The 72,089-nt window shown below is 40.3% G+C and overlaps 3 protein-coding genes across 3 annotated transcripts in view; 1 reads left to right on the top strand and 2 right to left on the bottom strand.

Annotated features, from left to right (window-relative positions):
* Window positions 1–14,283, bottom strand: part of lrrc45 (leucine rich repeat containing 45) — a 17,422-nt gene extending 3,139 nt beyond the window's left edge. The window contains exons 1-16 of the mRNA XM_042342580.1: window positions 14,224–14,283; window positions 12,829–13,109; window positions 12,078–12,139; window positions 11,583–11,653; window positions 10,789–10,967; window positions 10,194–10,322; window positions 9,329–9,441; window positions 7,920–7,978; window positions 7,395–7,472; window positions 7,078–7,213; window positions 6,341–6,418; window positions 5,839–5,950; window positions 4,141–4,211; window positions 3,420–3,512; window positions 2,330–2,422; window positions 39–212 (exon numbers count right to left, since the gene is read on the bottom strand). Of these exons, the coding sequence (XP_042198514.1) occupies window positions 39–212; window positions 2,330–2,422; window positions 3,420–3,512; window positions 4,141–4,211; window positions 5,839–5,950; window positions 6,341–6,418; window positions 7,078–7,213; window positions 7,395–7,472; window positions 7,920–7,978; window positions 9,329–9,441; window positions 10,194–10,322; window positions 10,789–10,967; window positions 11,583–11,653; window positions 12,078–12,139; window positions 12,829–13,060 (1,680 nt within the window). The 5' untranslated portion in view covers window positions 13,061–13,109; window positions 14,224–14,283. The remainder of the gene's footprint in view (window positions 1–38; window positions 213–2,329; window positions 2,423–3,419; window positions 3,513–4,140; window positions 4,212–5,838; window positions 5,951–6,340; window positions 6,419–7,077; window positions 7,214–7,394; window positions 7,473–7,919; window positions 7,979–9,328; window positions 9,442–10,193; window positions 10,323–10,788; window positions 10,968–11,582; window positions 11,654–12,077; window positions 12,140–12,828; window positions 13,110–14,223) is intronic.
* A 7,043-nt stretch (window positions 14,284–21,326) lies between these two features.
* On the bottom strand, window positions 21,327–23,054 carry LOC103175729 (tetraspanin-10). Its single transcript, XM_007888902.2, has 2 exons — window positions 22,447–23,054; window positions 21,327–21,667 (listed from the first exon to the last, which is right to left on the bottom strand). The coding sequence occupies exons 1-2, from the start codon at window positions 23,052–23,054 to the stop codon at window positions 21,361–21,363; spliced, it is 915 nt and encodes a 304-aa protein (XP_007887093.1). The 3' UTR covers window positions 21,327–21,360.
* Window positions 23,055–34,505: 11,451 nt separating this feature from the next.
* nploc4 (NPL4 homolog, ubiquitin recognition factor) lies at window positions 34,506–69,410 on the top strand. Its single transcript, XM_007888556.2, has 17 exons — window positions 34,506–34,627; window positions 39,833–39,913; window positions 40,904–41,016; window positions 41,670–41,858; window positions 43,539–43,587; window positions 46,086–46,180; window positions 47,450–47,573; window positions 48,046–48,225; window positions 49,843–49,929; window positions 54,571–54,642; window positions 55,724–55,850; window positions 56,980–57,140; window positions 57,420–57,491; window positions 59,071–59,166; window positions 59,428–59,544; window positions 64,908–65,010; window positions 65,575–69,410. Exons 1-17 carry the CDS (start codon window positions 34,613–34,615, stop codon window positions 65,733–65,735), a joined length of 1,842 nt encoding a protein of 613 aa, XP_007886747.1. The 5' UTR covers window positions 34,506–34,612; the 3' UTR covers window positions 65,736–69,410.
* The last annotated feature ends 2,679 nt before the right edge of the window (window positions 69,411–72,089 follow it).

Here is a 72,089-nt window from a genome sequence, read left to right as displayed (position 1 = left end):
GATGGTCTCAGAGCTACAGAAGTTTTTTTTTGTCGTACCTGAAATAATTCGTCGATACGATGCTTCAAGCCTTCGACCTCAAACGTTAACTTGTTGTTCTTTGCTTGTAACTCGCTGATGGTTTGTTTCTGTTGAGTACAATGATTCTGAGACTCATCACGGGATTGAGTGAGGAGGCGAAGCTTCTCTTCCAGGTGGCTCAATCTCTGTTGCTAACAGAGCGGAGGACACAAAATCAGCCTAGCAACTGCAATCTACACTTGTACAGCGTCATTCGTAATAATACTTGCATTTGATACAGCGACTCATCGCGTCGCTGAGACGTCTCAAAGTGCTTTACAGAATATACTGTAAAGTGTAGTGACGTTTTATTTTGGGGGCAAAATGCAGCAGCCAATTGTGCACAACAGTGTCCTGTAAACAGTCGTGGATTGAGGGACCACATTATTATTATTTTTTTGGAGTGATTATTACCCCCGAAAAGTGATCCGCCAATCGACTGACCACCGGATTCCTACTTACTGCAAGGTAAACAGAGGCGTGTAGGAGAACATCACAAACCACTTTAAAGGGATGGTGCGGGAACCTGGGCTAGGTGGAAGAAAGGGGTGGGTGGGGCGGGGGGGGAAAGAGAAGGGGACAATATTTGGTTCCAGCAAAAGACTTTGGGGGTTTTGAAACTATAAACCAATGGTCAACAGTCTCTTTGATCGGCTGACAAAATTAAATTGTCTTGATTTATGGCGTAATACAAAAAACCTGGAAAAACACTGCAGATCAAACACAGACTAGTGTAAATATTTGGGAGGGGGATTGTGACTTCTTGGCAGCCCCACGGGCCATAGTTTGGCCTGCACTGTCTTAACTCATTCGTCTGCGAGTATTATAGGTCTTGCTGAAATTGTACAACTCCACTTATTTAATTTCCTCCACACCCCCCCTCCCCCCCCATCCTATATGCAATTCATTCAGAAAACTTGGCGCTTTTTAAAAAAAAAATAATAAAGCCTACATGGAAGTACAATACAAAGATATTGGTTTTATATATATTATTACAATAAAAATCTCATTTGAAATTCATTTTGCTGCAGGCAAGTGTTGCCTGTACCCTCCCCCCTCAACCTCATTCGGTTTCATGCAACTTGGTGACTCTACGAGTTGCAAAATTCTGAAGCAAAGATAAACAGGCCATGCGAAATATCCGCCAGCGCGGTGAGAGCTATTTGCTCAGTGAGAGGTTTAATCACATCATCGTTTCAGACAGAACGGGCCCTGGGGTGGGCGTCAGCTTCCTTGACACAAATGGGTAAAGTTAGGACTCACAGCCTTGTCACAAGTCATCAGAAACGAGATGGATTTATATCAGCAGTGTTCCTGTAATATTGATCGAGTGTCCTGGTGGGGCGAAACCCAGCCACTTACGCCACTGGGCAAATTCCATATTGACTGGAATGGCAGTACTGAACATGTGCAAACTTGCAATGATTTCTTAATGACTTGGGTGGGAGGAGAATACAAATATGGGAGGGTGTTAAAAACAAAACACAAACTTGGGAGCTGAGAAATTCAATCCAATGCTGGTCAGTGATGAGACGAGTAGCAAAATTCACATTGGTGCATAAACTGCCTTTAAAACCAGCAAAACAAAAAGCGCCATCTCTTCAAATGGATCTCAACGCTTCCAGAAGCATCGCTACGAGAGTTTACTGTACGTGCCACCGATATATCCGAACGATGCAAAGCCAGCCATACAGATCCGTCTGCAGAGAGCTGATTAAAAATGGCACTATATAATTTTATGCTGCATCTCTTTTTTCAGAATTAATTATTTCAGAAATAAGCAGGATGTGGCCCTCCTGGGAGAGAGTGCGCATTTCCATTCCAGTAAGTATCTTGGGAATTTTCACATGCGTGGAACTCTTGGTCTGGTTTGGATAGCCTTAAGCACGGTGAAGGGTTCCCGCATGTGTCAAGACACCGGCTGACCAAAAAACAAAACAATTTAGTCCAAAAAAAATCACACCCCTTCTAAAATCACAGCATATTTAAAATTAAGGAAGCAAGTGACACTTAGCAATGCATTTTACTCACAACTTGTATTTTTGGCAGCTGATTTTTAAAAAAAATAAAAATAAAATCCAAGTAAGTCCAGGGATGGGTCATTATTCATGGCTTCTAAATATAAAGTCACCACAAGAACAAAACGGCCACCAATTATAGATTTTGACGAGCTGTCTGGCGAACCATCTTGCAGACCTCAGTTGAATTAAAGAAAGTTTTAAGGGTTCCGAGACCAGCCTCCAGGATTCATTTTCCCCATTTGAATTACCTCTTCCAATCGCACTTGGCTTCTCACTTTCATAAGCTCCTCCTCAGCTTTGGCTCGCTCAGTTATAGATACTGACTTTACTCGGCTTAGCTCCTGACATAGAAACAAATGTAAATGACCACAAATGCATTTGCAGTAATAATAATAGTAATCCTTGCATTTGATATAGCACCTTATCAGGTCTTCGAGATGTCTCAAAGCGCTTCACCGAGTACGTTGTAAAGCGAATTGACTGCATATATTTTGTGGGCATACGTTAGTTGCATGCTTGGACAACTATTATATATTTATGTATAAACACATAATTAAATATTGACAGCATGATGACCCTGGTTTAATAGTGACAAGTTAAACCAGGGTCAGATTATCAGGAGTTTACTGTAACTGTCTGCTCATCTCATGGTCTCTTGGTGCAGATTGTTGGTGCAGATTAGCTGCTGCGTTTGACCATTTAACATTAATTTCCAATGAATTAAATTTTTGAAAGACACTACGACGGGAGGCATTTATGTTTACTTGAAGCACGGTATACAAATGCGTTCAGTGTTTGATTTATTTTCAAAATGTAATTTTTAAAACCATTCAACGTTATTTCAATTCCTTCATTACTTAGCGGACTTTCAGTATTGCAGTAAAACGCTTAAGAGCAATCAGTGACCCAGGAACCACAGCATTCCACGGAAGACTTGGTGCTTTGTAGATTAAAGAGACAATCGACCCCAAATCCCAATTGGGTTGAGATTGTTATGAATCCGTCTCATTTCCCTACTAATGAAGTGAGGTATTTGTGCTGTGGACACACGTCCTTCGGGAATTGTGTTAAGACCTAAACTCATTTAAATTGGGGTGGGGGGGGGGTGAGGAAAAATCAGATAAAGATACTTGGTTTGCACATCCGGAATACATCAGAATCCAAGCAGCCAAGGCACAAAATGATCCAGCACAACACTTAGCTACCCAAATTGCTAGAGTAATCTGTAGCTTTTTGCTGGCCGCTTTTGCAAAGCCACAGGCAGTAAATGGAACCGTCAGATCTACTTCATAGATATACGGTTTACGCATTTCCGAATCCCCACTGACGCTCTCTCACCTCTTCCAGCTGAGTTCGAATGCTCTCAAGCTTCTGATTTCTGTCCTGCATTAACCACTCACTTTCTTCCATCTGACGGTTCATGCGATCCACCTAGTCAGAGAGAATTTTTTTTTTTTTTTTTAAAAAAGCCCCTGAACAGAATCCAGGCCAAATATTGCCCAAAAAAAGCTGCAAACCCACTCTTTAGAAGGTCATTCAAAATTCAGACATTTTTTTTCCTGGATGCTGGTACCCTTATGAACTGGCATAAAATTGTCTACTTGAATACAGACATTTTAACAACATTTAAATATCTCCATCAGAATTATAGCAATTTATTAAACTACACACTAAATAAACACGGACCGACAATGATCAGTAACTTTGTGAGTGCAATACACAGATACTCTAACTTTTAAAAGTATTAACACAATGTACTTTTTGCCTATTTCCATTGGAGGGTGGGGGTGGGGGGGAGGGGGGGAAACATGCAAGTCAAGTCAACATGTTCATCTTTATCAGGTCAGTAACAGAAGTTGAATCTGTACAAAAATAATTAGTGGTATAGTAGAAGATACCCACCGAGGCTATGCTGCGGAGATTTACATGTTTAAGCATCTTGCAAAACTCTTTCTCCCCCCCCCCCCCCGTTTAATAACAGTGCCAGCAGTCAGCACAATCCTCTGATGCCCATTTGTACACTGCTCCAGAAGTGCGCAATAGCAAAAGCCCACATTACCTCTTTCTGACGCAGGGCCATTGCATCATCCAGTACTTGTTTGGACCTCTTCTTCTCCATCTCTATGCGTTCTGAGCTCAAAAAAATCATAAGCAGTTTGCATTCATCACTTGTTGAACTTAGAATACCGTGCATGCATTTCACCCACAAATACACAGTCACTCCACTTTACGCTATACTCTGTGAAGCGCTTTGAGACCTCTCAATAACATAAGACGCCATATCAATGCAAGGATTATTATAATTAATACGGGTCCAATCACTGGACCTGTGTCTGGCCAGAAAATTCTGTGAAGCTCTTTGAGACGTCTAGAAGACGTGATAAGGCACTATAACAAATGCAAGGATTATTATTATTAGTGCTTGTATGTTTGCTCAAATAACTCCTGTACTATCATTGCTCATCAAGTGATCCTGATTTTTCCCTTCCATCGACAAATGAACAGAACTTTTCTCCAGTTTGTGTCTTATTAGGCAAAACCCCATGAGAGATGAACTCCAAAATGAAAACAAAATGCTTTTCTTTTAGCTTACTAAAGAGAGGTCATTCCCATTGTTATACAACCATCTTGGGACATATAATCAATTAAACTTGACAAGACATAGTGGAATAGGGAATTAGACTGACAGACACTTTGCGTTGGCACGAAAATTTAATGCAACGTTGGTTACAATTTAATTAGATTATGCAGCTTGGTTTATTCAGTCTGAAATTTAAAATTTCACCCCTCCACCCCATCCGCTTCCAAACCCCAGCTCAGGTGCCCAGCCTGCAGTGTTAATCGCTTTGAGACATCCTTCGGATATGAAAGACGCTACTTAATACATGAACAACATATTGCAATTGAATATATGCAAACCCTTTACAGAAATGAGGCTTTTTACACTTTTATGAATGCTCTACTCTATTAATAGGCACAGTGCTCATTGTTTATAATTTTTAAAGCAAAGCACATGCAATTGGCACTAAACAATCAAGCGTTCCACCTCCAAACCCGGTCTGCCAAAATCTGCCATTCATTACGTAAAGTTGCGCAATTATGACTAATTGGTCTGCATCCTTATAAACTGTGATTGTATCCCAGATTGCATTATACTTGCTAATAACCTGACTGCTATTTGCTTGCCAAATGAATTGTGTTAACTCATAAGTAGCAAAATGTCCGTAGCTGTGCAAAATTTCACATCAATTGCATATTTGGAGTTGAGTTATGAGTAGGGGTAAAATGAAAAAAAATTGCATCTACATACTGTAATTTCTTTGGGGGTGTTTGCCGTTTAACTGCACACATTCCAATATTTCCTACACTTAAGATTTTCCAGGGGGTAATAATCCCTTAAATAAGATAATAATTTGGGCACTCAATCCACCACTGTTTGTGGGACGGCGCTGTGTGCAATTGGCTGCCGCATTTCGTCCACAAAATATACAGTTAATTCACTTTACAGTAGTCTGAGTGAAACGCTTTTGAGACGTCGCAAAGACATGATCAAATGCAAGGATTATTATTATTACTACTGAGCACCCAATGACCAGTAGGTGGCAGGTTTGAACAGCATCCATAACATGATGGACATTTTCCTTTACACTCAAGAACAATTTACAATAAGATCTCAGGTTGATTTGCTCAGAATTCTCCGATGCGATTGATTGATTGATTGATTATTTAGTGCATATTGCTGAGGTGATGTGATTACCCTCGGTCTGTGCTATTCTCATCTTCAGCTCAGCAGTTACAATGGTCATCTCCTGTTTCAGCTCAAAGATCTGATCTTGTTGGACCTTACACTTTCGCTCCAGCTCATCCACCTGTTAGATCAAAGTAGAAAAGATAGAGTGCATCAGACGCGGGTAAAGGGTCAGTATTATTCTCAGAATTAAAAGACTGCATAACCTACTACCTTCTTGAAGTGAGCTCCAAGTTCTTAAATAAATAATAATAATAATAATTTGGTCACTCAATCCACGTGGGGACGCTGCTGTGCGCATTTGGCTCCCGTGTTTCGCCCACAAATACACAGTCAATTCACTTCACAGTATATTCTGCGAAGTGATTTGAGACGTCTCGAAGACGCGATTAGATGCTATATCAAATGCAAGGATTACTATTATTATTAACACTCCACTTGAGATGGCACGGTTTGTAAACTTGCTTGATTGATAATAATCGGCGAATATGCATTGGTTGAGGTGCCATACTTTGCTTTTCAGTTGTAGGTTTTTCTCGTTCGCTGTGTTCAGCTCCTTGATCAGCTTTGCTTCTCGAAGAGCCATTTCCTGACAAAAAAACAGACACGTTTTAAGCATGTAAATCCATGAAAAAAAATCGACCGATTTAACCACGTTATGTGACCGCGACTGGCACCAAATGCATATTTTAAAAAAACTGCCACTTTAGTTTGCAAAGTGAATAACTTGATGTATTGAACCAATATAGACGGCCAGGATTGCACTGAATGCCACCCCCAACTTGCTCACCTTCCAACCCAGGCTTAAGCACAAAGAAAGACAAGGACCATGGAACTGGGTAAATGAGTATGTTTCGCCCACAAAATATACAGTCAATTCACTTTACAGTATATTCCGTGAAGCACTTTGAGACGTCTTGAAGACGTGATAAGGCGCTATATCAAATGCAAGGATTATTATCATCATCATCATCCTCCTCACAGTATGTTTTATCAAAAGATAAGTTAACATACGTATTTCAAAATAGTCCGAGTTTAAGAAAACAAGTCCATAGTTTTTTTTTAAAAAATTGAATCACCCATTCTGGTCGTTAATTAGTGCTATTTTCCTCCCTACATACACATGTGTCAAATCAAGGCACTGGACTCGTGGGGAACTGGACTGTACTGCGTCCCAACAATTCTACTTTCCCAGTCGCAGGTTACTAAAAGTTTTTGAAAAGCTTTACATATATGTCAGAACATTACCTCTTGTTCTTTCTTGAGGTCCTTTGTGTGCCTTTCTTTCAACTCAAATTTCTCCGCTTTCATCTTGTTCAGAAACTCCTTCAGGTCATTTGATTTTTGCTCCGATAGTGTTAAAGCAGCCTCTGTCATCTGCACTCTGGAAGGCAGCGAGATGCGAGGTTTTGAACAGAAAAGCAACCCAAAGTCTGCCCCACTGAAGCAGGTAACCTTTACAGCTAGCCTAGTGACACAGCATTTAAAAAGCAGGACTATTCGCAACCCACAACACTATTCAATCAACCTTCTCCCCCGAAAGATAAGTCACAATTATTACTTACTTTGCTCGCAAAGAGTTAACAATAGAGGTCCTCTCATTCAAGGCTTCCTGCAACTGTCCAACACGCATTGCAGAAGTCCTAAAGGAGAAAGGTAGAGATTGATTTTAGGACTAGCACAAAAATTTACTTTGGGGAAGACACATCCTTACAGTACATTCACCGAAAGATAAGTTAAAGTAGGTTTTACAGTCTCCTTAATGTTTGAATGAAGAGGCTTGATGCTGCATTTCAATGCACCACTAAGCAAGGATGGTGCATCACACAACTTTCCAACAATTTTGGTGACATTACTCGTCAAAAATAGTTTAAAGCTAACTTTAAGAACAATCCTCTGCCTCCAAAAGATACATGGCTTATTCATCGCCTCACAATCAATAATAATAATAATCCTTGCAATTGATATAGGGCCTCTTCATGTCTTCGAGACGTTTCAAAGCGCTTCACAGAATATACTGTAAAGTGAATTGACTGCATAAATTGTAATCAAAGAGTAAAAACAACACTTGCTACTGATACATCACTGACCTGTTGCTTCTTGTCAGTTCATCCTTTTGCTGATCAATTGCATCCATCATTTCCAAGTACTAGGAATAGTTTAAAAGGGGAGAGGAACAACAATCACAAGTTTAGTGAAAAAGCATTTAACAGGCCGCCAACAGTGCACAAGATTGCCACTAGAAGGTGCACAGCACAACTGATAATTTTCCTGCCAAGTTTGTTCTTTGTTTTGAACAGATTCTCCGAGGTTTAATTCCTGCGGGTCAAGGTTCCAACTAATTGCTTGATTAAAAAAAATTAATGTTTCGATTGTCAGGACTCTCACAAGCTCGGATTTCAGACAGCGAAAAGAATACTTCACTTCAGCCTTTCCGCAACTATTTCAACTGGGCAGCAGACATAACTATTTGTAATTAATTTCTCCAACGAATGTTAGATGACTAATTAGGCGTTGGTTGTATAATTCCTTTTTAAATCTCCCCTACCCAATTTATTGCATGCAAGATGATGGGATCCCCTTTGATGCACTGCTGTGCACAATTGGCTGCGTGTTTTGCTCAGAAAATACAAGCAATTCACTTTACAATATATCCTGTGAAGCGCTTTGAGACGTCCGAATGACCCGATAAGATGCTTCATCAAATGCAAGGATTATCAGTATTATTAATAATAACAGGGAGATGTGAATTTGGAGAGAAAGGAAACTAGATTTTGACTAGATTGGTTATTTATAGGTAACTTATTCCAGAAATTAAAATGAGTATTAAACATGCTCATCTCCTGTAGGTTTACAAAATCGAGTTGGGATTTTAATTTCAGTAATTTACAAAAGTCCCACTCCAATGCACTGGCTTTACAGACACTTTAAAATCACAATACTAGGCATAACTTTATTTTGGCATAAATAGCTTGCTGATTGTTATAGTTGGTCATTACAACAGGAGTTCATAAAGGAGCCAATTATTTGACAGACTCAGTGTGTATTTCCATAGAATTCAAAGGAACATATTGGTCAGGTGATATAAATAAAGTAGAAGTGTAGCATAGCGTTCATTCTATCTGTGACCTTGATATTCTATTCATGGTACTTCCTCAGTCACTGAGTAAATTACATGCTAATTTCTTTTTCGATGTGTAGAATCCATTATACGCACAATGCAAACCTAGATTTAAATGCATTAGCCATCAATTCACAGCTAAGCATTAATGTTTAATACAACATTCATAAGAGTTTGTATATACTGCGCTAACCCACTCATGAATGTCTAACTACCCTCCCATTAACACATACTCAATGTTCTCTCAGTCACATCAACCAACTTCAAACCATCCACAAACGACAGAGGTCAGCCGCCACACCTGGCACTAGCAGAATTGGCTTGATTTAAGACGGCCACTTGACTTAGACTGATGACCCCACTTAGCTCTCAATTTACCTGCTTGTTCTTTTCTGTCTTCAGAAAATGGACCTCATTGCTGAGGATCTTGGTCCTGCACCTGTTCTCTTTGAGCGTTGCCTGTCTGTCTGAATTATGATCGACTGCCTGGTCTGTTAGTTCACAGAAACATAGTTGAGTAACATTGTTGTATATACAGGCAATTCACTTCACAATGTATTCTGCAAAGCATTTTGAGACGTCTTAATGATATGTTAATAATCCTTGCATTTGATATAGCGCCTTATCGCGTCTTCCAGATGTCTCAAAGCACTTCACACATATCCTGTAAAATGAACTGACTGTATATTTTGTGGGCATAATTACATGTTAATTTTTTCTTCACTGTGTAGACAACATTATACACACAGTACAAACCAAAGGTGCTATATCAAATGCAAGGATTATTATTAAGGAATATTATTATTAGGGATGTAAAATTTACAGTCAAAGATTTCAGGAGAACGGGCATGAACCTGTCTGATGACAAATAGTAAGATTAGAGTAGTGCAACAAATATTGTCCCGTCATTGAAATGGATCTGGGTTCAAGTTCACCTCAAACTGTACAGTTCCCTTGAGAATCTATGGTGAAATCTAATGCTGTATTGAGAGCTTCTGCAGATTTACATTGTGCTAATTAAAGGATTAAATTGGAACATTAGTACCTCAGTCTCTGCTTTGAGACTGAAGGCAAGTCACTGCAGATCACTAACAATTAAATATCAAGTAATTTCGATAAGCAATTTTTATTTTTATTTTTCCACCCGAGTGAATGATTACTCTCTGGGATACAATTAAAAAAACGCTCTGTTGGATAGAATTTATATTAAACATCAGGAATAAAATCCATTTCTCTTCCTCACCCACGGCTTTCAAGATGTCACTGGGGATGTTGTTGCCAGCCAGCTCCAGACGCACAAGGGACTTGTTTTGCTGTAGTGCACTCAGTAATGCCCGTCCACCTAACAGGCCAATGTTGTTCCAGCGAAGGTCTACAAAAGCCAAACAAAATAACAACAATAATAAGACTTGCATTTGATATAGCGCCTTATCGCATTGTTGAGATGCCTCAAAGTGCTTCGCAGAATATACTGCAATGTGGACTGATTGTATACTTTGTGGGCGAAACGATCGTGCACAGTAGTGTCCCACGAACAGTCGTGGATTGAGTGACCAAATCATTATTTTATTTGTTTCTTTTTTTTTTAAACCCCAGAAGGCAACCCGCGAGCCGACTAACAGCCGGGTTCCTACTTACTGCTAGGTAAACAGGTGTGTGGAGTAAGAAAACTTGCCGAAGGTTTCGCGCTGCCCGGGAATCGAACCAGGGCCCTCTCACTTGCGAGAAGAATATAGGAATGATCAGGAAAGTGGATTGGAGGCCTTAATATTATCATATTATCCTAGTCTTTGGAAAAGTCCTACAATGTCTATGCCATTCCCCCAAGTCACACTTACCAAGTTCCTCCAAAGTATCATTGTTCTTCAAGGCCAACGCTAGTTCTCCTGCCCCCTGGTGGTTGATCTGGTTATTACGCAGATCGAGACGCTGAAGGACTTTATTGGCTCTCACTCCCTCGCAGAATATGGAGAATCCTTCTTCCCACATTCCAAGAGCGTTCCACTCCAATATCAAACTGGAAGGAACCCAATCAGTATTACTTTAGCCGAGATAGCTTCAGTAGCAATTGTAATTTAAATGGAACAAAGATGACACGCCACGGAGAAGAATTCCCAGGCAAGCATTAGGCTAAACCAATCTCTCCTCGACGAGATAAAAATCTGTGTCGCAAATGAAATATCCATCCCACTTTACAATGCTCCTCGACATGCAGCTATTTATTCCACACACTGGGGAAGCAACTGAAATTATAAGGCAGGGACAAAGCGATATTTTGAACGGTTTCTCTGAAATCATTGGAAATTTCCCCTTCCACAGTGTGAACATTTCCATGTGATCCAAACGTGATATAGAATACGAGATCATGTTGTGCAATGAAAAGTAAAGCCCGATGGCACACATTTCCTAATATGTGTTGATTATCTATAGACAACCGAGGCTTAATTGGATGAGATGATTGAAAATGTTCTGTGTCAAGAGGGAAAAGGGGAGGAGAGCCCTTTACCAGACATGAATTGGGCCGATCAGAAAACAAACAGCAGGAAATGACTTGTTCACTTTCTGTCACCTTCACATGTACAATTTAAAAGCCATCTGTTCAGCTGTTTGAATGGAGGAGCCATGTTCTTACCTCTTGAGAGATTTGTTGTGTCTCAGCAGTTTTCCCAGTGCCTCAGCTCCAGCTGCTCGCAAGTTATTACCCTTAGACATGAAACAGAATGAAGCTGCAAGCTGAACACTAGACAGCACGATTACAACACAGGAGTATACAGTAAATATAATCTGCAACATTACAGAAAGGATAAGCAGATTCAACCACTCTCTTTTTTTCCACAATTACCAATGTAACATAGCTTAATCATGTTGCTCAAAGGGGCAAGTGAAGCCTTGTTCTTGCCCTTACAAGACTATCTAAACTAAAAGGTCTAAAATTAAACTAACCAGTTCTGATGGAAGGTCATTGACCAGAAACACAAACTCACTTTCCTCTCTGCATAGATGCTGCCTGACCTGCTGTGGGTTTCCAGCAACTTCTGTTTTTACTAACTAAAGTTGTTTTTTTTAATGTGTACGATTATTTTTCTTATTTCCTCCCCACTGGTACGTGTTTCTCTGCTATACATACCTTTATGTCTAAGGTTTTAACAGTGGAGTTGGAGCACAGTCCACGTAGCAATAGTTTGGCACCTAAAAGAAAACAGTTAAGGTTTTATATAGAAATACTTATCAATCTGTAAAGTATCTATCCATTGCATCTGTTAGATTATATATCAGCTGACGTTTACACTTCACAAATCTAATCAAAAGCCACCAGGAGAAACGTGTTTCTCTTTTCAAATAGCATCTTATAATAATAATAATCCTTGCATTTGGTGTAACGCTTTTCACGTCTTCTCGATGTCTCAAAGTGCTTCACAGCATAGACTGTAAAGTGAATTGACCGTATATTTGTGGATGAAAGAAAATGTCTTCGGATGTTTAACAACCTGGCAAATGGAACCTCTTTTTAAAGAAGATTGGGACCTCCAAGAATGCAATGCTCCTTAACATTACATCAGTGGCTTTTGTCCACCTTACCCCGGAGAACAAAGGACACATAACGCTCCTCTAATACTGCCCTGGCCGAGATAATCAAACTTGAGATCTGCTGGATGTTTGTGGCTCGATTTCGTTCTGGAGAGTGACTTTACCAACCAAGCCATTCGGAAAACCTCCTTTCTTGTTCGTCCTGTCTTTTTTAAAAAAAAATCTACCTCTCGTTTCCTCCCCGATGACAATTCTAAATACAGCAATACTATAAATTCTGTGAAGCGCTTTGAGACGTCTCAACAACATGATAAGGTGCTATATCAAATGCAAGGATTGTTATTATTTACCTTCCTCGTTCAGCATGCAGTCGCAAAGCATGATCTCGGTGAATACCCCGTCATTCAGTAAAACCTTCCCCAGCACAGCACACGTGTCGACGGAGAGAGATTGCGTGGCGAGATCCAGCCTGGGCATCGGGCTCCCATCTCGAACATTATGCATCTGGTTCAGAACAGACTCTTGCGGTTCAATGTTACTCTCTTTGCAAAGGCGAAGGTACCCTCTCTTCAAATCATCCATCCTTGACTTTTACAGCTCACTTAAGCTGTCTGCCGTTACTCAACTTTTTCTGTATTAAAAACAAAACGACAAAATGTTGGGAGGCGTTTCCTGGTGAGGGACGAGTTCAAGGGCAAAAGCGTGAAGCGGCAGAGATGGCTTCAGTTGCCAATCATCATCCCGCAATCTCCAATTTACTAATGAATACACCAATTTCCACCCGTTTGCCTCATTTCCCACAGTAACACACTCCACATCAGAAAAAGGGGATCTGATCACGTTGATATTCCCAGCACTGAACTGATTCCCATCACTCAACATTTGACAAGATTGGCAAATTGCACCTATACTCACCCAAAATATTAATAACAGGACAACATATTGTGTGTGTGTGTGTGTGAATGAAGATGCACACAGGAATGAGGGCAAGTGGAGTTTGGGTAAATCATGTTCAGTAAGAGAGTGTAGGCCATTTGCAAGCCTTCGGGATTTGAAAGGAAAATTGCAATACAATTTATATTTATATTGTACCTTCCACATCGGGAGGCACTCGGTGGGTTATCAAGAGAGCGGGCGTTGCTGTGACTTTACCTGTGCCAAAAATAAATAAATAACTACAAACAAACGTCCGTTAGGACTGAATGGGATGAAGTGAAAGATTTCCCCCCCCCCCACCACCTCCACCCCCATTTACTTCAACAGTCAAGACACCGGAAAGGGAGACCGTGGACGCTCTCTGGTGTTTGGCGGGGACCAGGCGTCACCAGCAGATGAATAGCACGAGTTAACAACAGAAGAAAAGTGAACCAAACGCAAGTAACAGAGCCAAGCAACCGGTGTAAATAAGTATTGATAGCCGCCCACCCCCGGAGCAAGACTGAGTCTGGGGGAGGAGCAAGACTGAGTCAGGGGGAGCAAGACTGAGTCAGGGGGAGCAAGACTGAGTCAGGGGGAGCAAGGCTGAGTCAGGGGGGGGAGCAACACTGAGTCAGGGGGGAGCAAGGCTGAGTCGGGGGGGGAGCAAGGCTGAGTCAGGGGGAGCAACACTGAGTCAGGGGGAGCAACACTGAGTCAGGGGGAGCAAGACTGAGTCGGGGACCCAGTCTCCATCACTCCCCCGAGTCAGTCAAGACAGTCACTGCGGGGGTTAGAGTTAGAGCCTCTGACTGAGTCCCTTCACTTACCACTGTTCCCGTTGCTGCTGTTGCGAGTTACCGGGTTCTTTTGGTCAAGTTTGCCGAGGAGAGGGGGGGTGAGGGGAGAGGGGGGGGTGAGGGGAGAGGGGGGGTGAGGGGAGAGGGGGGGGTGAGGGGAGAGGGGGGGGGGTGAGGGGGGGGGAGGGGCTGTGTGCCTGGGAGAGGAAGAGGGTGAGTGAGTGGGGGGGGGGGGGGGGGTGAGCCTGACCCTGTGTGTGAGGCTGAGAGCAGTCAATGCCTCAGACACTCTCTCTTCCTGTAATGTATCCAAACCCTCAGTGGCGACATTGTATCCCTCTCCACTCTCTCTCTCTCTCAGGGGCTACATTGTATCCAAGGCAGCGGGGCAACTCGCTGGGTCATGTGATTTCCTCCCCCCCGAAGCGCTCTGGGAGTTGTAGTTCTCCGCCTCCCTCCCCCCCCCAGGCGGCTGCGCGCGGCTCCCGGACAGTCCCACCCCCTCCCCGTGAACTACAGCTCCCGGCATGCACCGCACCGCACAGCCAGTCATTTCAGCCACCAGGTTACTTAAAGGGGCAGTGAGCCAAGCACCAACACCCCCTACACCACTCCCCCTCAGCCACCCCCCCCACCTCCACCCTCCCCACCTCCACCCCCCCACCTCCACCCCCCACCTCCACCCCCCCACCCCCCCCACCTCCACCCCCCCACCTCCACCCCCACCACCTCCACCCCACTCTGATAAATATCCTATGTTAAATAAAAAGTATGACTACAAGGTGGTATGCTTCACTATTATTTTATTGAGAAACCTGAGTGAAGGATCAAGATCCATAAATGATTCAAGGTTGAAACCTGTGGGAGAGGGGGAGATAAATCAAGTAGTAATACAACAGAACAATGAAAAGAAAAACAGACATATCCATATATCACTGAGTAACAGTGACATGCAAAGCTAACATAGAAACAAGATTGCATCATTCACACAATGCTAACATACACCCTGCACACTGGACTTTATATCACCCAGTAACAGGTGACCATAAATAAGGTGTAGCTGACAACGAGATTAAATCATTCTCACAAAACCAGCATAAACCTCAGATATCGGACTATTTTCTGCACGATTTAAATCCTCAGACAGATTGCTGCTGAGTTGAAAAGCTGACACAGGAACACTGAGCAAGCTGCATTTTTATTATGTTAGTGCTGCCCAGCGATGAAGGGGTTCAATGCAATATTTCTTATCATTGTGAATGTTAAAATGGACCAATCATAACGAAGAAGCTTATAAAAGCTACCTGCACTATTCAAGCTGGAATGAATATGCAGTAATTAACTAGAGACTATCAACGTCCACCCCCACCCCCCACCCCAAACACACACACACACACACACACTATCATTGAAAAACACAACTGTCTGAAACTGATTAGCAAATTGAACTGGAGAACAATATTGAATTACACAGTATCTCTTCAGATTCTCTGGCTGCTCTGTGGTTCTTCCATGATTAACAATGTAATTCACACATTTAATGTTCTTTTTCAGCATTATCCCGTTAGTAATTATCTAATAATAATAATAATCCTTGCATTTGATATAGCGCTTTTCACGTCTTCTCGATGTCTCAAAGCGCTTCACAGAATATACTGTAAAGTGAATTGACCGTATATGATCTGCTGTTAATAACACGCTTTGCCCCCGTTTTGTACCAGTACTGACCAGCGGTCAGAAGCTGTTATAAAATCTGGACCATAGATTCTACATTTCTTAAACAATATCAACTGCACAAAAGGGGAGATGAGAGGAGCCTGAGAACTGATGCAATCATGTAGTACCACAGCTCAGTGATGGCATGCGTGAGTAAGTTCCACCTGATGGATTTATCATCCAGTTTAATGCAGTGGTATAATCATTTTGTGGTGAATTATTGTTTCAATCAGTTTGAAGATTCCATGGCTCCAAATATTTGTACCAACATAATTTGATGTCAATCTAGCTCTGTCTGCCATCTTCGTGTGTGATGTATTTTGCATTTAGAAACTCAGGAATAATGAATGTGTTGAATTATATTGTAGGTCAGTGCAGGTAAGAGTGTTTTGTTGAAGCCTGGCACCTGAAGAGGAAGGTTAGCTCTATGAAGATCAAATCTTTCCACTATCACCTCTGTGTGAGTTATTGGTTTCCCATGGGTTTACAGCAACAACAAAATTACATTTATAGAGAGCCTTTCATGTCGGGAGGACATCTCAAAGCACTGATGGCTTACCATCAATTATTGGGTTTACCATCAATTATGCATTGTTCCTCATCATATACACTATAAAACATTCCATTACTTCAGTGATACAAGTTAAACAAAGAGCAACGATGGTTCGAATAAAATGAAAGAAAAAAATGGAGGTTGGAGGATGAAGGAAAACAGACACAAATTTTGATAGTATTAGTGCATCTGTGAATAATCAGCTGTTTTCAATGCCACTGTACTGGTAATCAGTTGTGTGCTTGCCTTGCTGATCCTATAATCTGTCTGGTGCTCAAGCAATCAGCTAACTCTCAGAAACACAATACAATACAAATTTACCTTTACATAGCGCCTTTCAAATCAAGAGGTAAAGTGCTTTGGCCTGTCACGTTTTCTCTCCTAGTGCAGGGGACTAGTGTTGAAATGAAAATATGCGAAACACTTGTTTGAATAAATTACACTGAGGTTCTACATGTTGGATGGCCTTATTCTGAATTGCAGGCGGGATTTAGATAATGAAAAAGAGAACTTGGAATTTTATAGTCTTTATCAAATTGAAACATCTCAAAAACCCTTTACAGTTAATCATTGTACTGAGCAAAATATTGAATAGTAATTATAATGTTTCCAATATGTTTTATATGTATATATTAATACCAGTATAAAAGCTAGCACTGCTGAGTTCTGTACCTCCTGCCTCTAACATCTTCAATGATAAAGTGCTCTGCTAGTTCTTCCTATATCAGGAATTAGTTTGGGTGGATGTTAAACATCCTGCGACATGTTTGAAAAGAGAATGGAGTTTCTCTAGGTGTCCTGACCCCAACTCCCCCAGATAAAATTGATCATTCACTTCATGGATGTTTGTGGGACATTGCTGTGCAAAATTTGGCAGCTCTGTTTACCTACACATACACAGTCAATACACTTTACAGTAAATCTTGTGAAGCACTTTGCAACATTTTGACAAAGTGATAAAGCGCTATAACAAATACAAGGATTACTTGGAATTATTATTATTACACAGAAACCTTCACATTTCTTGTGTACAATCGATAGCGTTCTCTTGACTTTTGTAACAAACTTAAAAAAAACACGTTTCATCCTTTAGCATGATTTTATTGAATTTGATTGTCACTAATTGCACACTAATTATACACAAGCTATTCTGAGCAAAGAAAGTTCTCTGGCAGTTGCTGCTCTCCTGGTGATGATTTAATGTGTTCATGGCTTTAAGGAGTGGTTTGTATGTGTGTTGGCGGTTGTGGTGGGGAGTAAATCCAGCTAAACAGCCTCATGCACTAAAGCTATTGGATTAAGCACAAACGGTGTTTAAACTCACAGCTGATATCCTTGATAACAATCTGCTTTGTAAAAACCATAATTGCGTATACCTATCACGCAAACCAAAGTAAGAGAATTAAATGCTGTAAAAGTTAAATATCCCTGGCCATTGATGCATGCTGTTTATTGGCTAAAACCGTATATCCATAGTCCATCGACAATGTTAATTTAAAGGTCAAAAGATTTGAATTCATAAGGGTCATTCGAATTGATGTAAATACCCAAGAGGATATTTTGTGTGCAAGATCGTCCTGAGAAGGAATTTAAAGGATTAACCAACCAATATTATTGGTTTGTAAAAATTATTGTTAGTAAAATGCCACAAGAGGTTGTGACCTCTGTTAGAGCAGTCAGGAACTAAGAGAGAATCTCACAAAAGCTCCTTATGGAACAGTGTTTTAATGCCTCAAATGTAGTCTGGGTTATGTAAAGGTTAACAGTGGGATTTGCCTTTCAGTTACTGTCCAATCCTGGATGCCAATAGCCAACACTGACACCTTTATGAATTTGATAATTTTTATTATGTTTCTTACATGGTATTTATCACTTTCCTGCAATTCAATCTTTTTTTCAGGTGTTCAGTGCTCTGAGACCCTATCTTGTGTGAAGAGAACTATATAAGTGCTGGTCGTCGTTGTTGAACAGGGCAAATATAACAGAACTGAGCAAACATAAATATAAAATATCAAGATGTAATCTCCACGCACTGTTTCAAAAATAAATAAGGTATTTGGGTGGCAACCAGATGCTTTGTCATTCATTTAGGGCCCTGGAGATAAAGACAATTTAGAAGGATAAGCCAAGCACAACTGTCCGTTACTCTTTATGGTAAATTGTCAAACTGGAATCTAACGCAAGAAAGTCAAACCTCTGTGCGTTGCAGACTTGCAACAGAAGCAGTTTTGAAACTGTTAAACATGTCCTGTGTTTAAAACCTTTCTTTATTCCTTTAGTACTGAATGAGCGTCCGAGGAAGTATCATGAAGTTATAAATATTGAATGATTTCCCATTACATCTACCGATAAAAATGAATGTATCCTTTCCCCCACTTTGTCTTGGCCAACTATTTATAACAGCCTCATATTTAATTGAAATAGTACACTTTGTCCAAGTGCACTGTAAATATAAGTGTATTATGTTGGACGTGTGAAGTGAGAGCTAACATTGGAAGATAACTTTTTTAATGGACTTTTGACATTAATTACTATCTAGCTCCTTGGTTCATATTTACATAGGGCCATTTACATAGTGATCTGTTTATTCTAATATATCTGTAAAAAAGATCCTCAGTGTATATCCGTATCCAGGAGGTTTTGGATAACTGTTAGTCTATCATAAAGTAGTGAGCTCACGATCAAAGCTCGGATCACCAGTTCATCTGAATTACTGGCCTAAGATTTCATGATTATTTCTCACGCCCATGATGCAGGAACAAAGTGACCAATTGCCAGCCAACCCTCGCCCCCATTCATCCCACTATCACTGCCCACACTTTCTGTCAATAAGTACAGTTCATTTATATTCTGCTGCAGTCCCAGAGGATTTTGCTTCATTCATAAAACAGTACTGTAGTAACAAACTCTTTTGTCATAGGCTTTACTTTCATTTGCTTGTAAAATAAATGATTGTACAAAATATCACAAAAGCAGCAAATACTGTTAAGAATTTTAAAACAATGTTAAAATGGAATTATCCTCCACTATTTCCCCCTCCCACCCCATTGTAAATGAATGGGGAAAAATCCCCCTCCTCATGGATCTGAGTTTAGTATCATATCCGTTTGGTGACAGATCAAATTTTTGGGCTACTGTATGCCACTGCTTTAAGCCAAACATCAAATAAATAGTATCCCATCTGGGGTGTGCTTCTTGCTGAGTGTGGAAGGTGATATTTGAAGGCAACACTAGTTATTTTCTCAACAGATTACTGCTGTATCTCTCCCTCAATCTCTCCACCTTGGCCCCCCTCCTTGCCCTCTTTAGATCACGACTGAAGTCCTTCGTCTTCGACGGTGCTTACAGTCATCTCCTTTTCCCCCCGGTTCGGTTAGGGGTCAGGCTCCGCCACTGTTAAGCCTAGACATGGTCCGCGTGAAGCTCACTAGGTAAATGCAAGTTGTTCTTATTGTATGACTCAGGACTCATGGCAAAGAATTCTGACTGCGGGTAAATTATTGATCGCACCAATTCATGCTGCAAGACAACAAAGGACATGAGCAGCAAAAAAGCAGTTTCTCTTTAAGTAAAGCATTATGTTGTCTGTGGTTAATATATTTTTCCTTTACAACCTCCATTTTCACATATCCTATTTGAGCTTACATGTGTTCCTGCAAATATCTTGCACCAAAGATTAAAATAATCTAATTGTATGTACAATTTTGATAAAACCAATATAAAAATATTGCCTCAATAAGTAGCAGTTGCTCATTAAAATATTTTCTATTAAAGATGTCAATTTTTTTAATATAACCTTCCATCTTTTTGGGTTTGTGTTTTGTATTTCTTTCTTTCCTGGAGGCTTGCTAGACAGGAACCGGAGATAAATTGAGACAAACCTTCAGCCAGTCATTGACAGTTGTGCTTAATCAGCTGAGTAGGAAATCTGAAACACTTTGTCTTCTTCAATGATTCATCTACTAAATCTAACTGTTGCTTATTGTTTGCTTTGCTCCCGTTTGCCACATAGGCCTGTAGCATTGGATTAAACCTGAAGCATTGCCATTTGGAACATCACCTGGTTGTGGCAGCATGAGAAACGTTGCGTGATTTTAAAATAAAAATTCTCAATCTGATTAATGGAGCTTCAGGAGCTGTAAAATCACATGACTGTTTAAGGTTATTAGTAGGAATACTGACCTCAAGTCACCCACACTCATGTGTAAGTAGCTCCACCTCACTCTCATACAGCCAGCTGTTGAAACCTAAAGTCGTTGCACCAGCTTTCACAAAAACACCAATCCCACAAATAGCTTGTTTGTTATGTGTTGAAATCTGATGGTAGATGAACTTTAAATAATAGCTTCCTCTGGACATTGTAGTATAGATTAGGCGAAATCTGTAATTTTAATTACAAATGCCCTATTCACCTATATCATCTTATTTAGTGACAAAATGGCATCCATCTTTTAAAAAAATGCCAAATAAAAGTAAAATATCATATATACAGTAAAGTATACATACAATAGAATGGAAAGGATAACCAGCAGTTGTTAGTTTCCATGTGCTCTGGATTTATATGCCTTTGTAACCCATTCCCATTAATTTATCCTAGTTTTAAAAATATTTTAGATTTCAGGGCAATAAAACAAAATGTGGATCTTGATTACACCCGATTCTTACTAATAATATAATAATTATAATCTTTGCATTTGATATGGTGCTTTATTAACGTCTTTGAGTTATCTCAAAGCGCTTCACAGAAAATACAGTAAAGTGAATTGACTGTATATTTTGTGGGCATAACTAACTAGAAGCATTTTGGAAACATTTTGTAGATTCAATCTATTGTGCTCCTTACGAAAAGTCCCTCTCATCAGTTTTTGGTGATCTGATAAAGAATACTTTCCTTTGTGCTACCAATGCGCCTTGATTAGTTCGATGTCACTCAACACCTTGGTGGCAAAAATGAGTCCAAGCACTTGAGTCACCATGAGGATAACAGCAATGGCACCAATGGAACCCATGTTACTGTTAAGCCAGCTAGTGAGGCGTGACATACACCCGCGGAGATAGATATAATTTTGGGCTGCCACTTCCTCCATATGTAAAGTGCCAAAGCCACACTGAGAGTTCCTAACGGTGCCATTTTCTTGGGGGTTGATGCAACAGGAAGCAGGCGCTCCACAAGCGTGGACACCGGGGGAGCTGCAGTTGAAGTACCTGCAAAAGAATACAACGCAAATCTCAGCAGCTTAGAAGTGTGATGCAGTTTCCCTTTTAAAAGGCGCAGTATTTTGTATTTTTCTTCAGCGCATGATCACTTCTAAATGGGGTTGTTTTTTTTTCCCCCCATGGAGGGAGTGGATGCGTGGGTGGGGGAAGGAAGAGTTGGGATCCTGTGCTCCTGTGAAATATGTCCCCTTGTGGCTAAGATGGGGACTGATATCATTGCATACCGTGGTTTAAATTTATTGGGACTTAAATTTATCAGATTCACTGGTGTCACCAAAGGTCCCTCTCGCACGTAACTGGCATCTCCACCACTCCACTACTTCAAATGCACACAAGGTTAAACGTCACTGGAGACAAACCATGTACGCTGCGACTTTCAAAAACTTGGCACTATGTTTCTGGGTGAGGGGAGAGGGAGGGTAAGATTTATTGTCCGCAAATCCCAGAGGTCAAATTCACTGCTTGAATTCAATGGTTCACGCCAATCAAATACCCAAAGTAACTTCACAGCACTTAACTTCTTCTGTTAAGAGGAAATGAGTTTGTGTTGTTTTGTAGCCTGAACTATACAACAACAACTTGCATTTATATAATACCCTTCACTCGGGTTTCGGAGCACTTCACAGCAATATTATTGGACCCCGAGATGGAAAGGGAGGGAAAGTGACCAAAGGCACAGTCGGAGAGGAAAGTCTACAGGTGTGAACTATAGTATCTAGAACGCAGAAGAGCTTTGTGTTGCACAACTCGCTGTGTTATCTACTCACATGTTGAGCTCCCAATCGTGGTAGGACTCGACGCCGCAGCACTTTAGTCCTTCCTGGATCTCGTTCATAATGAACCTGAGATCTGGATCATCCTGGTACCTCTTGACAGCCAGGATCATCCCATTCTCCAGGTATTGTCCTATCCTGTCTCTGAGGGCGTAGACCGCGATCCCACCCACCACCTCCACTGTCACAAAGATGATGATGCCGAGGGTGAAGAACTTCAGCAAACACTCGTTCTCCCTCAGAGCGCCAGTGCAACCCGAGAAAGACATGATGCTGACCACAAGCCCCAAAGACACGAACACCAGCATGGGGTCTGTGCTCAGGTTGTTGATGGTGTCCAGGACCAGAGACTCCTTGTCTATGAGTCCCCATACCCCGACCCCAAGCATCAGACAGCCCACGACTGTGAAGGCGAAGTTAAAGAGGAACATTACGTGCTTGATGCAACAGTTGACCTGGTTGACTTCATGATGATGATGATGATGATGATGCTGCTGCTGGTGTTGGTGGCAATGTCTGGGGTCGGTCCTCTGTTGGCGACTGTGCTCTGGCCTCAGGTCGCTGTCCATTTCAGCACCGTCCGCAGCACAGCGATTGCACATAACTGATAACATGGCATTATTGTGGAGTCTGTCTTCCTGCTGTGGGCAAAGGATGGGTGGGAAAGGGTGGGGTGGGGTGGGAAAGGGTGGGGTGGGGTGGGTGGGAAGGGAGGAAATTGGGATAAGTTAGAGGAAGGGGGGAGAGGGGGGGGAGGAAAAAGACAGAGTAATACTGTATTGAAATATCAGACTTCTTAGAGAGAAAGATGCACAGATGTTTATCACTGGGAGAGACAGAGGGAACAGACAGACTGAGAATGTGATGGTACAGGCAGAGCTATTCACCAGCCAACACTGCAGGCATCAGGCACTCCACATCTCTCTCTCTCTCTCTCTCTCTGTACTTCTCAAAATCTGAAAAAAAAACATTACCTGGATAAAAAGTGGTCGGTGAACGTGCAGCCTTGAGTCCTGTAAGGCACCACCAGAGAAACGCACTGAGCAATGAAGCATCTCCCAATTGGCATTGTTTTCCTGAATTCACAAAGCTACTGAACACCTGCGAGCAATATGCAATGTGTCCCACATTCACAAACTCTCTCTCTCTATCTCTCTCTATCTCTCTCACACACACACACATTCAATTCACACAGTCACATGTACAGACAGTGCCACTCACACCCACACACACACACTAAAAAAAATGCACATTTACACCCATTTGCTGGCTCTCACATACACTGTCTCTCACTGATCAGGATTCTCTCTCTCTCTCTCACACATACACACATGTCCACATTCACTCTCACTGTGTGCCACACCCCGTCAGGATCAGGATATTGCGTGGATTCATATTTAAATCATGCCTTTTAATTACCAAACATAACTTTGTGGCAGGAGTGCTCAATGTGTTATCACCCCCAGGTCAGTTTCAGAGTAAAATTGTGACCCCATCCAGTGGTCAAAAAATATACATAGTTCAATTGTAAATATTCACTTGTTGGTGAGTCTGAAACAAGAGGGTTTAAATAGAATTTAGCCAGTAGCGGATCGAAAGGGAGCTTAGATAGAAGCTTATTTACGCAGAGGGTGGTGAGAATCACTGCCAAAAAAGGAAATCGTGTGGAAATCACTGCCAAAAAGGCAGTGAGTTGGACCAGAAAGGATCAGCATATTTAGTTGGTTTGAACGGCCTGTTTCCTTGCCGCAATATTATTTTCTTGCTTCCATTCTGTGTATTATAACTCAAGTCTCCTCGCTCCACTACCCACTGACTGCAACTGATTCAGAACTCCGCCACCCATATTCTCACCCACACTAAACTCTGGTACTTCCATCACACCAGTCCTCACCAGGCTCCACTGGCTCCCTATCACAGAATGGATTGATTTCAAGATCCTCTCACTCGTCTACAAATCCCTTCACCGCCCTGGCAGCTCCCGACATTTCTAACTTGCTTTCTCCTTACTCTGCTACCCGCTGCCTCTGCTCGGCTGCCTCCTGCTTGACCCTCGTCTCTCTGCTCCACCATCAGTGGCCGCACTTTCAGCCACTATGCCTTGAAACTCTTTCCCCCAGTCCCTCCACCTTGCCCCTCCTTTAGATCATGACTGAAAACCTTCCTCTTCAGCTGTGCTTATAGGCATCTACTCCCCTCCCCACCGACTCAGCATCAGGCTCCGCGACTGTTAAAAGCTAAGAGACATTGCCCTGTGTACAGGGCGCTATATATGTGTAAGTTATTGTTGTTGTTGCATTCTGGCACATACTCATCCACCTGTGTGAAGGCACACATATTCATGCGTGGATATGCATCCACATGCCTGTGCATGTTTTATTCTGCTTAATTACAATAAATCCTGCGAAGCTCTTTGAGGCATCATCCCAACATGAAAGGCCTTATATCAAAGCAAGGATTTTTATTATCGATGCACACATGTGCATGCATGTGAAGAGGAAATCCAATTATAATGCCAGGGCTGATTGGAAATGTATTATTTCATTAAAACTATTTGTGTGTGGGTGTAGGTTGGTGGCTGGATAATGGAAGAGAATAACATTGCCCTAAAGCATTGAAACTAATGCTCTCACATTTAGTATATTAATTTTCAATGTTGCCTGGTGGACAGATCAGATCTCATCCCATGACTACTTTAGTGTGTGATTTACATCATTCAAAGCTGAAAGTTGTTTGATTCAGACAAGCTCAAAGATGATTTATTTTAGTTTACAAACTGCACACATACAAATCCAAATTCTTTATTCAATTCTTTCATCAGATCACAATTATAGAAATAATTTCTAATTTGCAGGATTTTAATTGAGTAGTGCAATTAACAGAGCGTAACATAAGATGACACCAGGGATGACTTAGAGGTGAGGGAGCTGTTGACTGAAGCAAGAACTTTATTATCTGCAATAAAATATTATTTAAAGAAACACAAAGAGATGCAGAAATTCTGATCAAAGATACATTTCTTATGCTTCTGAAAATCCTGTTTTTATTGAAAGAGAATGTCTATACTCAGCTCATTACTTGCAAAGTTTGTGTACCAAGCGACTTCTTTCATTTAGCTCTTTTGATTGATTTTAATGAGACGTAATGAAAGACTCGGATAGAGGGACAGTAATTGTGATAATTAAAAGCTTATTTTAAAAGTAATTCAAGCATATTTTCCTGTTTTACAAAGCAACGAGTCTCTTTCATGTTAATAATGACATAAAAACATTGCCTGTTCAAGTTCTGATTATGCTTTTTCAAGTTACCAATTATGATTATTTTTTACCTTGAATATCAGAGGCCTCAGTTCTTCCATTTCTTTCTTCTTAATGAAATTAAAACCTTGGAATATCTTCAAGAGACTCTTCCCCATGGTTTGAGTCAGATTGCAGTGAACTCGAATAAAGTTACACACAGAACAGGCAGTGGTGCTGCTTTGAACTTCGTGTTTCTCACTGAGCGGAACAAGAAAAATAAGAGAATTGTGTAAATCGCAGCCTTTGCCATGAATTCCTGACATTCCTCGATCATGTGAGAGTCACGGGTAAGGAATTAGAGAGGACCAACCAACCTCAATGTTTTCTGAAAGACAGTACCCCTTTTGTAGATACCGGTATTCTATGCTCCACTGAACAATGATTCAAAGGTTCATTTACAAGGCAGATTCTCTGAAGTGACCTGATTTCATAAATGTAAAGAAACTATCATTTTCAAGAAACTGCCATCCTACCTGTCAGGGCTTTGACACACAGGTCGAGGGTTTGCCTTTCAGCTCCAGGCCTCAATAATGAACCAAAATAGGCTGCGCAGTGCCTTGAATTCCTGCCTGGTTACAGCACACTTTTTTCTGGACCTTGAAAGGTTTAAGCATTGAACGAAAAGACGAGGATTCAAACCCACAACCTTCTGATCTCAGGTCCAATGAACACATAGCTTTTTTTTAAAAAAAGGGGGCATTGTGACATTATTGTACATGTGTTATCATAGAATCTTGATGAGTGTGAGATGTAATATAACCAACATATCATGTGAGGTTTCCTAATTTTGGTATGAAAAAGATGATCTGTAATAAACAATGGCTGCTCACTGGTGGAAAATGATTCGAATCAATTGTATAATTGTACTGATCAATGGTAAAAACAGCAAGGCCAGAAGAGCATGTTTAATGGAAAAGAAAAACTTCCCTGCTCCGGCAGAATTATTGGCCATTTTACACTCACATAAACAGGCAGATGGGATCTCAGTTTAACTCCTCATGCAAAAGTAAATGACTTTTACCAGCCCGCAATAGTCCATTACTGTACTGGAAGGTCGTTGAAAACCAATTAGGAGCTCCAGCCCTGATGTGGGGCATGAACCCACAAACATTTGACTCAGAGAGAATTTTTTTTACCAACTGAGCAAAATTGACACTGCTGGAAATTTCCACCGGTCCATATTTGTGGAATGAATAAACAGAGAAACTCAACAGCTAACGCAACTCTTCTATGAACCCATGGATAAAAACCTGAATGTCTAAATTCCACGTATCATGTGCAGATCAAATCAAGTGGCAAATGATGTCAAGGAATCTAATGGAGAAGGACAAATGAGAAGTTTAATTCTTCCTGAGTACTATTCACATGACTTGGTCATCAACCACAGCCTACAAATTATAGAAAGCCCATTGTTAGTAACTGATGAGTTCCCTTTAGCTGTGAATGGGAACAGCAGTAAGTTAAAGTGCTAGTTGCATCCAGAGCCTAACCTTAACCACAAACGGTGGTGAGAATATAATAATAATAATCCTAGCATTTAATGTAGCTCCTTACCATGTTGTTGAGACGTCTCAAAGCGCTTCCCAGAATATACTGTAAAGTGAATTGACTGTATATTTTGTGGGTGAAATGCAGCAGCCAATTGCGCATTAGGGTTAGGGTTGTGGATTGAAGTGACCAAATTAGATTTATTATTTTTTTCTATGAATTCAGACTGAGATGTGGAGGACATTGTGAATAACATTGTATGAATTCAAATCACTCGGGGTCATTTAAAAACTTTTTTTTTCATCTCTGGTTCCCGATAATGCCGCCATAGAATACACAAACTGGCCAAACAAGATGGAATTGTGGCATTAATAGAGAAAAAACACAAGAATCACATATTGTAGTAGATTTATATAACCGATTGCTCTATGATCCCACCTGCACTCTGTTGCTTGGAGTTTGCCAGAGGTCCTGTCCTCCAGATGAAGCGTTAAACTCCAGAACTTCACTCCTGGCAAAGTCCCTATGACACTATTCGAAAAGAGGAGTGAGTTTCTTCCTGAGCCTCAGCTGACAATGCACCATACGTTGGTGGTGATATTCATTGATATTCCCCTCAGAGACCCTGATGTGTGCAAATTTGTTATTGTGAGTACCTATAAATACACATTCGCTACACTTGACAGCAAAGCTCTGCCTATGAAGAGTTTTGAGACATTTCAAAGCTATCAGCACTTTCTCAAATGCAAGGATTGTTATTATTAATACCATGTATAATGTTCATGTTTTGTACATCTCTCGCTCGGTAATGTTTACATCTACTACCCCTCTGAGGTAAGTAAGATTTCCCACCGTTCAGCAGAATCCACTAATGATAATAACAATAATAAAAAAATCTTTCAATTTGATATGACGTCTGTTCAAATCGTCAAGATATTTCCAGTGCTTTACAGGATTTTACTGTGTAATGCAGTGACTGTGTGTTTTTGTTGCAGATTTTCATTAACAAAGAATTGTTTGGATTTATTTGATTCGGAAGCCGGGTTTGGGGTGGGGGGAGGGGCTGAAGGCAAATCATTTTTTGGAACAGCTTTCTCCAAGCAACATTGCTTCTCTCAGTTGACGTATTGGTCACATGGCAAAGGTCACAAGGCAATAGATTATAGATGCTCTATCTCTAATCTCTCATCTGTTCCACCATGAAATATGTCTCATTTGCAATATTTGCCAAATCCTTAACTGCAATCTCTGATGGTGTCTTGCTCTCTGACCATTCTGACTTAGTGGCAGCTTTGGGAAATCACAATTGAACCTTTGGGAAATATCACCAATTAGTTGACGAAACAGAAGCCCCAATTTGCACTTCCCAACTTCTTTGTAAATAACACATCAGATCCCCGTTGACACAGTTTGTCGAGGACCTCTTCATTCTGTCGAAAAGGTAAAATCCTTTTATGAATTCCCTGAAGGCTCAGTTGTCAAGGACACTGCTTTGTCTTCGGGAAATCTTCAGTCCAGCACATTAAGGATGTCAAAGTTGAAGCTATTTATCTGAGATGCCGAAACGCATTTCAAAGCTGATGGTATTGATCTCTTAAATGGATTTCTCCATCCCTCCCAGCCTTTTGTTGGTCATCATAGGCATTCAGGCCATGACATAATAATTGCATTTGATATAGTACCTTTTTAAGTCAAAATATCTCAAATAATGAATTATGTTGAGAGGATGCTTATATTCCAATCTCCTCTGGGTGCTGAGGGCAATTCTGGTGCCTCAAGCTCTGCCCCATTTGATATCAGCTCCCTCAGTTTAGGATTTGATCTTGCAATTTTCCAATCTTCTTGGTCTACAGTTCAAGATCCTGGTCCTCACCTTCAAAGCCCTCCACGGTCTTGCTCCCCGTAACTTTCCGACCTCCTAGCCCCCTACCACCCTGTTCGCACCCTCTGCTCAGCGGGCTCCAGCCTGCTTCATGTCCCCCGCCTTGCTCGCCGCACTATCGGTGGGCGGGCCTTCCGCTACTCTATCCCCACCCTCTGGAACTCCATCCCGCAGTTCCTTCATCTCACCCCCTCCTTCGTCACCTTCAAGACCCACCTCAAGACTCTCCTTTTCAACCGTGCTTTCAATCTCCCTACTTCACCTCTCCATCCTCCCCCACCCTGACCCTCAGCTTGGGTCCGTAACTAAGTCTTTCCAGCCCCTTGACACGAAAGGCGCTATACAAATCTAATTTTATTGTTGTTGTTGTTGTCTAATGCTCACCATTGGGGGAGCCCCGCTCTCGCTTCTAGCGTGGACCCACTGATTCAGGCCTCTAGTTCAGGATGTGTTCGAATCACCTAACATGAAAGGCGCTATACAAATGTCATTTGTTGTTGTTGTTGTTGTTTCCCATTTCTAACAATGTCAGAGCCCGTGAATTCGACTGATCAAAATAAACCTTTAGTCTTTGTTAAAAAATCTTTGTATTGTGACACTGTTGTTTGAAGCAAGATGAATGACATATCAGTTTAGTTAAAGTCTGGCTGTGGTACCATAATATATCTCTTTCCTGACTGCACTAGCCACTGTAAAGCTTTCTTAAGTGACTAGGATTAACCCCCATTATCATCCGTATCCATTTTTAGCTGAGCTGGTCACTGGGTAACTTGCTGTCAGTAAAGTGGATTAAGAAACGTAATTCAGTCAAGTGTTAATTTGACCCTGCTCTCCGGAAACTTCACCCCGGAGTCCCTCCGACTTGCCCACTCCATCCCTGACCCTATTCAAGCCCCATCTGAAGACATACCTCTTTGACTCTTCTTTCAGTTACCTTTCCCCTCTGCACCACCCTCCACCAGGTCCGGGCCCAGCCTGCAATGCCAAGTACTTTGAGACATCCATCCAATATGAAAGGTGCTACATAAATGTAAATAGCTTTGTACTATACTCTGTTATGACTCATTAATGAAACCTACCATTTCTGGACTCAACAAAAAATGGAGCTCTCTTTCTTCACTGATGGGATTAGCTCTTTCACTTATCTCTTTCTATAGATTTTGAGCACTTTACAGTCAGCAGAAGTGCCAGGGATGTAGTGGTTCTGTTTTATACACTGGTGTATGCATAGGTACGAGGAAAGAGATTAGACTTTTCAATCCACCTTTTCCATTCACTAGCTACTGTAGCCAGTGTACAGCTGTCCCAAGCAAATAGGATTAGCACCCATTATCATCTGTATCCATTTTTATCTGAGCAGGTCACTGGGTAACTCGCTGTCAGTAGAATGGATTAAGAAATGTAATTCAGTCAAGTCTTACCTCTTGGTTTTCCATTGAGTACTGCAAAATGAGATGCTTTCACAGTAAACTCATATTCCTTTTTACTGTGTATTGAGCACAAATGCTTTTAAAACACTGGAATTTTGGATTAGCGTGCAATAATGTGCTGTTATGGAATTTTAATATGAGGACTTTTAGTGAGTTATAATTGTTGCAATTATTTATGGATTTACAACTTTAGGCTTCCCAATTTTGACAAGGGATGGGAGGAGAGCAGAGAAAAATTTATGCAATTAACTCTTCCCTCTTTGTCTTTCCTGATGCCTCCTTAATTTAATATAGAGACAGAAACAACATACGATTCTATTTGGCTGTATATAACTGCTTCACTTTATCTGAAAATGAGGCAACAGTTGATATGGGCCGTATGTTTGACACCTTTGTTCCAGGTGGTGTAGATAGCCGGGCTCTGGCTCAATCCACATTGGTGGCAAATCGACACAAAGGTCTCCGCATCACACACATTGTGCTGTCGTCCGAAGAAGATTGAGAGATCGCATCCCATTGTACTACATGCACTAACAAGAAAACCTATCCCAATATAATACATATGTAACTTGGGAGAATATGAATATATATCATCGTCGATTACACGCTGCAGAGAAAAACAGACCACTATCTCAATTTGACTTGTAAAGCTAGAAGCGCATTAAAATGGTTCAGAAATTGTCAAGCCTTATAGTGACACAGAGTGGTAGGAAAGCAAACTGCACGAGTCTTTTTTCGTGAAGGTATTTTTACAGAGCAGGGGTACATTTACTTTACTGTTTGTGGGACACTGCTGTGCGCAATTGGCTGTCGCGTTTTGCTCACAAAATACAGTCAATGTACTTTGCAGTATATTCGGTGAAGCGCTTTGAGACGTCTATATTAAAATGCAAGGATTATTATTATTATTTCCACAGTGGCTCACAGAATGACCATTATTCACGTGTGAGTTTTGACAGAAGGCTATTTGATTGCAGAGAGTATCGCAGATTAGAATATTCTTTTGAAGACTCAACATCCAAATATCCCTTCCTGCAGCAGGCTTTGGATAGTGATCAGGAGCGAAATCGTGGTTGATTTTCACTCTCTCAAAGCCAATTTTAGTACTGCAACTGCTCTCGCAGATCTGGATATATAACTCAGTGCAGCATATTTCAATTTGCAGGTGACACTTAGTTGGGGGACAACTGTGGAATCAGAGGAGGCAGCAAAGGAAGCTTGATAGTGCATAGCCGATGACTAGCAAATTAAGTTTAATACAGATAAATGTAAAGTATTAAATACCTTACATTACAATAGTACTTCCTGATGCGAAAGGCGCAATACAAATTTGTTGTTGTTGTAATAAATAAGAATAGGACTAAACTAATTTGTATTTGACCGATGGAACAGAACCTGCCAGAAGCTGCAAGATACCTAGGGGTGTTAACTGATTCATTACTTATCATCTAAACAGCATGAGGCAGAAATAAACAAGGGAAACAGGATACTGGGCTATATTACCAAGCTTGTTGCATTCAGAAGTCACACTCAAAGATTGGTGCACATTTCTGGTTGCAGCAACTGGAGGCAGTGCAGTGGAGAACAACTAGGATCCTCCCCAGTGTTAGAAAAATGAGTAATGAGAAATGAATCGAAATGTTCTTCAGTTCTAAAAAGCCTTTAATGTCTTCCGAAACAGACAAGAAGGGCCTTGGTTTTATATCCCATCTGTCGGATGAAAAAGTGTAAAATTTGTTTTGGTGACAGTGGGTGTTTCAGTGCCATGAATAACACCACAGCAAACCCTGATGTTCATGCGTCATAAAGCCAACACAGAAGGGTTAGCCATTGTGGTATAATCACTGCATGTTTACTGACTGATAATGTACAGTTCATTACTGAAACAATAACATGTGTTGCGTAATGCAATGATTTATTTAAATAATTCATTCCTTCACTTTGTTCTTATTCCATTAACCTTTTTGCAATCCAATCACTCATATAATTCACTATTGACTCAAACATTAATTAAAATGTTGACTTTGGTTAAAATATTAATGCACAACGTAATCTGATATTAAAATAAATGGCACTAATCTCTTTATTAGTTTAACGGCTGATAAATTGAAAAAGTCATTGCACTCCAAAGTAATTCATTGTGTGAAACACAGAGAACTTTATCTCCTTGATTGCCTTTTACAATCTCACTAAATGAGTTTTTTTATTTTCTCTCAAGCACTCTGAAATCACATTTTTATTGTTAAACTTGGCTGGCTATATTTAGTAACCCTTAACCTCCTCAGTGCTTCTGAATAATACCACTTGATTGGGTAACTGACATTTTCTAGTGTTTGATTCATTCACTGTACAGAAACAAGGATGTCAACAAAGTGAGCGATAAATGTCAAACAATTTTACTTCTCATTGTGACCTGTCCTCCGTAACTCACCCTGTGAGACTGTTCACACTTCCATTCCATTCCATCCCTTGGACCCAATGTCTTCTATCTGCATGATCTTGCCAATCTCAGGTCAAGCGACTTTTCTCTTGCTTCTTCAAATCGTCATCTTCTTTCATCAATCCTCTCCAATTTGCAGTTTCCTACCTATATTTCCTTTTATTTTATAACAACCCCTGCCACTGGCCAGATCGAATTCAAGCCTGACCATGACTATATGACTATAATTCAAGCTGACCATGCAAACTCACCAGTTCTGAGTTATGGCCAGGGCATAATTATTCATGGCATTGAAAGATAAATGGGAAGGAGATAGTAAACCTAGAACAATACTTTCAGATATGCCAATGCATCAGAACAAGAGGACACAGGTTCAAATTTGTGAATGGCAACCTCAGAACAGACACTCGGAAGTATTTCTTTACATAGAACAATCAAGCCTTCACTTGGGATATCGGGAAGGGTCGTAGAATCTATGACACTGTGTAAATTTCTAGGATTAGCATTATATTGTCATGGGCAGATGGTACGATGGGTATTCCAGGAGGGGGATGAAGAACCTGGCTCAGTTACTAGGACTCTCACCTCTGAGTCAGAAAGTTGTGAATTCAACCCACGCGTCAGGACTTTGAACTCACATATACCAGAGTGACACGTCAATAGAGTGCTCAAGGAGTGCTTCACTGTTAGAGGTTTGTGGCACATTGCCTTCAAGTTGCCTGCTGCATTCTCCTACAAATAAACAGTCACTTCACTTTACAGTAAAATCCTGTGAAGCACTTTAAGGCATCCTCTTGTGTATATATATATATATATCAAATGCAAGGATTATTATTATTATTATTATGAACATTGTTAAAAACAATTATTGTTAATATTATTAATAATATTGTGAACGTTACGATTGCGATTACCAGTAATACTATTATCAATCGGGTCGGTGTTGTTGTTGTTATTGATTGATATTGTTGTCATTGATTGATATTGTTGTCATTGATTGATATGGTTGTTATTGATTGATATTGTTGTAATTGATATTGTTGTTATTGATTGATATGGTTGTCATTGATTGATATTGTTGTCATTGATTGATATGGTTGTCATTGATTGATATTAATGTCATTGATTGATATTGTTGTTATTGATTAATATTGTTGTCATTGATTGATACTGTTGTCATTGATGGATATTGTTGTCATTGATGGATAGTGTTGTGATTGATTGACATTATTGTCATTGATTGACATTATTGTCATTGATTGACATTATTGTCATTGATTGACATTATTGTCATTGATGGATAGTGTTGTGATTGATGGATATTATTGTCATTGATGGATATTGTTGTCATTGCTCACATTAACACTGTCCAGATGGTGATTGTGGGTCACTATTATTGTTGATGTCATTGCATTGTATTATCTGACGTGTGTGTGTGTGTATGTGTGTGTGTTGAGGGGGGACTGTCCGCGCGGCGGAACTATTTACCTGACGCCGCGCGGCACCGGGACCGCTTTGTAGGTGACGCGCAGTGACAGGCGGTTGGAGGCCGAATTTGGAGCCGCGGGGAATCGCGGAGCCGCGGCCGCCGAGAGACCCCCTCACCCCCGGAGCCCCCGCCATGGCCGAGCCGATGGTGAGTCACGGCTCGAGTTCCCTGACCTTCTCTTGTACCCCCTCCTCTCTCTCTCTCTCTCTCTCTCGCGGACCCTTTGTAAAGCGCCTCCACTCCCCCCCTCCCGCCCCGAGGCCGCGGCCTAGCGGTGGAGCCCGGGCACAGGGCGATGAGGCAGCAGATTGGAGGAGGGGAAGGGAGGAGAGAGAGGGAGGGAGGGATGGAGGGAGGGAGGGAGGGAGAGAGAGAGAGGGAGAGAGGGAGCGAGAGAAGGGGAAGGAGGGAGGGAGGGAGGGTGAGTAGGAGGGGGTTTTACTGGGGCCCTGGGGGCTGAACCCGGGGCTGGAGCAGCCGGGACAACGCTGTCAGGGCCGGGGCTGGGAGAGGGAGAGTGTGTGTCTGTCAGTCTGATTGTCTGTGTGTGTGTCTGTGTGTGTGTGTCTGTGTGTGTGTGTGTCAGTGTCTGGGGTGTGTGTGTGTGTCTGTGTGTGTGCCTGTGTCTGGGTGTGTGCCTGTGTTTGGGTGTGTGTGTGCCTGTGTTTGGGTGTTTGTGTGCCTGTGTGGGTATATGTGTCTGTCTGGGTATATGTGCCTGTGTCTGGGTGTGTGTGTGCCTGTGTCTGGGTGTGTGTGTGTGCCTGTGTCTGGGGGTGTGTGTGTGCCTGTGTCTGGGGGGGTGTGTGTGCCTGTGTCTGGGGGTGTGTGTGTGCCTGTGTCTGGGTGTGTGTGTGTGCCTGTGTCTGGGTGTGTGTGTGTGCCTGTGTCTGGGTGTGTGCGTGCCTGTGCCTGGTTGTGCGCGCGCGCGCCTGTGACTGGTTGTGTGCGCGCGCGCCTGTGTCTGCTTGTGTCTGTGCGCGCCTGTGTCTGGTTGTCTCTGTGCGCGCGCGCCTGTGTCTGGTTGTGTGTGTGTGTGTGCGTGCGCGCCTGTGTCTGGCTGTGTGTGTGTGTGCGCGCGCGCCTGTGTCTGTGTGTGCGCGCGCACGCCTGTGTCTGGGTGTGTGTGCCTGTGTCTGGGTGTGTGTGCGCGCGCGCCTGTGTCTGGTTGTGTGTGTGTGTGTGCGCGCGCGCCTGTGTCTGGTTGTGTGTGTGCGTGCGCGCCTGTGTCTGGGTGTGTGTGCGCGCGCCTGTGTCTGGTTGTGTGTGTGCGTGCGCGCCTGTGTCTGGTTGTGTGTGTGTGTGCGCGCGCGCCTGTGTTTGGTTGTGTGTGTGCGTCTGGTGGTGTGCCTCTGGTGGGTGGTCTGCGCGCATGTGTGTCTCTCTGGTGGGGTGGATGTGTGTCTGTCTCTCTCTGGTTGGGGCGGGTGTGTGTAGGGGCCTTCGACCTCGAAGCCTCTCAAACTAAACAGTTGGGGAGTTTACCGAGAAGGGAAAAGAGGTGATTTGGGGCCAAGAGATATAGAGGCTTCTAACTGCAGGGGTACGAATGAGGCCATTGAGGTGTCATTCTTTCTCCCCCTCCCACACCCTCTCCCTCCCTCTCTCTCCTCTCATCCGGTGGTTTTCTCCTTTTACATGCCATTCAGTGTGAGGTTTGAGAGTCGCAGCACAGAGAGAGAGAGACAGACAGACAGAGAGAGAGAGAGAAACACACGTGTTTAAAAATTAGTTGTAAAATAAGTTGAAAGGAAATGCTATGGCTTTGTCTGTTAAACACCTGAACTGGGTCTTAATGTGTGTGTCCCACTTCCTTCCTCGGATCTGGACTGGCTCATTCAGTCCAGCAGCGCTCAGAGAATGAGGCAGCAGATTAAGACAATTGGGCCTTAAAACTAAAGTCTCAGGAGGAGGTTTGGAAAAATCAACTAGATGAGCACTCTTTCCCCAAAACAAGCGTTCATAAAATCTAACCCACCAATAGCCCTACCGCCATATAATTTGTTTTATATAATTGTAAAGTGTATGATGGGTTTATTATAACCTGTTGTCTAAAATGGTCAGGACTGGACTCTCAAACTGAGGTCAGTCGTCCAGCAACCTTTGTGACAATCTGGAAGTGGTCGGTTAAGCATTAAATTGTTAATTTCTCCACAGTTGGGAAGACCAAATTGTCATGTCTCCCTTTGTAGTGTGTCATGCTGAGTAACACTGAATATTCTCAAATGCTGATCAATGCAGAACATAGTCACTCAACTAGTATTTTTCATTCCTTTGTGTACATTCATTAATGAGTCACCTAGTCCAACATGGATCAGAATGTCTGGTTTTATGCCAGTATGAGAAAGGTGCAATCATTTAGCTTGTAACTGCTGCCAGAGTAACATTAAAGAATATTTCTACTAGCCCCACTTGACTAATTTTGACTGCGGGACAATTTTATGAATTTAACTTTTCAAATATTAATGTTCATAAAATACAAGTCACCGAGTTATTTTATTAAATGAGAGCTTCCCTGGGTGAATGCCTTCCCTGACACAAGTTCAATCCCTGATCTGTGTTGCAATACCTGATGTCAGCTTGGATAGCAGGTGGGTGATGTAATCAGTCTCCGTGTCCCCGGTACAGGGAGAGGGGGGGAGAAAAAAAACCTCACTCAGGAGCCCTGCTCCTGATCACCGTCTTGTGACCCTCTGTTGGAAAGGGAACATTTGTGGACGTATCCCAGTACGAAGACAGGATTGGACAATGCTGTTGCAACCCTTTTCCCTTTCCCTCCCACCGCCAGTTGACTACTGTGCTGACAATCGCTATTTACATTTTGAGGGATAATCATTTGGGCAAGTTGCAGTCTTCATGACAAGAAATGGAGATCGCATTTATAAAGAGGAGGCTTACGATACTGCTTGCACCAGCATTGCTTGAAAATAGAAACCAGATCGTCGAGAAAGCGGCTGGTGTCTTTAATTCATTAAATTTGTAAAGAATAAAAAGGTACCTAACAGCTGTTCTTGAAATCTATACTGCTTTGTGCTGGAAGGAGTGAGGCAACAGATGGAAGAGAGACTCAGAAAATGGTACTCATAGTTCTACTCAATGTTGCGTGTATATTTTACCACAATCCTATTGAATAGGCAGTAATCTTGTGCGGCTCTCATTAACACTGAAATGGAGCTAGAATAACGATGATCGATTTAGTTATGTATTGCAGGGAAGAAGAAATAGAATGAGCTAGTGTAAGTGAGACATTGGGAAAAACTAAACCAGCAAATGATTAGAAATTGTAGTAGCTTCAAAATAATGAAGAAAAACAAATCACAAATGAACAGCCTCTAAGAGCTGAAGATCTGTTGCATGTTTGGTGGTGTGTTTTGGAGAGCGGTGTAAATAAATGAAGGTAAATAAATGAAAAAGAAACAAATAAATTACAAAATACAAATTGAAAGCAGAAGGAACATTCAACAGCGCGTTTGAAAGACATCACTGTCTCTGGAGTTTTTTGAGCATAAGATGGAGTGGAATTAGCATCAACAAACATAAACAAAACGCAAAATACTGCAGATGCTGGAAATCTAAAACAAAAGCAGAAGTCGCTGGGAACATTCGGCAGGTCAGGCAGCATCTATGAAGAAAGAAAAGTGAGTCAATATTTCGGGTCCACAAGCCTCTGTCAGAACTCAGACGAAAGGCTGGTTCTGAAGAAGGGTCGTGGACCCGAAACATATTAAACATGTTAAACATCTTTAACACCATTGTTTGTGGACAAGAAGAGTGCTTATAGAAGTTAAGTTGGACACCTTGGATAGAGTAAGTCACAGAAAAATCATTTCTCAGCTAGACTTTTTAAAAAAAACAGATAGTTTAGTGAGAACCATAGAGTGCTTGATGCTTTATTTTTTCACCCACAAAATAAACATTCAATTCATTTTACAATATATTCTGTGAAGCGCTTTGAGACGTCTCGAAGACATGATAAGGCGCTATATCAAAAGCAAATTGTCACCAATACTTTGATGGTGTCGTCGTCTGATGTTGAAAGCAGCCTCTGATCCCCAGTGAATGCTGCATTGCAAAGGAAATGGCCTTAGATGGACTGGAGATTTGCTGTAGGGTGGGTTTGGAGGGTAAACCTGTAATCTAATCCAACCAAAAGTACCATGTTTCAATCGAGCTGGAAGTGATGTATGGAAGCAAACAATACCAAATGATTGTTTTGTTACTGGATGCATTGACTCCTGGAATTAGTTAATTGTTTGGTTGCAGTAATTCTCCAATAAATGTATAATTTCCCATTTAACTTAACAAGCAGGATATCTCCATTTCTTCCCTCTCCTTCTCCGAACTTGGTAATGTCCATATTCTGAAATGGTCTATCCTAATAACATCTTGATGGAACTTGTCAAAAAACACGTGATGCTTGGCACAGTGTAACTGGGAAGTGGGTGAGATAGACTCCACAGTTATCCAGTCAAGATTGGCACATTTACACTTATTGAAGGCAAAATATGAATCAGTTGAGCCTTGAATTTGAACTGGACAGTCTAGCGCCTTCGCTGTCGGGCCCATGTATTCACAAATTGGCTTTTAGAAAATACACTACAGGTAGTAATTGATGATGTGAGATGAGCAATGGTTCTTGCTAGACGTGTGTTTCTTTAAGCTTGGATTGTCCCTATGTCATGAGCAGTTTATTTTTTCAGAATGTCCTGCTGCCTGTTGAGTACTCTCCTTCCAAAATTGCAATCCTTTCAATTTCTGCAACTGATCTGAATTTGCCTGTCCCTCAAATAAAGTAGTCAGATAGCTCCTGTACATTAACAGTGCCTGAGTTTGGGATTTAAATAACAGCCATGAGTTATATATGATCCTGAAATTTGCATAGAGAATCTAATAGTACTGTGTGCTCGTTGAACCGTGATATTTTTTATCACGGGCTGAAGACGGGAATTATGATGTTTACTTTCACATTTACAGAGATAAATGCATTCGAATTGCACTTTGATTCGCTCCTCTTTCTGCCTGGGGTTCTCTATTTACTCCATATATAGCATTAAGAACTTTTTAGTGAGCTTGCCTTAGGGTTGGGTGTACAGCAGCAAAATTATAATGAATCTTTTTAAGACGGACTGAAGTTGTTACATTAGAATCGTGTATCTGGGTTAGAAGAAAAGAAGAAAGGAGAATGGGGGGGTGGGGGAGGGCGAATAAACCAGCAAAGCTTGAATGCTGATACTAATGTTGATAAATTCACATACTCAGCTGATCTACAATTGATCGCGTACAATCACATTCGTATTCAAGGTGCGTTGATGAACTTAACTTTAAATTACAAGTCTTTACACTTTTTCTTAGATTGTTCGTGTCCAGTCGCCGGATGGTGTAAAGCGAATTAGTGTGGGGAAACGAGAAACAGGAGCTCAGTTTTTGAAGAAGGTAATAAGTTATTTTCTTTGAAGGAAAGTTTATTTCTCGCTGTTAAATATTTTAATTCTGATACCATATTTTAATTGTGACATTATATTGTATTTGCTGCCCAAGTTTACACACACTTGTCTATATGAACTAGTTGCCATTTCTACAGTTCATCAGAAATGTAAAAAATAATAGCAGGCACTAGGGTCAAATTTAATATAAAGGAATTCATAATTAACATTTTGAGAAATATGGGGAATCATGACATTAAACCTGTAAATAAAATAGTGCTTTTTGAAATCATAGCCTGAAGTGTTTCTCCCAAGCCTAATTATTTTATCTCTTATTAGTTGTACAAAATCAGTATGTTTATTCAAGAGGCATGTCCTAGGTTCAATCTATGACCAATGCTAAATTAGCTTAACTCTGTTGGTTCAGCACTATGTGTGCAGGAAGTGGCCTCAATGGCTCAAGATTAAGAGAGGTGCAGTGGCCAGGGTTGTTGCTCCTGAGTGCTATCCAGGGCTACTTGCTTGAGGTGAAAGTGTGTGCTAAGCAAAAAAAAACACAGGTTTGGAGTCAGATGAACCCAAAGCTGCTGCAAGACAAATAAGAAAGTGAATTGTCATTTTCGGATAAGCTTGTGGCCTTGTTCAAATGCTCTACTTCTACAGGCTAAAAAGTATTCACCAAATTGTTATTTTAGAATAGAGCCATTTAGAAATAATTTTATGCTACCCCTTGAAAATTCTCTAGTTTAGTCAGAATGCAAATGGTAGTATTTTCACTAGCAGAGTCTTTCACTCAGGTTAACATGTCTTATAAGGGCATCAACTATGATGCTGGTAATTTATCTTGATACGTAAATTAGAAATGAGTGGTCTGCAGGTAATCATTGAGGGACAGAATGTAGATAACCAATTAAATCAAAATGTGTAGAAAGTGTTTAGGGTTTAAGTTTTAAGATTTCAGAATCCTATTGTAATTGATGTCCTTTTCTTCTCTTTCCAGATTGCAATGGAGTTTGGTTTGTCTAACAATGAATTTTCTGTGTACCTTAACAGAAATAAAACTGGAGAGATCTGTGCAGCATCGAACAAACCCCTCTCTTTATTTAGGATAAAGTACGTGCTGGTATTCTAACAAATTAGTTTTAAGCAGTGAAGAACGTTCGACAGAACTGATTTTCTTTGTGAAAGAAATTGATTGAACAAGAATTGGCTTCAAAGGAGTCACCTGGTAGTGCGAATTATCCAACTTATGATAATGTCGCTTTGTTCCAGTTGACTCCCATGTTCAGTTGTCACAATTTGCCAAATAAAATGAATGGGCTAAGACAGCTTATTAAATAGTCAAACGGGTTTATCGATTTTAGTCAGCGAATCCGACAAAATACCAACCACCTTGAAATCCTCAAGTTTCAGTAGATTGTTTTCATCATGTGAAGTGCACGCCTGACAAGTCAGGTACTCTGTTCAATAAATTGCAGGTAAGATGTGTGGATGTGTACTTTACATCATGCAGAGGTTTCCTGGCGTAACTTGCATGCTGTGCCGTTTCTATTAACTACTTGTAGAATCCGGTAGCTCCAGAAAAGGATACAAGCTTTTCTTCAAGTTGAAAATCACCAGCTTGAAATGATTTGTCTTCCATCTTTCAGGAGTTGAGCTGTTCACTTTGTCCTCTGAATCGCTCTTTAAATGTAGTGTTCAGTAATTTATTTGATAAGTCTGTAGCGAAGCCCAATAATGTGTTTCTGACCTTTTGTCCCCCTTAGACATGGAGACATGCTGTTCCTCTTTCTAGCGGGTGCTCCTAGCACTTCCACTCAGTACATGCAGACTTCGTGTGTGGGAGGAGCCGTTCTTGGGAGCGCACCTACAGCTTCAGCCTTTGTAGAGGACGAGATTGACCAGATTCTAAATAAACAAGATGGAAAAATTTACAGAAACAGGGACGCACAACTGTAAGAGTTTCTGAATGTATAAAGCTCTGGCTACGTTGTCAGGTTCCAACTCTGTCAGAGTTCACATTCACAGGCTTCACTTTATACCTTTTGTTCCGTGGAAGTATTGCTCTGTTTTGACTGTGTCCTCTTTCTTCAACTCCCATCTCCTTGTTCTACACGTTTATGTTAAGAGGGAAGGAAGGGGAGGGAATTGAATACTTCTAGCCTAGCTCTCTAGCAATGTTCCGAAACTGTTTGCTACAGGTGTTAGCCTGGCCATGAGTCTCTTTATCCAGTTTGGTGCTAGCAGCGGGTAGAGGGCATTCTATAACAGATTTCCCCTCCAGTAGAGTAAAATACCAACTACATTGCATATTTAAATCAGATGAAATAGTGAGACGGGAGTTTCTCCTGGTATCTTGGCCCATCCTGTAGCTCAGAGGTTAGAGCACTTGCTTTGCAAGCGAGAGACCTGGGTTCGATTCCTGGCAGTGTGAAACCTTGGCCAAGTTTCCTTACTCCACACGCCTGATAATAATCCCTCAAGAAAACAAAACAATAATAAATTGGTCACTTCAAACCACGACTGTTTGTGGGCACTGCTGTGCGCAATTGGCTGCCGCATTTTGCCCTCAAATATACAGTCAATTCACTTTACAGTCTGTGTGAAGTGCTTTGAAGTGAAAAGCGCTATATCAAATACAAGGATTATTATTATTTAATAAAATTGGTCACTCTATGGCTGTTTGTGGGACATTGCTGTGCACAAACTGGCTGCTGTGTTTCACCCACAAAATAAACAGTCAATCCACTTTACAATATATTCTGTGAAGTGATTTGAGACACCATAAGGTGCTACATGAAATATAAGCATCATTATTGTGTAATATACCACCGGGTTCTCTTGTGGTTGGTTGAGATAAAATGCTTTAAAATGTGACCTGAGATGAAACAATTTGATGTCAGGCTTTGACTGGGATTTAGTTTTGTGATTGATAGCCTGCATTTTCAGGAAAATTACTTTTTCCAGTCATTACTGAATGATCTTAACAACATAAAATTTACTGGAAGCTTACAAGGAAAGAAAAGCAACGATCATTAAAGCGCTTTTGTACATGTGTCATCCCCCCATATTGTACACTTGAGACGTTTAAATGTTTAATCATGTTTGCTTTGTGATTTTTTGATGATTTTCCCCGAGTCTGTGGGATTTTTAGTAGTTACCATCTTGTTCCATTAATAGAAATGACTATTTAACTGAAATTCTTGAGGGCTCAGACGTGACAGATTTCCACACTGTGGGACTCAAATTATAGAGCACCATGTCTTGGCAAGACCAAGATTGTGTTGATTTCCGTTTCTTGAGTCTAGCTGGTTAGGCAGCTTGTGTTTTATCAGCTGCAACTGAAATGATGCTTTAGGGGAACCCTCCAAAAAAGCCGAATGTTCAGGAAACATCTTTATCGAATCTCTGTGTAAACATCACAGGTGCTCAGTACCGTATAGTGTGGTTTTTTTACATTAAGGCGTTTCCTGCAGTAAATCAGATTTTAATAGGTTTTATTCTTTAGTTCATATTCTTCAGATCTGTTGGAGAGAAATTTAAAACATCACTTTTCCGTCTTAACTTTTCTTAAATGTTGCTGAAGAGTTATGTGTTTCCTATTCGTTCATTTTTCCTGTTTGTATTTTTGGTAGATGCCGGCATGGTCCAAAGGGTAAATGTGTTCATTGTGTACCATTGGAGGTAAGGAATTCCCAGCAGTTATCTTACTGTTACATCCCTAACCCTCGCATATTTACAGATTCTGCATAGTTGGTGGAGACGTATATATGTAAACCACTTTTGTCATGAATTATAGTTTTAAGCGGTTGTTTCTGGCTGAATGTTCGCCAATTCGCCATCTCAAAGTGTTAGGAACAAAGAAAATAAATAGAAGACTATTTGACCAAACTCACTGCTACTTACTTAATAGTTTTCACCGTATTCCTTAATATTTCTTTGCTGGAAATGTATCCTTGTCTCTGAATTTATTTGTACCGCTGACTTTAAATGCCTTTCTTTCCTGGCAATTCATCCCACGAGGTCTAAAATGCAGTCCGGAAGAGTTCTATTATATGCAGTCCACTATACTCCTATTGGAGTCAAACATGTTTCTTATCCATAACAATATAACTTCCAGTGTATTCTGTCTGCTAATGCATTTTTGTACCTTGTTTGCCTTTTTCACTGTAGCTGTACAATGAACTGATTGATTATTTTAATGCTTTTTCCACAAATCAATTCCTTACATTGCATTTCCAGGAAAGCTACATGCACTTCATTGCTATCACCTCAGAACAAATATCGATCCCCTTCGGTGCTATTGTATTAGTCTTCTGGTAGTCTGTAATGATGATAGAATTTAGTGATCAATTGAATTTGATGTATAATACAATCCTGGATACCTTATCTGTTAATGAGCTCTGATGTGATAAACGTACTGTGAAGGGTTTTGTTCCGATACTTAAACAAGATTCCATTATGGTACTTATCTATACCAATCTAAAATAGATGTTTCCTTTTAGCTCATTCAACAAAATTTAGAAGAAAGGTGTTCTCGTCAGACCTTTTAATGACCCAGGAAGAGATGTAGCATTGCTTCTATTAGTAGAGCAATCTAGCTAAATAAACCCGAGTTATATTGCCTACTTCTCGCCTCACCTAATTTGGAATCACTACAATACGTGCACAAACCTGTCTACTGAGGCTGTAACACATCGAAATGCATTGAAATGCACATGATGTTTCTGCCCATTTCCAAATTGTGCCATGTCGATATAGGACCATTTCTCATCAGCTTCAGAAATTATTTCTACAAATAAGGCGATGGATGGGCTGTGAAGTGGAGAAAACTTTTTAACATTTGCTGGTTTTCAGTCATTTCTGAATAAAGTGAAAAATGCATTTCTTTGTGACCGATCTTACGTTATTCCTGCTAAAAACATTGAACAACACTACAGGCAAACAGTAATTGAATTCAGATGAAGCCTATAATTAGAATATATGTTTGAATTGGAGCCAGTTGCATTGCATGTTTCTTTGTTGTTTGACTTTGAACGTGGCTTGTGGCATGCGATCAGGAATATTGACTCTATTCTTTTTAAATATGCAAATCTCGGTCAGGAACTCTTATTGCAAATTAGCCCAGTTTCCTGTGCAGCAGAATTTCACTCCCTAATTAATTCACCTGGGAACATGATTTCTAATTTTGAACTCATGAAAAGCAAGCAATTTGCTTCCTTTGAGAATGATGACTGTTTTATTCCTTTTCCCTGCTATCTTAATAACTTTGCTGTCCATTGCAGCTTCTTTCTCCGTGCCTCCTAACTAAATCTCCATCGACGCAGGAGGCATAGTTTGGATTGTTATTACAATTTTGTTCTTGCAGTTGAGATTTTTATGACAATTTAGTTTTTTAAAAAAAACTGAGGTCTTAGTCACCAATTGTGTCTTAAAAGAATACTAACCAACCCTTTCCATTCCAATTTAGTCACAGTCTACATTTAACAGTAATGCCTCACATTTATTAGTTCTAAATTCTTAAAGGTAAGAGCACATAATGGAAAGTAGTTGTTACTGAAACTCAACCAAAGTACCACTAGATTTATAACAAAGAATGGACTGGATATGTGATGAGTTTCAGCCAGCTAATATTTTGACAAATCTGCTTTACATATTATTTAAAATGAGTACAGCAACAATTGCTTGCACTTATACAGTGCCTTTTCCCTTCTGAAATGCCTCAAAAGCACTTTATAGAGACAGTGTGGGAGTTTGAGTAGGGTGAGAGTGGAAGTTGGGGATATATGAGGGAGAAGACAAAAGTTGCATTCAGAGAAAAGTTTTTGAAAGTGGTGAGTGAGGAGCATAGCAGAGAAATTTAGGAAAAGTGTTAGAGAGCTGGGGGACAGGTGGCTGAAAGATTTCCCACCGGCGTTGGGCAGGGCTGAAAGATTTCCCACCGGTGTTTTTGCAGAGCACAAAGAATGGTGGGAAAGAGAGGGTGTGGAGGCTTTTCAAGGGTACCTTTTAAATCTTTGTTTCTTTCCCTCCCAAATAATGTTCCCTGTTAAGTACACCCATTATAAGTGAGAAAGTGCGTTCATTGAATGAAAATGTTGGTAAAATCAAACCAGTTTTTTTTGTTGTTACCACTTGTAACTTGCATACTATCTTATTGGAGTATATTTTGATTTCCTTAGCCTTTTGATGAAGATTACCTTAATCACTTGGATCCACCTGTCAAACATCTATCATTTCACGCATATATCCGGAAGTTGACTGGTGGTGCTGATAAGTAAGTAGTTTTCAGAGCATCGAAACTCAATTTAGAAAGTGCAGACACTGCCTTAGTGAATAGATCACAACACCTTCTTTTCAAATGTTATGCAATTTTTTAATCCAAGCCCAACCAGATTGAGCTGTTATTAAACAATCAAATAGTGTTGGTGCTGAAAACCTTCAGAATATTGGGGGCGATATCCATTTGTTTCAAAACAATATTGCCCCCCAAAAAATCCATAAATCGTTTTCAAAACTTTCATGTTACATTTGGTTCACTTTTGATGATCAGACTCCAAAAAGTAGGTTCTGGTCCTTACAACCTTGCATTGTTTTTATGTTTTTTCAATCCCTACCCACAATAGTAGGCATTAAAAGGGTCATGTTATAGTATTTGAGTCCAGTAGCTCAGTTGTTAGAGCACTCGCTTTGCAAGCGAGAGACCTGGGCTCGATTCCTAGCAGGGTGAAACCTTGGGCAAGTTTCCTTACTCCACACGCCTAATAATAATCCCTCAAAAAAAAACAATAATAAATTGGTCATTTCAATCCACGACTGTTTGTGGGACACTGCTGTTCACAATTGGCTGCCACATTTTGCCCACAAATATGCAGTCAATTCATTTTACAGTCTATTCTGCAAAGCGCTTTAAGACGTCTAGAAGATGTGAAAAGCGCTATATCAAATGCAAGGATTATTATTATTTGTGCACTTTCTATCGTATTATCTTCCACTGTAGCAAATTCATCTTAGTCTTGTACAGTCCCCTACTTTCATTGATATTTAGAATTCAGTCCAAATTATCTTGCCAAGATTAGAACTGAATCATTTCTCTTTAAGGAGTTTTGAAACATTCTGCAAACAATATATCCCAAAATAATTTTCAACTCCTTATATTGCCTGTTTTGCAGCGCCCTCACCAGAGGCTATGCTTGAAATCAATCAGTAAAACTTGTCCTTGACAGACTGGATGCTGGTTATGAAGGCTGTGTTTTGTTTCCAAACGGACAATTCTCAGGACTTTACAAAGTGACCTAGCTGTGCCATTGACACGATTGAGTAAATCTTATGACGAGTTTTCTGAAGTGATGTTGGATATTCTAAATTGTCAGAGTGATTCTTGGTGGCTTGTGGAGCGGACTTTGTGTTAACAAGTTAATGCACAGTGTAACACAAGCTTGCTAATTATTCTGCTTCAATTGGTATTGTCAAATTTCTGACTGGTTCATTGGATTTATCCTTTGTTGAGAATATGTTAAAAACAACTTGATTGATGTGCTTACAGAGGAAAGTTTGTTGCTTTGGAGAACATCAGCTGCAAAATCAAATCGGGATGTGAAGGGCACCCTCCGTGGCCTGATGGGATATGCACAAAGTGCCAGCCAAGTGCTATCACACTCAACAGGCAGGCAAGTACTAGTTCCGTAATCAAAACTGTATCCACTCGATCTTGCTTTGCATTTTTGAGAGTCGGGATGTGGAGGGGACGGGGGCTTGTCTGAAAACTCACCTCGGCACTGGATGAATGATTGAGCTATCAGGTAAGGGGTACTTTTTAAACTGGACATTTTTACTTCAACATTGGATGTCTGTGTGCAATTTTGTAATTTTTGACTCCTTATTGTCATGATTGTTTCTATCAGCACTATATGTGAGAGGATTATTTTGAGTATGATATCACTCCCGTGTATAAATGTAATAAATGTAGACAACCGAGTTGAAGATCCTAACTGGCTAAATTGTGTACAACATTGTTAATCTCATCCTGAGGGAGAGCACCAGCCCTGAATATCACCACATGGTTAGAAGGTGTGAGAGTATCTGATCAGAAAATACAGTCATTTCACTGAGTTCCAATATGTAGCCTCATCTTTTATACAGAAATACAGGCACGTGGATAATATTATGTTTGAGAACCATACAATAGCAGATCGATTCCTCAACTTTTGGCGACAGACTGGGAACCAGAGAATTGGATTTCTTTATGGTCGCTACACTGAACACAAGGACATTCCTTTAGGTATTCGGGCAGAGGTTGCTGCCATTTATGAACCTCCACAGGTCAGTGCTCTCTCCTTTTACTGTTTTGATACTCATTCTTTTTATGTTTGGGATCTAGGAACCATTTGAGTTTCCAATAACAATTACTTGCATTTATATAGCGCCTTTCACGCAGGGTAGCATCCGGGAGTGCTTCACAGTGCCAGAGTCGCATCGAGCCAAGGGGTGAGGTGGGGGGGATGTGACTGTAACCAAGAAAGATCTTTAGGCACGAATTGAAGATAGCGAGGGGGCAAGGCAGAGGGATTGAGGAAGAGTAGTGTTTCGGGGCGTAGTGGCGGAATGCAAGGCCTTCACTAATTTTAAATGGTCAGTAATATTTCACGTCCACACATTCGGAGGATAGAATTCAAAATCCTCGTCCTCACTTTGAAGGCCCTTCATGGCCTTGCTCCCTCCTGCCTTTCTGACCTGCTAACCCCCTATCAACCTGTCCATTTCCTTCATTCAGCAGGTTCCGGCCTGCTCCATGTCTCCTGCCCTACCATTGGCAGCCAGGCTTTCAGTCTCTCTGCCCCCACCGTTTGAAACTCCATCCCACAATCCCTTCCCCTCGCTCCCTTCCTTGCCTCCTTCAAGACTCAAGACCCTCCTTTTCGACCGAGCCTTCAGCTGCCGTCCTACCTCCCTGCCCTCCCTCATCCCAACCCCGCTCGCCCCCCCACGCTCGGGTCCTGATCCCGGACTGTTCAGCGCCTTGGGACATCCTCACGATTTGGAAAGCACTATACAAATGTAATTTTGTTGTGTGCGAGAAATGCAACTAGTCTAATTCAAGAATAGCATTGTGTTTTTCCTAGAGGGTGAGAAGTAAACAAGTGTGGTATAGGGACTGTGGGCCAAAAAGGATGCAGAAAGAGTTAAACAGCATGAATGCTTGTTGCCAGGGACTACTTGGAACAGGTACTAAAATGGAGAAAGCATCTCCTTTATCGAGGCTGGAATTTAATAAATATACTGGTGCAGTGGTTATTCTGATACCCTCATGTGATCTGTTGCTGCTGGTTTAATAATTGCACGTGATCTGTTGCTGCTGGTAACATTGATATTACTTCAGGACATTGTTCTGGAAACAATTGTGATCTTAAGTACTGAAAGCTGCTTCATGTAGTGATGGTATAGTGAAAACAGTTTGGATCCACTAGGTGGCCCCATACCTTCTGATCTCCAAATATGTACAAGTGTTGTATAATTTGCACATCATGAATTGGTTACTATGAGTGAATCCTATAAAAAGAATATTTCGAATTAAGGCTATAATTTGGTTCACAAAGAGCTATTCCTGGACTTTAAGAGGTTTCAGTATAATCACTAGACGCCCTTGGTGAAAGGAGGCGGGGTTAGGTATTAGTGAAGTCTGAGATATTTTGTTTGAAATGAAAAAGATTTCTTTAAAGTTAAATTTCCAATAAACTTAGGAGTTCTTTGAACAGAAAACGCTTTAACTTCCCTCAACGTTCCTTTTACAAGAAGTCTCCTGAATACAATGAGGAAATTCTTCCACGTTTCTTACGTTAAGGAACATTACAAAACCTTGACAGGTTATAATAACAATAAATATGACTTGTTTTTGAATACCCTACCGCTTTGCTGATTTCCTTTGTTTTGAGCCTATAGATTGGAACAGCGAACAGTCTAGAGCTTCTGGAGGATCCGAAAGCTCCAATTGTGCATGAAATTGCTGAAAAACTTGGATTAAGGAAGGTGAGGCAGCAACAGACCTCCGTAGGTCATTCTCGGAAAGCCTTACTTTTATTACAGTACTTTAGTTAAAGGAGAAGATTACAGTGAGTATTCCAGTCGGCATCCTTGTGTTTTCTGAACACGTTGTGTTGCTGCACATATTGTAGAATCTGCCCACGGTCTAATTTTTTTGGCCAGCTGGTGGTCTGATGCACGCAGAAACCCATCTCGAAACCAGACTGAATTCCACATATGCATGAGTGCTCCCCGCATAATGAGCTGATCTCAAAAGCACTAGAATCTCACGATATTGCTTCTACGTGAAGCAACTGTTTTATAAGTCTAGCTCTGAACTAAAATGAAAGGAAGCTGGCTTGCACAGGTACACCTCTCTTGGAGCAGGGGAGTGATTTAGGATTTGCATGATAAAGGTCTTATAAATTAAGAAGAACTTTTTGCTTTGTTTGAGAATCATAATACCTTATCTGTTAGCACCTGCACAGCAATAACACCATAGTAGTGAATGGCACTGAGGCTCAAAGCTGAAAAATATGACCAAGTGTTTTTTGTTACTCCGGTTAATGTGTTCTGCCTCGTTAGACTTTGAGACCGTTTTAGAAAGCTGAAGTTCACCCTCAAATGCTTTAGTAATTGTCACATGCTGAATGTCAGACTTTCTCTGAGGTTGTGACAGCCATTGCATTTGCACAATTAGTACAATACTGATCATCGTTGCAGTATTTTTCAACTTATGAAGCTGAAAACACTTGAATACTATTGCCATTTGGGATCAATTGAAAAAGTGCGGGATTTGTTTTCTTCCGGAAGAGTCTGTTCTGGGCATTTTACCAGCACTAGCCTACTGTCTAAAGTCTTTGGTTTTATGCTTCATCTTTGCCCATTTAAAGTTTAAAAACCCACCCCCCCACCATCCCAAACCTTACATTATCATGAAGTGTTCGATTCCAAATACTTAATCCAGGTGCAATTGTGTAACCATTAGGGTAACTAATGTACAGTGTAAATCCACATTCCTGATAGTTGGGTTAACTAATAAACCAGATAAACCATGGTTTGTGATCTGAGGGGCCCTAGATTTTGTTGATGGCTTTAACTCTTGGCTGCATCTCTCTTCTGGTCGCTCTCCTCGTATGTGCCAGCACGGAGAGTGAGGGGAAGAGGGGTGGAGCAGGAGGGACGGGTCATATCTCCCGCTGCACCTCTCTTGCCGTCACTCTGCGAGGCAGCAAGGAGGTAATGGCGTCAATCATGTACAGAGGCCCATCAGACCTCATCTCTGCGTCTCCTACAATCTTGTGAGAGGCAGCGCGGAGAATGACCGGAAGAGAAGCACAGCCTGTAGGTAAAGACTTGGGTTTGGTTCACTTTGATTAAATTGGTTTGGGCTGTTCTGGGCTGGTCTGAGTTGGGCTGCTCTGGGCTGGGCTGGGTTTGGTTCAGTTTGCATTGTTGCTGGTCTGGATTTCGTAAAGCTGGGCTGGGTTCCTCCCCACACACATACAACCGGACCCCACCTTACATTCCTCCACACTCTGCCCCACTAACCTGCAATCGCCAATCTATTTACAGTTTTACAGCTCAAAAACTTGGCACTTAATCACCCGCATTTGCAACAGAAAGCGCTTCTTTCAAAGTGTTCAGTGGTTATTTGTTGGCGTTGAATTAGCAGCAAACGTCAGTTTGATTACACCCACACAGGCGTGCGCTGCAGCTGTGGGACAGCAGAGTGCCGCGGGCAGTTTTGCTGCCCGGAACACTGTAATTCACCGTCAGCCCCGCCTTGTACATGTATCTGCGTCAGGCTGACGTTTTCCAAGTGTGGCAGTGGCTGTTCCGTATGTTCTTAACACTGTCAGTAACAGTCTGTGAAGGTGAACACTTGTTCCCAAAGATGAGTCTTGTCAAATACTTAGATCTACAATGATCCAGGATAGTTTGAACGCACTTGCAATCCTGTCTGTTGAGCACGGTAGTGTATTTTGATCGTGTGCTTGATATGTTTGCACCTAGGAAGTCATGGAAGAAAATATTTTAACAAAGGTAGTGTTGCGTAGTTTGCGGGCATAGTTCAAAGGGCCCCCCCCAAATGTGATCTGACTTAACTTCCCTCCCCTCCCACGCCCCCAGTTCCCTTAATCTGGCCCTTTTGATAGTGACTTTTGTTCTTGATCAGGAGTCTGCGTTTTGGGAAAGGTGCCACTTAGAGGTCAAAAACTTCCATAGGAAAGAAGAGAAAATCCAAAATTGATGCATCAAAGGCTTCAAAGGAACTGCCTTTTGTATATTATTGATCTCAGTTGTTTGATAAACCCGAATGATTCTCATCAGAGCTGTTGTTATTAACCTAATGTTGTGTAGCAGTTTTATTTGGACTGTTTGCTAATTCACTTCCCTTGTAGGCTCAGGAACTCTTCAAAGCCAATTCCTCAAATTAGTCAAGGCAATTATTTAGTCAAGCAATTCATTTTCTTTTTAAATGAACAGAATAAAAAACAAGTATGTTAATCACAGTTTTTTTTATTAACCCAGGGATATTGAGGTCAGTTATGGACTAATACTGTGGTGTCCAATTATAATTAATTGAGGGTTACAGTAACTGTAGTTTCAGCAAAATCTAACTCCCGTCAACCCCCCCCCCCCCCCCCCCCGAACAAAAACAATTCCCCATTCAATAGTAATGCAGAGAGATAGTTATTTAATGGAGTTATTTGAACCACATGATTATCTGTACAATCTTTTCTTTAAACATTACTTGGGTCAATATTGATACTGAGGTCTTCAAGATGCCATCCAAATGAGTTGATCAGCCTTTTAGGAATGGAAGTAGTGATCTCAAGGCTATTTTTGGACAAAAGTAGATCAGAATCTCTGAAAAACATTGTCAAGATTTATAAATGGTGTTTATTACACGCATCTTGATAACTATATTGATCACGTAAATATTGAAAATGTGGACTTGTAAGGACTTGTAAGATTATAATAATCTTTGCATTTTATTATAGACACTTATCAAATGCAAGGATTATTATTATTATCACTTAAACTTCTCTTATTAAACTATTAAATTATTTCTCTTTATGTCCTACACATGCCCTGTTGGATAGGTTTTTGTATTTTTTCAGAAATGTAAATTTAACTTTGGTCTTTCTAAAATAGAAACATCCTTTTCTCCCCCCTTCCCCCCCCCCCCCCTCCAGCATTTGGAGCTTGTATTGTTTTTCCCTTTGTTTAACAGTAAGCAGATGTGGAATGCTGCTTATTATAAATGGGAGTAATAGTTTCCAGCTGGTATGGCCAGCACAATATAAGACTTGAACTCTTTGTAAGGTGACATTTACTTAGCTTCCAGCCCTGCGTGGAGAGAAAAATAAAGTTATTACAGCTGTATTGATGGAACTTAGCAGAAGTTTTTTCAAGTAAAACCACGCAACACAATATATTAAATGTTTATGCGATTTATGCAGTATGGTTGCCAGAGCTTTCTATCAGAAAGTATGGCTGAATTTTTAGGTTTGCTTTCTTTGTGGAATTCACAAAAGAGAAAATTCAGTCAGCTTCTGGTTAATATTGATTATGGAGAGAGCTAAATATATAATAATAATCCTTGCATTTGATATTGCGCTTTTCACCTCTTCTAGACCTCTCAAAGCGCTTCACAAAATGTACTGTAAAGTGAATTGACTGTATATTTGTGGGCGAAACGCGGCAGCCAATTGCGACTGCAGTGTCCCACAAACAGTTGTAGATTTGTGGAATTGAAGCTTTCAATGCCAAATGTTACTGCAGGAGAGGCATAAAGGGGAATAGATGCATGCCTTACTCTGTAGTGTACTCCTCCAAATGCTTCTCACCTTTAATATAGCCTTTTACAACTGAATAGTGCAGAGTACAGGGGTCTCCATCACTGAACATATGAATTTGAGTAGCAGTTTGACCCATGAAGCCTGATCTGCCATTTTATTAGTTCACGGTAGCATTTTATGCGTTTGATTCCATTTCCCGACTCTTTCTTCATGGCCCTTGATGCACTTAATTCTCAAGTATTTATCTATCTCTTTTAAGCCCCTCGATCAACACTGTATTTATGGCCTCGTGGGACAGTGCATTTCCCATTCTCACAACCATTTGGTGAAGAAAGATTTTCTGCTTTGAATTCCAACCAGCCTAGCTCAAATCCTAAATGTATGTCAATGTATGTCATCTTGTTCTGGAACGTTTCTTTTTTCTTTGCCGAAGTGACACAGTTGAAGATCCATAAAATCTGTTCACTTTTAAATTCTTTGCCCACTTTATAGGTAGATCGGGACATGTTTTAATGTTGTCCCAGTAAAATATTGAAACTGGTGTTTAATAGTCCATGATGCAAGAGCAAAAATAAAGGTTTTCCAATTCAGAAGCTACAAACTAAAAGTTTTTTGCTTCCCTATCTCTAAACCTGCGAGCTTTGGTCGTGTCGTTCTGTTTGAGTTTAGGAATGAACGATGGAAGGACAGGAAGAATCTGGCATTATTATTTTCATCATGTTTATAACACGTCTCTTATTGACGTGCCTTCCTAATGATGTTATTACCATGTGGTGGGAAATATCAAGAACACTGAGCTCTGAATGGAACTTGTTTGACAATGTGTGTTATGTTTCAGGTTGGCTGGATATTCACAGACCTTATATCAGAAGATACAAGGAAAGGCACCGTCAAATATATCAGGAATAAGGTGAATCATTTGATACATTCTGAAGGGCATTTTTAACGATTGCAACAGAGCTCCAATTTAGAATACTTGATTCTCAAAACACAGCATATTTATAACGAGTTAGTCTCTCCAGTATATTTGCACCGTAATGCTTCTTTAAATGTACATAGGGCAGTAATTTGGGCAAAATGTTCGTGGACTTGAATTTTCACTGCCTCTTCTTCACAGTCCCCTCTGGAACACATTATTGCCAGAGCATATTATGTTCCGTTTCTATGTGAGCTCCAAATCTTTTCAGATTGTGGTGTTTATTTATCCTTTGTTATTTTCTCAAGATTCTCTGTGATTTCCCATACCAAAGCTGAGGTAATTTTCAACAATGACTTAAGATGGTACCCCTCACCCTCGCTCATAATAATATTCTACTTTTTTGTTTAGGTAATTTATTTCTGCTGTTATTAACTGCATTTCATGCCGATGATTCATTCTTTTTAGCCCACATCCACCCACCCCATCGGCTTGGAGCTGTATAAAGTTTGTTTTGATTGCCTATTCCCAATCGGATTTGTTATTTGACAGGCTGTGTTCCCACATACCTGTGGTACACAGTAATGTATTGAGAGGAGGTAATTGCTAATTTCTTTGCTAAACTTTTCAGAGAAGCATTCCAGTCTGAAACATTTTCAAAACAATTGTTTTATAAAACTGACGTCTAATGTATCCAAATTCATCAAAAAAGAATTTGGTAGTATATTTATCTCATAATAATAATAATCCTTGCATTTGATGTAGCGCCTTATCACGTCTTCGAGACGTCTCAAAACCTTCACAGAATATAATGTAAAGTGGATTGACTGTATATTTTGTGTGCGAAATTGCTGTTTGTGGAATATCATTGGTTTGTATTCGCTACCAGGTTTTGTTTACATAAAGTATTTTTATCAAATGTAAATTAGTGTGGAGAACAAAGCTTTGTCCATTAGACCTGCATTAGAAAAAAGAAACACCAAACTGATGTATGTACATGATTGATAAACTAAGCACTTGACATTTTAAGCGCTGTGGGCCTTTTTTAAAAAATCTCTCTTTCTCTCCGTGTCAGGATGCACATATCCTGAGTGCAGAGGAGTGCATCACAGCAGGTGATTTCCAGAATAAGCACCACAACAATTGTCGACTATCTCCAGATGGGCACTTTGGATCAAAGTTTGTGACTGTCTTGGCAACAGGTGTGTGGTTGAGTCTTGAGTACAATTGTGTTTCGGGACATCCAAAGATTTTTACAAAAAGGGATTTCTGTGCTGTTTCAGATACTGGTCTATTTTCCCTACTGCATTTGCAAGTGAATTTCTCTTCGGAAAAAGTGGGTAGTCAAGTTATTCCTATTGCTTTTCTTCAACCGATTTTTTTTTTTTGGCAGCGTGGAGAGAATTGTCAGTTCTCTTGTATTTTCTTCCATCACAAAACTGGCTCATTTCAGGAAGGCACCACTATGAGGTTCTGTTTCGTTTCCCTGTCCAAGAGTGGGAGAGAAATACAGTACTGATTATCCTCAAAGGAATGACTGGGGTTAAGATTTTTCAAGATGTTGATAGAATGTGCTGTTAAACTTTTAACTGTCTGCTACTTTAGCCACTATAAATCATCTCTGTTTTGGCATTCTTTAGATTTCAGGTATGGAGCAGCAACCACAATGTACACACAATGATAATATCCAATATACGACTATATATATGTATTATATATATGACTCTAGCTCCATTCAATGACTTAGAGTATAAATGATCTATGGAGACCGTAAAGATCAGCTTTACGTTGATCTGTACTGAGTTAGTTTACATAAAGGCAAGTTTTATCGCGAATGAAGAGAAGAGACGCAAATTAATTTTAGCGGTGAGCAGAACATCACAGTTTTCCACCCTGTTTTCCACTCCAGTAGGTACTTACTGCAAGAGCAAATAATGAAGATATTTTTGTTATTGTGATTATATTTGGTCATATGAACACGGGAGTCACGTGAATAGAAGGTTAGATTTAAACATTTGTGTTCTTGTGCAGCTACAAATATTATGGGATCAGTATATGATTTTGTCCATACATCTCTTCTGTTGTGCTGCACAGTTTAGATCTCAAAATATTATCTTGTTCCTCCAGGGATGCATTAGAAGTTTTTCAAGTTATCGGAGATGTCGGCTTCTCTGTACTCCAGCTGAATCTCATTGATCTTCAAGCACAGCATGGCGTTCAGCTTGGCTTAGAAGTGTCCTGATTTGGGAAAATTGAAGGAATAAATAATGCCCTGCCTCATGTTAAAATCTCATGTATGTTTCTTTCTAAATTTGTATTCCTCTTTGTTAGGTGGCCCAGATAATCAGGTTCATTTTGAAGGCTACCAGGTCTCCAACCAGTGCATGGCGCTGGTACGAGATGAATGTTTGCTGCCGTGCAGAGATGCACCAGAGCTGGGATATGTAAAAGAGTCCACTTCTGAACAGTATGTTCCTGATGTTTTCTATAAGGTAACTATCTAACTTATACCTTGATGCATGACAACTCAATTTTATTTCCTGGCAATCAATCCTCCAAACTTAAATTATATGAAGTTATATAATTCTTGAGAACATAGCCCAGTCCTTGGTTAGCTTTATTTGCAATGACCTCACTTGACTAGGGATAGTTATAGAATTCAATTCATGTGAAAACATTCATAACGAGATCTATTATAAACCCATTTTAATTAAATAAATGTGCTGAAGTAAATGTGATTGTGTAAATTTTTGTGTTTTCTCCCAACACAGGACACTGACAAGTTTGGGAATGAGATCACACAGTTAGCACGGCCTTTGCCAGTAGAATACCTGATTATAGATGTAAGTATGAATTGGTACATTATGAACCTCCAAGGTCTGCTCATTGCCACATTTAATAGGCCAACGTGGCAACAAGGGAGCATGAATTTGGGCATAGTTCTCATGAGATGGTTGATAGTTCTTGTACAGAAATAAATACTGTAGTTCAATTTCTGTAGTCCCAGTCATCCTCAAGCGAGAGTCTAGATTGCTTTGAAATTTCTTTTTCTAAATCTGATTTCTTTGAAAACTTGCCTTAAATCTGAAGAATTTATACTGCCAAGTGTGAAAGATGTGGGATGCTTTTCACTGCTGCAAACTTCCACATTCCTCGTGGGATCGTGTAGCTCAGTGGTTAGAGCACTCGTCTCGCAAGCGAGAGGACCTGGGTTCGATTCCTGAGCAGAGCAAAACGTTGGGCAAGTTTCCTTACTCCACACGCCTCTGTGGGACACTGCTGTAACTAATTGGTTACCACGATTTGCCCACAAAAATACAGTAAATTCACTACAGTATATTCTGTGAGGTACTTTGAGAAGTCTCAAAAGTCGTGATAAGGCGCTATATCAAATGCGAGGATTATTATTATTTATTTGATTCAGTACTGAGTACTTTTCAAACACTATTTGTCAACAACTGCGCTCACACCTATTCACTTGCTATTCTTTTGTAACGTGTTCATTTTTACTTAAATTCCCCAAATGCAGTTTAATGATAAACATATTTAATACTTTAGACCGGCTTTAATCAACCCATTACATATGGTTGCCTGGACTTTCTTGTCCATTTCATAGGTCTGTATTTCCTTCAAACATCAACATAATGACTTTGAAAGTATAGTTTAATTCAACTTAAATTTTAAATTTAGAAAGCCATTGTCAAGTATAGTAGTAGCTTTTATCGTGTTTTTGAAGGATAAATTGAACCCAAACTCAACCAAATTAGTCCCAGATTATAGTATCCATGGTTTTGTGGCTGTGACTTGGGGTAGAGAAGAGTGCAATGGTTATTTAATGCACAGTAGCTCAGTTTATTCGACAAAAAAAGATGTTGATTAGATTGGAAGCAAGCCAGACATCAGCAATGTTAAGGAGCAGATGAGCTGAGCTCTAAGATGATCCTCATGGCTGAGGCTGTGCTGTTCACAGCTAGCGCTGAACTTCGCAGTACAACACACTAGGTGCTGAAAGAGTTCCATTAATGGTAGTTTTGCACTAGATTGAAACCCTAAATTTGTAGTGATTTATCCCTGTGAATAGCCCAGCAAGTGTGTTCCTGATCTGACCCAATGTGCTTCTGTGAAGAAGTGCCAAACAGAACCAGTTTCTTCTCCAGAGGAAGAGAAGGGGAAAAAAGAAACCATTCCTGGACTACTTGTGCATCTCCAACCACTCTCAAAGCAGAATTGGCAGAATGCAGGCAAGAGTTGGCACTTAACTGCACCCACTGGGGCCGAGAGAATGAGTAGAAAAAACAAGTGGAAAGTCACTTCTCTACTATCAAAAGTATTGCCACTCCCTTTTATTAAAAAAAAACTAGGAATAACTAGGTAACTCTGTCATATTATTAATTTTGTGATCTTCTTTTTGTTTAACACAAGATTACCACGACTTTTCCAAAGGACCCTGTTTACACATTTGTTTCATCTCCACACCCTTTCGCTGTTGTGAATCGTGAGGTTATGGGAGAGACACAGGTAACAGTCTGCAACTACAAAGATGTTTGAAATGCATTTGGAAAATTATTCGAGGCCAACCTAAGTAAAGGCTGCTATAAATCAATTTAATATTGTTTGGCGTTTTGTCAGCTATGAGAAAATCATGAGGATTTTTAGGTGTGTTTTTAAGTTACTTTAGTTTGTATGTCTTCTGAATTTCAGGCTGAATGCGTAAAAAGTATCTCTACAATTTTTATTCTTGTAAAGTTTTTCACTTTGTCAATGTTGACCTTCCTGCAGGATTTCCACAGTCTGTCCACATACTTGTCTCAAAATCAATCGGAGTTTTTCCTGGATATCATCTCAGATTTCCACCTGCTAGTGTTCCTGGTCACCAATGACGTCATGCCACTCAGGGTGAGTATCACTGAATAATTACCTCTTATCCCACCCCACCTCCATTTGACTGAAATTAAAGCCAACAAATCTGTATCATAGCAGTTGAGAATCTGGGCTTCACATTTCTAGTTTTCGTCTATGTGCTGTCTGCTGCTCACTCTGCTATAGCTGCCCACATCTGTCTGTCCTTTAGCCAGAATGCAAGTTGCAGTAGATCTGAATTTGAAATCTGGAATGGCTGCGATTTGAAATACAAGCACCTGTCAGTTAAATGAAAAGCTTGGTCCTTGCCTTACATTCCTGAGTTGAGCCATTTCGCCCACAAAATATACAGTCATTTCACTTTACAGTATAAGACCACGTAAATTCAAAATATACAGTCAATTCACTTTACAATATATTTTGCCCACAAGATATACAGTCACTAAACTTGACAGTATATCCTGTGAAGTGCTTTGAGACGTCTCGAAGATGTGCTAAGGCGCTATATAAAATGGAAGAATTATTATTATTGAGCCGGTAGGACTGGGATATTTAGGGATAATCAAAATCAATAAGCTGAAGTTCGTACTGCTTCTACACTGTTTATATAGGATTATATAATAGGAGTCATTGTTAAAAAGGTATTGCTAAATTTGATGCATTCTTTGTTCCTTCTCCATTTCAATCGCCCTTTGCAGTCATCGTTTAAATCTATATACTCTTTGGTTGATTTTGCCAGTCAGTGCAACTCTGACAAGTATTCGAGTGTCAGCCTATATGCTGAGCTCAAAGTAGTGGTAGTCAGCCTTTAAAAGTAGTTGGCTACCGAGGGCATTCGATAAAGTGGAACCAGACCCTAACCAAAATTGTGGGGAAAAAGCTAAACTCCATCCTGAAACTTCACTACTGCTCAGGAAACCTTTTCGAGCACCTCTTTTGCACTCCTGAACAGACGATAAGGAAATAATGTTGGTCTAATGGGGAATTATTCTCTTATCTCTAACCATCACCACCTTTGTTTACAATCTTTTTTTTTCTCGTTTTCATCTGAACTATTATGGCTATTACTGCTCATCTGTTTTCTTCCCTTTTCCCTTCTAGCTTCAAATGCATTTTCTCAAATGCTGTTCTTTCTCTGCATCCCGACTGTTAACATTACACCTTATTTCACAATCTCCTAACTTTTTTTCGCCAGTGCTTTAATACTGGGAAATTGTTCCCTCCCTTATTTTTCTTTCCTCCTTTAGTCCACGCGCTTTTTAAACCTAACTATTACTTCTCATTGTTTATTCTTTTGGCTCTTCACTTAGGTTTCTGAATAATTTTTTTAAAAAAAGAAACAAGCCTGTAATTTAAAAAAAGGTTTTGTGGCATTTGCTAAGCCTCATGGTTGGATACCATATGAAATCAGTTTAAACTACATTATGTCATTGCTGAATGCATAATGTTTCCTGTTGAAGCTGTTGTTTCAGTGAAAATCGTGGCTGTTTAATTAGAAAGCAATGGAACATTGCTTTGCAGCTGTTAGATGCTTGATTCCATTTGTGGCAGTTTCTTTGTTTCTATGTCTACTTCCAACAGTGAACTAAAACTCCCTCAGTATGTTGCAGTTATGTCTGTACTCTGTCGGTTAGCACTGCTTCATGGCAGTAAATTAATTTGATTGTCCTATCATGATCGTGGCAGTATAATGTAACGGCTGTACGGACACTCCCAAATTAGGATTGGCTTCAGATTAGGCTGCAGTCTCAGCTTCACTTTCCAATTATAATCAGCTTTAATCATGAGTGCAGAATAAGGATAGCTATGAAATGAACAACAATCAAAGTGTGGTTTTGTACTACCTCCCAGCATGTTGCCTCAGAGCTCACCAGATTTTTCCAATGACACTGGTTAAAATAGAGGAGCCAAACAGCCAGTGCAGGTTTGTTCAGTGGCATTCGTCAACCATCATCCATCTCAAAGGCTTCTTATAAATTAGAATTAATTCTCAACAATTCATCAGTTTGGCTACATTTAGAATATCATGTCATTTTGGTCACCCTACTTTCAAAAGGGTATTTAATAATAATAATCCTTGCATTTGATATAGCATTTTTCACGTCTTCTAGATGTCTCAAAGCGCTTCACAGAATATGCTGTAAAGTGAATTGACCGTATATTTGTGGGTGAAACGCGGCAGCCAATTGCGCACAACAGTATCCCACAAACAGTCGTGGATTGAAAATGATTAATTTATTATTGTTTTGTTTTTTGGAGGGATTATTATTAGGCGTGTGGAGTAAGGAAACTTGCCCACGATTTCGCCCTGCCTGGAATTTGTGAATTGGAGGGAATTCAAAGAAGAATATAGTCTTAAGGAAGTTATAGAGGCTCCCAGAGCTGATTTTGTTTTCATTGATTCGGCTGCAATGAGTATTACACAGGTTGCAAAAATGAACTTAAATATAATTTAGAGGCCTTCCTCTAACATCCTCTGATCTGAGCCCATGAGAACATCATCAAGGGAACTCATATTTTCCAGAGTGTGATGGGATTGAGAACGTACCCAAGAAATAGCTTGTCTGCAAAGTAGTTAGTGTAAATAGGCTTATTTTGAGGAGGGAAGCAATGCATTCTCACTTTAGTGTCCTGGTGACATCCACATTCAGACAGCAGTGTCTTCCCATGGTCTCCAACATAGTACAATCTATTGGTCATCAATTCATATTCCCTTTGCTGAGCTGGAACCATTGAGACCTGGTTTAGTTTGGATGCAGTGTAATCGGATCCTCGCTATAACTTGCAAAACCGTTGGCTGCTAATTCTCTTTCTCCCATGTCCATTATAGCAAAGAAAACCTTCACAGCTTTAATATCTTGAGATGTATGCGTGATTGGTTAGAGTACGGAATGCAGAGAATGTGTAATGTGGTCTGCGGAGTCGATACATTTCATGAGGCTCTTATCTCTTTCTTGAACTTATTTGCATCCTTCTTTAACCAGCCAAATAACCATTCCATGATGAAGATTATAATAAACTGCTTAGGATTTTTGTGCTGTACCATTTTTTACAGACAAACAAATCAACTCAGTGGAAACAAATTATGAACAATTAAGGGAGAAACCGGCTCTAAAAGTTGTAAAAGGAGACCAAAAGAAAGGAATAATACAACAACAAATTACATTTGTATAGCGCCCTTCACTTTGGAAAGACGTCCCAGGGCGCTGGACAATCAGGGGTATTGGATCCAAGCTGGGAGTTGGGGTCAGAAGGGTAGGAGAGCAGGGAGGAGTTGGAGGTGGGAGGGTGGCCGAAGGCATGATCGAAGAGGAAGGTCGTCAGACAGGACTTGAAGGAGGCAAGAGAGGGGGTGAGGTGGAGGGATTGCAGGATAGAGTTCCAGAGTGTGAGGGCAGAGAAGCCTAGGAAAGGTAACAGCAGATGGTTTGATTTCTTAGAGGTTATTTTGTCTGTAAAATTGAAAAAAAACAGCTGGGTTTTCACGTCACTTTAAACTACTTTGTGGTGTAAGTAATGGAATTTTTGGGAACGTACTCATGAAGAGGCGATTAATGACACCAACCAATTCTTCACCCGCTCACAAAGTGAAAAAAGGGAATAAATCAAATGTGCGTTGACATTGTTAGCCAAGTAGAATGCTGCCTGTCTTCAACAGGAGCTGCTGCACATGGCTTTCATTAGCAGACTGAAAGTGGAACCGTGCCTCCTTATAGGGTTAAGGAGAGAATAATCTCTGCGGTCTTCTCCTAGCCTTTGCATTAATTGTACAACATTGTACACTTGCTAGTCAACCGTTATATGATCAGTTCCACGTGTGTCTATTTGAATTGCTTCTGTGAGTCCTACTACGATCGGCGAACGTTTAATTTCTCTGTTATTACCTGAATGTGAGCTGCTGTTGCAGTGGTTTAAGTGTGTTGTAGGCTTTTGGCAGGACACCAAGCCCGAAGTTGATTGTGAGTCAGTAACAGTCTGCTGTTTTGGCATGTTATCAGTGACTGTCTGTCCAGATCACTTCCAGACGCAACCATTGGCTCAGAGAGCATCAAGCACAGCATGTGTGGAGCACTCTGGCTGGTAGTGATCAGCTGGAGATCAGGATCAATGAAGATATTGAAGTGATTCTTTTTTTTCCGAAAACAGTGTGTGATGTCGTTGGTTTGAGCTCAACATTTATTTATCTGCGACACTGCAGGAGTAATGTTGGAATTCTACTGTAGAAATTCATGTTAATAATTATTGCCTTCAGTGACAAAGCGTGGACCGCAGGCTCAAACAAAAATACATTCCACCGCCATATTGAGGGTGTGGTTGCATCTTGGTAAAAATACTGTAGGATGTATTAATATGACAAATGTGTGACACTACTATGGATTCATACTGCACCTTTTAGATACACGTAACAAAGTTTTCCCTTTATAATTTTGCTGAACCTGAAGTAGCTTTGTTTTTAATCTCCCCCCACCACCCCACAAAATAGCAATAGTTTGAAATACTTAATTGTCTAACTTATTTCTTCATGAAAAGAAATCTTCGTGCAAACCCAGCAAAGTCAATGTATTTTTGTGGAAGTAAGGCTGTTAGCCAGACTCAATCACAGATTCGAGGGAAAAGTTATGTTGTAAAATCAAGCATATGTCTTGGCTAGCGATTAAGTTGTTTTCCTCTTTTGTGAATCAAATTTCTGTGGAAGTTTATTCCCCAATACAGAAAGTCCTAAATACATTTGCATTCTACACCGGATTTGACAGTAATTGATGAATTATTTCATTCATTTGGACAATATTCTGAATGAAAACATGTGTTGTTTAGTATTGATCATTAGACATGGAGAACGTAGGTTTTTCCCCAGATCTTGTACAATGTTGTATGTGTAGAAGCTAAAATATTTGCTTGTTTTTTTTAAAGAAAAACAGAGTCTCACTTCATATTGTTCTAGTCAAGAGTTTCACTTAATTGGCATGGCACATCTGTTAGCCACAAGTGAGATCCTTTATTTCCCCTGAAGGAGATGGTTATCTTATAGGGTCAAAGCATGTCTCTGCTCAGAATGTTGTAAATCATGTTTGAGGCAAAAAGTCTTTACTCAGTACCTGAGGTTAAGATCTAACGCATCAGATGCTACTTTTTTAATACATCGGTCCATAACACTCCATTCTTTACATTTCTTGTCTACGAGTCACTTAATGCGTCCATTGGGCATTTGAATTCTTCCTAGCAAGTCTGACACGATCGGGTGTAGCTTTTGATGGCAATTTAAAACTGGTTCAAAGACTCTGAGCTAAATCTATGCTGCTGTGAGCAGACTTCTCTGCTGTTGTCCAACAGTGTGCAACAGAGTTTGTCCAATACGCGTATCCTAGTAGGTAACCTCTTGTGTGTCCTATGTTTGACAGGAGAGCATGAGCTTGATACTGGACGCTGTGAAAACACGGAATGAGGAGGTTGCCCAGACCTGGAAGAGATCAGAGCAGTGGGCTACCATTGAACAACTTTGTGGTAAGGACAGTAAGCGATTAGGATAGTTACAGTAAGTCACAAGAAAAAGTGATTACATTTTTAGGTCTGACTTTTCACAAACATTAATTTACTGATTGACTGATCGACTTCTGGACGGTTATTCTCTAACGTTCCATTTCTTTTTATCTCGTTGCTAAACATGAATTGACAATGTTAGGCTTATTTCCTTACCCTTTTTTCTTCTCAATCTTGTAGATTTTTCTCTCCACTTGACATGACTGTATGCATGCCAGGTATAAATGTGTATGCAAAATATATTACATATATTATATATTAAATTTCACTGCAGCTTTATATTGTAGTTTATTACTTTCCTTTCCATCGTGTGTATAATTGGCATAATCAGAGTTTGATTTAGCTGGGAAAATAACCTTATAATAGTTATGTTGTCCTGGGAGTTTCTGAGGTGAGAGAGCCTGGTAAAGGTGTGTGTGTGTTGCACAGACTGATTTAAAGATGCATTACTTTGCATGCATTATTTTTTCTTTCCCTGCAGCCCAAACACTGACCTCTCTCTCTCTCTATCTCTCTCTCTCCTTGCAGGTACAGTGCCTTCCCTCCCGGACAGCTTCGCAGATTTCGGTGCAGTGGGAGGATCCGTGCCAACTCCCCCTCCTGCTGACATGTGGCATTGTAAACATTGCACCTACGTGAACCCGCCAATCATGGACCACTGTGAGATGTGCAGCCTTCCCCGAACCTAGCTCACACCCAACGAAAGTCTAGCCAGGCCCTGCAACATGATCCTAGTTCCATTTGGGAAGGTGGTAACATGGTGGCTGCCAGGGCACTGCGAAATCAGCTAGGGGAAAACTACAAGTGAGCTTGTTTTCACAGATCTGCTAGGACTTTAACAGAGATTATAAAGGAAACACTTACTAAAATACACCACCGCTATACAAGACTTTTACTTTCTTCCACATTTTAGTTTAATGGATTCTCTAAAATGTTGCTATTTATGCAAAAAAAATCTTATTGGGATTACGTGGTACACTTGACCTGGTCTCTCCAACGTTACTGAACCCTGGAGACCCGAATCTTCCATTCAGCTCGGAGATGGTTGGCGAAGGTCACCTCTTTCTGAAGCTGTGGAAGTGTTGGAGGTGAAGTGAATTGTCGCAAAGAACTAATTATATATATTTTTTAAAAAGTGCCCATTAGTTAGGGGATTTCACTTCTTTGTGCTGTGTGAGTTATCAGTGGGGATAAATCATAGCGTAGGCTGAGCAATTGGAGCTGGGAACATATGTTTCCTCAGTGAATTTCGGAATGGGTATGGTGGCTTCAACATTTTACACAGTTATTTTACTAGTACTGTAGTTGCTCGCACAGTCAATTTATGTCCCACCATCCAAGAAAGTGTTCAGTCGAACAGATTTGCAGTTTTCCTGATCCAATGTGGCTTATTGGACATTCATGCCTCTTAATGTTGAGATGGTCACTCGTTCTCTGCATAGAGTGGAATTTAGGACTGCTTAAAGTCTAGTTACAATTAATAGCTTGCCAACCTCTTCTTTATTACCTTCCCACATCAAAAAAAACTTGCAGAAGAGAGTGCCAAACCTTTTAAGTTACATAGTGAGTGAATGGCATTCCTGTGCTGTTCAGGAGTAAGCTATGAAACCATAACCTGCTCTTCACAACTATGGAGTCCAGTCACTTGATATACAGTTGGATAACTACAGAAATGGGCTGGACTGGTGGGCAAGGCTTTTCATGGTTAAAATGTGGCTGCAAATGCGCACTTTTTAAAAAAAATGGAATATTTTCTTGTGACGAAATGAGAAACTAGAGCAGATTCCTGATGTAGACCTCAGATTGGTCACATCACTTATCTCTGAGGAGCCGCCAATTGGGAGTCTCCGTTGTTTAATGAAGACCGCCCTGTTTCTAATTTTTTTTTAAAGTTTGTTGTCATTTTTAAACCATCGCTAGTGGGGATTTAAACAAAAGAGTCAACGGATATTGTTCTTACAAACCAAATTGATAATTTTCAGTCTGATAATGATGTAGTTACATTGGTCTATGTCATAACCACGATGCTGTAAGGCAGATCACTCACTGTGTCCATTGGTCATATGTACAAAAAGCATTCAGCCCTATCCACTGAATTGGAAGATTCGATGAGTTAATAACCTGAAGTTGACTAAGTTGCAATGTGACCCTTGTAGCACATGTACTAAAGCGCTAGTTTCCCAGTTGAATTTCCTCCCCTAGAGGCACGTTTCACTGCTTCTTGACCTACTACTCATTGAGGCATGGTGTGATATTGGTGTTAAATGTTTTTGGAGAAATCTTCCACTTATCTGAATACAGTATGAAAATCTGTAGCTAGGGAAGATTTGAGAGGATATAAAATAATAAATAATCTATGAAGCTCGCTGTATTGAGAGAAGGCTGCTCTCGTGGGTTAAACACTCAATTATTAGACTGAATCCTGATATAAACTCCTATCCAGATTTAGGCTCCATCTGGGAGATAGATTTGCCAGGCTAACTAGATATCCGGGAAAGAGGATAAACCTGATCTGACTTTTTATATAAAAAATAAAACACGCATCCATTTGCCAGCAGCAAAATGAAAAGCAGCATGGCTAGGGAAGATGAATTAGTAAAACTTGTGCAGTACTGATTTTCTGCCTGTATGTGTAATATTTACTTAGCAACATCCAACATAAGCAATTGTTACTGCCTTTGGCTGGTAACTATCTGCAAATGTAGCTTAAAATGCAATCCAAATTTGCATTTCAAATACATTGCCTACCTCAGGCTTCACTCTAGAATTTCCTTCTACTCCCTTCCCTCCCTTCCAAAAAAAATGTGAGACCAATAAGGAGGGTAGTACAGTATTTTCTGTCTACTTGAATAGTAAACTTAATTTTGGTGTTACAAGCATTATAGGAAATTAAAATGTGGAAAAATGTAGCGGAAATGGGTTATCTAAACTCCGCTTATGTTTAGTGAGAGTTTCTTATTCATGAACAACAAGCATTTGAATCTGGTGCAGTGATATCTGACTCTATTTAGTTGTTTGCAAATCTAGATAATTATCAGAAACATCCTTGGAATAATGGATAGTTTCTCTTGCTTGCAGATGTAAAACATTGGATACAACTTCAAGTGAAAAGGTTTAAATACAAATGGCAATTTAAAACTCGTTGTTTGCTGCAGATGTTTTTGTTTCTTGGCTATTTTTTGTACGTTTGCCTATGTTTGTACACGGGCTTCTGGAAAACAGGATGTGAGGTTCAATATTTCACAGCTTCTGCGTAGTGAGCAGGTGATGTCTATCATTTGCAGGTATATTAAATCACTTCTTGTTCCTTTATCACTGTGTGGAGTTGAAACGCTGAAACCCTTTACCTTTGCTGGAAAAAAAGTCTCCCAGTGAATGCAAAAAATGGTTAAAACAGTTAACCAGGTTGGTACGACCAGTATTTAAGTTGCTAAGTTTCCATTTCATAGCATTCATATGGTGTGGTCTCTGGCTATTGAGATGGAAATGGCAGCCTTCATATCTGCCTGCAGGGAGGAAAAGATTTAATTGAAATCCAATGATTTTAAATTCAGATATGCCGTTAGCTGGCTCTCACTTTAAATTATGGTGATCTACTTTGATAGGATCCCTGAAATGTGTTCATTAATCATATTTTCAAACAATTATATAATCAATCTTACACAACTGTTAAGGTGCTTGCTCAAACTCCAATGTGGGACTCCTATCTGCTTGTCACCTTTCATCAGGGTTTTGTCCACATGCCATTTTATCTCGATGCATCTTTAGCTGAGGTTAAAGAGTGAAATCCATACATGTGGTGAGGTAGTTCAAGGTTTGAATGACCAGTTAAACAGAATCAGAAATCTGACTTCTGCCTGTGTACCAAGTGTCTCCTTTTGGTGAGTTTGGAGTAAGATTGGTATCGAAGCAGTCTTCACCCCCCCCCCACCCCCACCCCACAACCAAAGGAAGTTGCGTTGGAGAAAAATCTATCAAAGGGAAATGTTGATAGAGGAAAGAAACTGAAGAACTTGTTATAGAACTTTTCATTAATCCAATAGGCATGCGGAGTAGTGCAGTGAATTGTGAAAAAATGTGCTTCAGAGTAACAACTGTAGTGTTCAGGTGAAGAGTTGTCTCATGTGCAGTTCAGGTTTTGGGCCTGTGAAAGGGTTGTCTGTCTTTTTAACTACCTACAGTGTTAAACACCTTGGCATGAAGTATAAAGTCCTGAAGAGATGGACGCTGCTATTCCCTAACATTAAATGTTAGAAGAACAGACTCACGTTGAACCCAGCTGTATTTAACACTGCCACCTGAAGCTATGGCTTCTGCAGTGGCTGAGTGCAAAAAAAAATAAAAGGATGCATTGTGAAGACACACTCAGTGTTTACTCCTGTGTGGTTATTAAGGATAGACTACTGCAGTGTCACGGTCACTCTAGAAATGGGGATTGGAGGTAAATTTTAAATTTGAAGCATTTTGACTGACTTTCTGCCCATCTTGAGAATGGTCCCACCAACCCTCGTTGGGCTGATTATGGGAGTCAACACACATGTGCAGAATATTCCTCTTTCTGTAGAGGAAGATTATGGAATTGCTACATATACAGATGGTGTATACCTACTTTTCTGGTGATTTTAATCCTTTGTCAGACATCATTCCTCATCAGTAAGTTTTTTTNGGTAGGTTCTCTAGATTTATTTTAGGCATCGTGTATGCATGAACACACGCACACATAACCCATCAGTAAAATCATAGAATAAATCGAAAAAGATTCTCAACAGAAAACCTGCATTACATTATATGCTGGATCTCTGGTGCTATTTACTGGCTGAGATATGAGTTACAGAGACTAGTATTTATTAGAGTTGGTGAGATGGTGGAATAAATATACAGTACAAAAGTAGACAATTGTTTTGTATATTATGTGCCAAAGAAGTTAGCAATACATTGATGAGAGTGATCTAATCAAATTATAGTCTAGTGTAATCTTCAGTGGGAAAAATAACGCAGTGTAGGCAGGTCCTGTGTATTAAGAATGTTACTAATAGCTGACATTGAGTACCTTCTCTTGTTCTTATAGTGTGTTTTTTAAACCCTGTCACTTGCGGGTAAACCAATGAGGTAATAGTGGGAATGCAGGTAAATTGAGTTAGAAAACACCTATTGATTACACTCTGCAGTGAAGCCCTTTTTTTCTTTGTTTTGATGATCATCCATCACATTAGATGTTGTAAGTGAAATGCAAAACCTAATATGACTCAAGGATGTGGTCCCCCCGATGCTATTGGGTTTACAGGTTTACGTGATTGATTTTACTCCTTGCCTTGAAAATAATTATGTAAACGTTTCTGTGCAGTATCCCAACACTTCAAAAATCATCTTCCCAGGATTATCGATCCAATTCTTTAACTAGTCTTGTACTTTTCGGTTCTCTCACTTCTCCTGAAAAATAGTTTTTATACATACTCAGACAGTGTTGCAAAATAAGAACAACTCTTTGTTTTTCTGTAAATTCTATTTTATGTTATCCTGGACTCAAAAAGTTTACAGAGGACGTTTTGATAGCCGAAAGAAAATATAAACAACTTGAAAGAAACAATCACTCTTCCCTTTCAAAGCACATATTTGTCTGTTCGTACTGACTGCTTATGGTTATCGTCCCCGAAGCCACTTGTTTACAGTAGTTTCCATTTAAGGTTGTTGGGGTTATGCGATTTCACTGGTGTGTTTCAGTCTCGACAAGTCCAGTGATATTGAGTTCATGCAGCATCCAGATGTGAAAACCATTCATGACTATCAAACTCAGGAATGCTTTTTCACCACATCAAACAGTTTTCTACAACGCAATATTCTATACCAATTGTTGCGATATTTGTTTAACTTCAATGCTTTTGTTATTTAAAAAAATATGACCATCATTTTGATTTCATGGGGGGAGGAGAGGATAATTACTGGCCTCGGGCACGTTTGAGAAACCATTTAAGATTGTGAGGTCAAGGCACGAAGTTCAGATTCCAGCTTTGATAAGAACAATTGAACACAGCTACACATTGTTTCTCATCATTTTAATGTGCTGAGTGAGCTTTAAAAAAATCCTTGCATTCAGTACAGTGCCTATAATATTTAAACAGTGCAAAAGTGCCTCATGGGTGATTTCTGTCAAGTGTAGTGACTGTTGGCAAACACAGCACCCAGATTGCACACTACAAAAACCCACAAACAGACAAAGTGAAATGGACAACGAATTTATCAAGAAGATTTGAGGCCAAGACACCATGGAGGAACTCTGGGGAAAATGGAAGCTGTACTGAATATGGCAATGCTGGTGTGGTGCTGACATTTATAATGTTGCAAATCAACAAATAAAATGAAACTACAGCACATAAAGGAGTAGTGTTCCTCTTACTCTTATCAGAATGTGGGTGGGCTGAACGGAAAGAGGTCTCTAGTTTCTCCCCACCTGCAGTCTGAATGAATTCCATCAGCAGCATATGTGACGGATCCAATAAACTCAGTTATGCTGGATTTCAGTTGACCTGGTGAAAGGGTAAACTGGAACAGGATGGGCTCAAGTCGAGAGAAGCGGTTCATTTATGCGGTGAAAACCCCCAGAGAACAATGTATTTTAATTTTAAAAATATTAGGAATGCATTTCCTTTCTACATAGAATTTATTTGAGAATTCTCAGCATGGTGAAAAATGCTAATGTTAGGACTAATCCCTTTTGTGTTTTTATTTGCTCATCATGTCCCTCGACATAATTAAATTGTGAAGTAAATGCTCCTAATGCATCACATATAGAAACAAAGACATTTTCAAGTCAAAGACCAGATTTGAAGAAGCAGCAGGAATGCTTTTTATTGGAGGTACAAATTATTATAATAATCTTGCATTTGATATAGCACTCTATGTCTTAAAGAGTTTCACAGAATATACTATAAAGTGAATTGACTATACTTTATGAGAGAAACATGACAGCCAATTGTGCACAGCAGTGTCCCACAAATAGTCGTGGATTGAGTGACTAAATTTTATTTTAAGGGATTATTACCCCC

Source organism: Callorhinchus milii, unplaced genomic scaffold (assembly GCF_018977255.1).
Source record: "Callorhinchus milii isolate IMCB2004 unplaced genomic scaffold, IMCB_Cmil_1.0 Scaffold20, whole genome shotgun sequence".
Classification (NCBI taxonomy): Eukaryota; Metazoa; Chordata; class Chondrichthyes; order Chimaeriformes; family Callorhinchidae; genus Callorhinchus; species Callorhinchus milii.
Note: the sequence above shows the minus strand (reverse complement) of the source record. Positions and strands in the feature narration are given on the sequence as shown.

What these genes read in the sequence shown, in the direction of transcription:
- nploc4 (XM_007888556.2), top strand. An exon ending in AGAAACAGGGACGCACAACT is followed by an intron (nt 41,859 to 43,538) that starts GTAAGAGTTTCT and finishes TATTTTTGGTAG; the next exon opens with ATGCCGGCATGGTCCAAAGG. An exon ending in AGGTTATGGGAGAGACACAG is followed by an intron (nt 59,167 to 59,427) that starts GTAACAGTCTGC and finishes ACCTTCCTGCAG; the next exon opens with GATTTCCACAGTCTGTCCAC.
- LOC103175729 (XM_007888902.2), bottom strand. Translation starts at nt 23,054, where the DNA reads ATGTGCAATCGCTGTGCTGCGGACGGTGCTGAAATGGACAGCGACCTG. An exon ending in CACGATTGGGAGCTCAACAT is followed by an intron (nt 21,668 to 22,446) that starts GTGAGTAGATAA and finishes ATTCTTTTGCAG; the next exon opens with GTACTTCAACTGCAGCTCCC.